This window comes from Lathyrus oleraceus, chromosome 3 (assembly GCF_024323335.1).
Source record: "Lathyrus oleraceus cultivar Zhongwan6 chromosome 3, CAAS_Psat_ZW6_1.0, whole genome shotgun sequence".
Classification (NCBI taxonomy): Eukaryota; Viridiplantae; Streptophyta; class Magnoliopsida; order Fabales; family Fabaceae; genus Lathyrus; species Lathyrus oleraceus.
In genome coordinates, this window is record NC_066581.1 from 308,769,646 (window position 1) to 308,841,734 (window position 72,089).

A 72,089-nucleotide genomic window follows, 5' to 3' on the forward strand; every position below is an offset into this window, starting at 1 on the left:
GAAGTTGATATCGGTAAATATCAAAGTTTTAACCATCGGTAAATGGTTTTGATTTTCAGAAATTGTTTCCCAGCAGCCATCGGTAAATGGTCTTGCTGAAGTTGATATCGGTAAATATCAAGTTTTAACCATCGGTAAATGGATTTGTTTTCATCAAATTATTTCCCAGCAGCCATCGGTAAATGGTCTTGCTGAAGTTGATATCGGTAAATATCAAGTTCCAGTTTCCAACCATCGGTAAATGGTTTTTGCTTTTCTGAAGCTGTCATGTAGTTGTCATCGGTAAATGACATGGTTCCTTTGTATCATATCCTGTCGGTGCAAATTTCTACGGTTCTTTGGTATTCAATCCCTGTTTACCCTGAAAGTCTGACAACCATTGCTATCATCCGTTCGGGTTCCCAGCTGATTGAATAGGGGCAGCTGTAGCACCTCAAATTTGCACCTATCATTGTGCATACCATTTTCATATTAGGTCATAGCATATCATGATCCATTGCATAGTATTGCATTGTCCCCAGTTGCCTCAAGAGCAAGCAAGCAAGAAATTAGGTCAAACTGATCAGGAGATCAGTCAACCAAGCAAGCAAGGGTGTTTCTCAAGGAGCCAAGGCCCTAGGGTTTGTCCAACAAGTTCACATGACTTGAAGGTCCATTTGAAGTGTTTAAGTCAAGGGTTGGATGTTCAGAAGCCATCAGTTCATGCACAGTCAGTCAAAAACCCTAGAAAGTCAAAGTTGGTCAACTGTGGTTGATTTTATGGTTTTGATGGATGGATTTAGTTTGAGAGAGCTTATTCATGTCCCAATAGGCCTCATATATCATGGCAATCAACATCATTGAAGAATTTGAAGCCAATCAGAAAATTTCCAAAAATAGAAACTGGACCTGTAATTTTAACTGCCAAAAATGGAAACTTCTTGATCCCAAACTTACATCATGATACAAGCTTCAAATGAATTTTTGCCCAACATGAAAGTTAAAGATCTTGTTCTCCCATTTTCAAAAAGTCCAAGAACTCCCAAATCCCATGAATGGTTTGCAAGATATGATCATTTCATTTTCACTTTTTTTTGAACTTCAACAAGCCATATCTCATGAACCAAAAGGCCAATTTTGGTGGGGTTTTTTCCTACAAACCACATTTCATCTCCTCTTTCCAAAAATATAATTTTCATGCACCAAAACCTTACCATGCAAAATGGCATTTTTTTGACTTGTCTCATTTAAAATTCAAGTGGACCAAAAGTTGACTTTTTGAATTAAAGGTTTTCAGCACATTTGGCCAATTGGGAATTGTTTAGAATGTCATTTGAGACTTGCCAAGGCCCGAAATTCGAGCAGCTTGCTATCACATACCACCATTTTGGCCAAAAGTGCAAAATTAGCAAATTGGTTCAAATAAGTTAAACAAGATTACCATTTCATTAAGGAAGCTTAAACAGCAAATATAAAGTGTTTTTTCTGTCATTCTAAACCCTAGAAGCAGCCTCTAAACCACAGAATCTCTCATTTTTCTCTCAACTTGCATTTTTGCACATTGCATTTTTCTGGCCAAACACTCAAAGTCCACGACCTAGCCAGTATTGCTTCACCATCTAGGCATCATTTGAGATTCATTTCCACTATCATTCTTCATCTGGAAGGGGGTTTACTCGACTGTTTTTCAACACCAATCATCCATGGCAGAACTTGATTCCAGCTCTTACAAGGAATGTTGAACTAAGCTTTCTTCACCTTTCAACCTTTGGAAGCATAAAGAACCACTGTCTCAAACATTTGCAAGCAGAAAGCTGCTGAATCTCCATCTGCTCTCCAATTTGGTAGGTTTTCGATTTACTTATTTTGCCAAGCCATGCCATGTTTAGTATAGATCCTAGCATGCTGATCATCATGCACTTTGTCTCGTGTGAAATGGTTAAGTAGGTTGCTAGAAATCTGAAAATAAAGTTTTGTGATCATTTGCTTTTCTGCTCGATTCTCTTACCATAGTTTGTTTCCATGAAAACCATGCTTGGATTCGCCATGTACATGCTCTAATGCTTCTATTGATATGCTCATTATCCATTTCTGGAAAGTTTTGTTCATAAGCAAAGTTTTGATGCTGAGTTTCTTCTGTTCGATTCATGAATTTGGTGATGTTTTGATGAAAATTAATGCTGGACCCTTGTTTGCCTTGCCATGCTGAGCATTTCTGTGTATTTAATTTTGAATTCTGGAATTTTTTCTAAAAAATCGATTTGGAAGTGATGATGTTCTTCATGCTGCCCAGAAAAACCCTAATGTCATAAGCCTTGCCAGCTGTTTTGGTCTTATTCGTCTGCATGGTACTGTACAAGCATGCTAACCAATAGAATTATTTCATTTCCGTCCCTAAAACGCAGCCGTTTGGGTTAGTGAGGGCCTTATTTACAACAATGCCATTCGGACCATTTTATTCCATAATTAATTCATTTTATTTCAATAAACATTTCATTTGATCATCACACCTTTGAAAATTCACAACTTGCTCATTTCAAATCCAAATCCAGTGGGGATTTTTGCATCATGATCATGAGATTGTCTACTTTTTTACCATGATTTTTAATGATTTTTCTGATCATTGGTTTTTAAATGGCCTTAGGGTTTGTGTAATGTGACCAAAAATTGTACCTCTTGCCATTTCTTTTGTGAAATAATCATGTTGCATCCATTTGAGTTGAAATTTTTTGTGGTTATTCTACACTCATTCATGCTTATTTTGGTGTAAATTTCATGATTTTATCATATGTGGTTTGTGTGATATGAATTTTTGAAGTAAGGTGTGACAACTTGTGTCACACCATGAATGTGTCATTTGCTGAATTTTGTTGACATGCTTCATGACCTCCAAATGATCCAAATTTTTGCATGAGCCTTCTCTCATATGTCTAGTTTATGTGTGAATTTTCTGGGATTTAATTGAGCTATTTTCCATTTGTTTGAGATTTTTCCTTCCTGCCTAGTCAATTGTTGACTTTGTGTGACACATCTGGCCATTTGCTTTGAGAAATTCTCATACCTTATTGTATGATCATGAAATTTTGCATGAGATAACTAGACATCTTGAGCTTTACATTGGTGTTGATCCCATTCATTTCTCATCTGTTTTCATTTAGTTATGATTTTTTGAAGTTGACCCATGTTTGTTTGACTCCTTTGTGCTTACTTGAAATTGTGTTGACTTCTTGATTTTAATTGACTGCCTTCCACTTGTCCAAATGCAATGAAATTTGACATGCTTACCATGCTAGATGTTAGGATTGAGTATGATTTATTTGATGATTTTTGAAGTTGTTTGAGTTGACTTTTGATGCAAGTCATTCTGTTGACTTCCTTGTGCTTTCATTTGCTATGCCTTGCCTTCTTTGGTTTGTGAATTGATGATGATGCATGATATGAGTTTGAAACCAATTGTGCTTGCTTCTTAAATGCTTGAACTTGACTTTGGTTGACTATTTGTTTGCTGTTTTGACTTTCCCTTTTGTTTTTGACCCTAGGCTTGTCCTAGTGGTCTTTTGGACTTATGATTGAGTTTATGTTTCAGGTTAAGCAACAATGCCTCAAAAGAAACCATTGCCAATTTGATTGAGTTTGATTACATATCATGTGCTAACCCTTGTGTTGTAGGTGGCTTGACTCATTTGACTTGAGTTTGTGCTTTGCACATTGGTTCCTCTGTGTTGACTTTTGTTTACCAATTCCTTTTGCTTTAAACTGTTGAGCTGTATACTGATTAGTTTGACTATTTCAGGTACCATTAGTTGCTTAAGTTCTTTGAACTTGCTTTGCTTTGCTATTTAGCAACTTGCTTGAGGTATAATTCCTTTTTCTTCATGTAGTCTGGAGACCCGGCCTGTTATTTGGCCGGGCAAACTGTCTGAAGTCCTCCTTAAGAGGCAATGCTTGTGTATGTTTAAATTGTCCTTGTATAGAGTCAAAGACCTCCTAAGTGAAGAGGCGATTGGCAGAACCCAAGGGATAAGCAACCTATCCCCTGCTATTCAGTGTGTCTTCTGCTTTGCTCACACCATTGTGTTGATGCATTACAGATAAAAACCCAAGATCTTGTGCCATTGCACAATTGAGTCAGTATCTAATGTGTAGAAGGGTTCCCACTTTCTGAACCCACACATTCTTGTCAAGTGCTCTCCCAGGCCAGGGATAGAAGCAATGAGGCATACCCCTCATCTCCTTTCATCTGCTTCACCTTAGCCCCTCAATGGCAAGGTTAAGAGCACCATTCACCCCATTCCAGAGGTTTGTTTGCTGAGGTTGATATGACCCCTCGACTAAAACCTAACCCATGTTTGAGCCCCCTTGTTGGTGTGTTTATTTTATGCTGTACATGTTTGTGTGGTGTGATCATATCCCCTAGGTTTGTTAGACTCCGCGTAGTCTCGTTTGCATGTCAATTAAGGTAGCACGGTTCCTTCGTTTAGGACTTCCTTTCTTGCTTGAGCTTTCTTAAAACACAAACAAACATTATCCCCTCTTAAGGATACGTTAACTTCTTCTACTACAGATGAGTAAGTCTCCAAAGGTCGAGCATCAGGTAGATTGCGCAGTGACGTTGTCCACTTAAAAAACACAAACCAACAAGAATAGTTCAGCCGAACTACGGCAACTCTGATTCTCATATTCAGATGAGATACGTAGGCATGAGATGCGATGTCTTGTCGAGTTTGACTAACAACTAACGCTAATTCTTTTCTCTCGCCCTCGTTGCGATTGAGACCTCCCCTTTCTCTTGCCCTAGTTGCAATCGAGATCCTTCTTGCTTCCTGTGCAAGTTAGGTTAGGTGTGGCTTGCTTCCTGTGCAAGTCATGTTTAGGATAGGTTGGCCCTTGTGCCATTTAGCTAGAAACCTTAACTTAGGGTTGACTTTGCATGACAACATCTAGGCTCGAGTCGTAGTCTCCCTAGTGTTGTGTCTCCCTCTGTTATCTGGTTAGGCTAGATCCTTTGTCCCTGCGTAGGGGAACTACATCGCCCTGATCTTTATACCAGATGAAGTATGTAGGCAGGAGATTGAGCTGATCTCTCCGGGCGCCCTTTTTCTTTTTCAACCCTTTGTGTCTTAACCACCCTTGTGTGTGTTCTGGTTGGAGTCCGACGTAAGTCCAGCGATTGGCAGTTGGTTTCCTGTGTGTGTTTGTTTTGGTTCGGATGCTGATGTAAGTCCAGTGATTGGCATTCAGGCTCCACGTTTGCCTGTGTTCTGTTTTGTTTGTGTGCGTGTCAGCCGAGCTACGAATGCTCTGATTCTTCTCTCGTCCGAGAAGATACGTATGCATAGGATGCGATATCCTAGCGAGCATGTGTCGTCTCCCCAGTCCGAACTACTTCGACTCTGATGTCTATGCCTGATAGACTAAGTAGGCCCAGGATGCGACATCTTGCCGAGTCAGTTTCAGTCAGTCTCTCTTGTTTCTTTCAGCCAGTGTGTGTGTGTTTGAGCAGTGTTTAGCAACCAATTTTCCTTTCTAGTGTGCGTGGATCCCGTAGAGTACTACGGATGCGTAGGGGTGCTAATACCTTCCCTTCGCATAACCGACTCCCGAACCCATTCTCTTTGGTCGCGAGACCATGTTCTTTCCTAGGTTTACTTCGAGCGTTTCCTTTCCCTCTTTTGTGATAAATAACGCACGGTGGCGGCTCTGTTGTTTCTTTCTTTTCCCGCCGGTTTTTCGCGTAATGCGACACATAGGCATAAGTCCGAAGATCTTGTCAAACACAAAAATATAATCAATGAATTATGTTCTCATCCCCACACTCTATTTTTTTCTCAAACATCATTTTATACCAAACACATATACACACATAAAAAAGGGCTCCCTAGGAGTACCTAGGACACTTTGGGTGCTAACACCTTCCCTCTGTGTAACCAACCCCCTTACCTGTAATCTCTGGCATTTTATTAGTTTTGATTTGAAAACTCTTATCTTTGGGTTTTGTTCGTACTTTTCCCTTTTCCTTTGGAAACAATAAAAGTGCGGTTGCGACTCTGGTTTTATTGACGTTAAGCTTATCCATAGCTTAATGGTCATGAACTTACCGCTACAGAAATTAAGTGGCGACACAGCTGGGGAGTAGTCCTCAGTGGGGTTAGCCTAATTTTTATGTGTATATGTTTGTATATTTGATGTTTGTATACTTGTTTGTATGATATAATCTTCTTGTTATGCTTGGTGATCTCTGAGTGGTGAGATAAGTTCTAACCCAAACTTGAGTGCAATTAAGATAGAAGGATGGTATAGTCATGTTCGACTTGTGTGGAGTAGTCCTTAACAAGTTGGCTTGAGACCCATCTACTATGTGAAGACCCTTTCGGAGTTACTAATGTCACACAAGTTATTTGTGGTTAGGCATTACTTTCTCTGATTTGGAGTCCGAGAAGCTGAGGACTGTAGAACATTTAACCCAACTTGGCCTATTTAGGACGTAGTGCGGAGACTGTTCAGGTGTAGACCTGATAACAGTTGTTACGCGATACTACACTCAAACGAGTTTCTCTTGAGAATATTATGGGTTGATGAGTTAGTCATCCTAACCTATAATATCCGATATATGGAATTAAGACTCTGGGAACTTTTTAGAACATGATCTACAAGTTCTTATCCTTTGTACACTCCTTTGGGATGGTTCTTAACCTGACTCCATGCTCGTGACTCAAAACAAACCCTTTGATTCTTGGTTGATCTAATCAAGTCTTGTCAATATCAATGGAACTTGGGTGTTGATAAGGAGAAAATCATAATCCACCAAAATGGATGATTGATGTTGATGATGACTTGATCTATCCCTTGACCTTTGTTTGTGTTTGCCTTGTGTGTGATCCCTTGTTTGTGATTGTTGCATTCATGAAGACATGCGCATCATAACATTCATTGCAGAAAAATAAATTTCAAGGAACTGAGGTCTTATTTGCAAATATTTTCAGACCATAGATTGTGTAAGAAGGAACGCTAGGAAGTATAGTTTCAGATGTCCTGATTTAAAAGAGTTAAGGAAGCTATCATATTTTGTATTAGATCCCTTGGACTTGAAACAATGTCATGGGGAGCTTCTATCTGTGTTATATGCTGATGTGGTCGAAGGAATCTTGAGTGTGTTGGTTCAGTTCTATGACCCTCTCTATCGTTGCTTCAGTTTTCTCGATTATCAGCTCGTGCCTACGTTAGAGGAGTATGCCCATCTCTTCGGAATACCTGTTTCTAATAAAGTGTTGTTTAGTGGGTTGGAGGAGATTCCCAGATCTCATATCATGGCTAAAGCTCTTCATCTGAAGAAGTCTGAGATTGAGGCTCATTGGGTGAAGAAAGGAGGAATCTTTGGGTTGACTTTTGAGTTCCTCATAGGGAAAGCTACTGTCTTTGCTCAAGCCGGTAGTATGGATGATTTTGAAGCCATATTTGTGTTGCTCATCTATGGTTTGACTTTGTTCCCTAACATTGACGATTTTGTTGATATTAACACCATTAGAATCTTCTTGATTGGGAATCTTGTTCCTACTATATTGGGTGACATGTATTTCTCTTTGCGCTTGAGGAATTCTAAAGGTGGTGGGACTATTATTTGTTGTGTTCCTCTTCTGTACAAGTGGTTTATTTCGCGCTTGCCTGAGATGCCTGCTTTTATGGAGAACAAACAATGTCTACGGTGGTCCTAGAGGCTTATGTCTCTCACTAATGACGATATTGTTTGGTATGATTCTGCATTGAGTGGTGTGGATATTATTAATAGTTGTGGTGAATTCTCTAATGTTCCTCTCATTGGTACACAAGGAGGAATCAACTACAACCCTGTTTTGGCTCGTCGTCAACTTAGGTTCCCCTTGAGAGACAAACTTAATAACACTCAATTAGAAGGTCTTTTCTGTCAAGAGGGTAAAGATCCCAAACATTTGAAATAGAAGATGATACATGCTTGGTATAGTGTGCATAGGAAAGGGAGTTCCGAGCTTGGTCCATGCAACTGTGTAGCTTTGGAAGCTTACACTACTTGGGTGAAGAAGAAAGCTTTGGAGTTGAAGATGTCGTATGCTTGTGAAAGACCTATGTCTGTGGTTATGGTTGAGCCATCAACTCTCCCTAACCAAGATATAGAGGAGTTGGAAGATGCAATCACTAAGATGAAGCAAGAAAGAGATATGTGGGAAGAGAGGTTCCATTATTTGAGCCGAAAGCATGAGGAGTCGCAGCTTGAGTCGAAAGACAAGGATGCACTTATTGAACTTCTTGAAGACCGAACAGTGAAGAGACAAAGAGAGCCAGAGGGCCCATCTTCCTTTAGTATGCCTCAGCCTTCTGGTGGTTAGAAGAAGATTGTTGACCAGCTTGTCCTTGAGAAGGCTCAAATAAAGACATCTTTTGAGTCTGAGATTCGACGCATCCGAAGGAAGTACGCGCCCGCAGTCAAATCATTTAACACTGTTGCTAAGGGATCCTTAGGATGATCAATTTCCTTTTCTATTGTATTTGTATTTTGGTTTCTGAAATTGTACTCAGTGTAATCCTTCTAAATTTTATGAATAAAAAGAAATTCTTATGGTCAATCAAATTGTTATTATTATTATTATTATTATATTTACAAATAAAACAATATGTTCCTTGAGATTAAAAACAAACAAAACATTGCATTACATGCATCATTCACATAACAGGTTTTCTTCTTCCAGATGTCTTATCGGTTATTCTTCTGTACTTCAGCCAAGCTGACTCAGCGATACAACACTCGCGCTAATCAATCCAAGATCATGGAAAATTTGGAACAAGAGAATAGAGAGCATAAGGATGAGATTTCACAGTTGACTGCTATGATGGTGTCTGTTCTTGCTACACAAAATCAGTCTTCAACAACTCCCGCAACTCCTCCTCAAAGGACTGTTATTTCTGAGGTTGCTACCTCGACTGTTCCCGTTACTGCCAGCTAATCCGGTCCTTCCATGCCTGCTGGATTTCTGTAGGGAATGCCACCAAACTTTGTGCGTGAAGGGTTTACACCCACCTTTGTCTCTATGTCGGCATCTAGCCCAGTCATGTCCGTGCCTCCCCCAGTTCTTCACACTTTTCCTCGTGCTGAGGACACCATCTACCATTCTGAGCCATCTGAGGGCTCAGGCGTGTATGAAAAGATGGATGAAATGAAGGATCAGTTCCTTGAGCTGCGAAAAGAGTTGAAGACTCTGTGGGGGAAAAAACCTATTTGGGAAGAGTGTTGTTGAACTTTGCCTAGTGCCGAATGTGAAGATATCGATGAAGTTCAAAGTCCCTGACTTTGAAAAGTATAAGGGAAACACTTGTCTACTAAGCCACCTTGTTATGTACACCAGAAAAATGTTAACTCAAACTGATAATGATCAGTTGCCGATTCACTACTTCCAAGACAGTTTGACTGGTGCTTCTTTGAGATGGTATATGGGGTTGGACAGTGCAAGTGTCCATACTTTCAACGATTTGGGTGAAGCTTTTGTTAAGAAGTACAAGTATAGTGTTAATATGGCGCCCGATAGAGACTAGCTGAGGTCTATATCTCAGAAGGATACGGAGACGTTCAAAGAGTATGCCCAAAGGTGGAGAGAACTTGCTTCCCAAATTAGCCCTCAATTGGAAGAGAAAGAGATGACGAAGATTTTTATGAAGACTTTGAGTTTGTTTTACTACAAACGTATGATTGTCAGTGCCCCCAGTGACTCTACCAAAATGGTAAATATGGGGATGAGGTTAGAAGAGGGAGTCCGTGAAGGACGTCTATCCAAGGAAGAAGCGTCGTCCAATAAGAAGTATGGCGGTAGTTTCTCCAAGAGGGAGGAGGGAGAAACTAATTCAGTAACTGTGGAGAGGCAGAGGAGGCCTCATGTCAAAAAGAGTTCTCAACCTCATCAACACCAACATCAAGTTTCTTCAGTGATTCTTGTATTTTCCAACAATTCCATAAATCAATTTGTTCCGATTCAACAACAACAACATCAACAACAACCACAACAAAGAACCAACAACAACAACAACAATAATCAATAAAGTTTTGAGAGGAAGACGATCTTTTTTGACCCTATTCCTATTTCCTATGCAGATCTGTATCCATCTTTGGTTCTCAAGAACCTTATCCAACCAAGGAATCCACCAAAAATTCCCGATCCACTTCCATGGTGGTTCAAACCTGAACTTCATTGTGCCTTTCACCAAGGAGCTCTTGGCTGTAAGACCCCAATTTTGGCCCTAAGATCCCTCATGCAATCTCATCATATGCATTAGCATTGGGATCATACCTTTGCATCCTCCTTACCCCTCTTTCATTGGGTTTGTTTTGGGAGAGATCACCAAGCACCATGTGATTGTATCATACTTGTATATTATAATTTTACTAACCAAAATACCAAAAATATGTCTTTGTATTTGCCTAACTCTTTTGTAGGTAGGGCATGATCACCCTTGATCTATCAAGTTCACATCTAGGGTTTAAAACCCTCATTGCTAAGAGCACAGCCAAGGAATGATCCACAATATCTCTAAGCATCATATATGAGTCCCAATAATCTTTACATGTTATTTTGATCAAATATTCTTCAAGAGTTTGGAGTTGGTTTGCCTTGGAAACCCTAGTTTGACTAGGTATCTTGAGTAACTTCTTCAACAAGCTTCCTCACGAATTGATCAAATTTCTCAAGGGGCACTTCAAAATTCATCATCTTATGCATATATGATCTACCATGAGCATAAAAATTCAAGAGAATTGCAAGTGTGCAAGTTGGTTGATGGTGGTTGGCCAGATGAATTCATCTGATCAAAATTGGGTCTCCATAGACCCTATCTCCTACAATTTTCATCATATGAAAATGATTCCAAGAGAAACGTTACTCTAAATGCCATTCCAAACAACTTTCATGTTGAGGTCTAAAGCTAATTTTTCTTGGAAAGTCATTTTCTATGTTGAAACATTATAGGTCATTTTGTCTAAACCCTAATTTGAAAGTCAACTTCCCAAGGCCATAGCTTGCTCAATTTTTATGAGATGAAGGATTTACAAGTTGAAAAATCAAATTCAATGTGTCTACTTAAACTTTTATGTTTTGAGTGAGAGCTAAATCAACTTTTATGATCAAGTGATATGAGGATACATTATAGGTCATTTTGGACCAATACCAATGAACAAGTGATTTTCGTCAACTTCAAAAATGCATAACTCACTCATTCTAAATCCAAATTATGTCAAAATGGTGACCATTATGAAGGTATTTGAAATAGATATAACTTTGATGAAGAAACGTTTCTCATTTGGAGCTCACATGAAAAGTTAAGTAAGGTGAAATAATGAAGTATATGACTTGACACTTCGAATATTTTTCAACATGTTGAAATTTCCAAACTTCCACCTCAGAATTCACCATGATCCAAGTTCCAAATGGAAAAGTGTTCAATATAAAAGTTTTCCCTCTTGATCTAAGCTTTCCAAATAGTCCCAGTTCATTCATTTTGGATGAAGTTTGCTAGGGTTGCGCATGGTATTAACAGACCTGCATCAGTTGGCAAAATCAAAAGTTCAATTGATCATTTCACTTTGCCTTGCCATTCAAGCTTCATTCAGACTTCAGCGTGGTTCGTTTTGGACCTAATTGCATTGCTTCATGGGCCTGTACACGGCCATGCAAGCATGAACATGGCATTGCTAAATTTGGACAAAATTTTAAGTGTGCAAATAATACTTCAATTGGCTATAAATATAGACCATATATGCTTATTTCAAAGGACCCTTGCGCGCAAGCTTTGCCTCCACTCTTCAAACCCTCTCAATTCAAAGGAAAAGCTGATAATTTTCATTTGAAAATTGAGTTTGAATCTCACTGTTTGGAGATTCAAAAACTCCAGGATCCAAAGCTTTGTACTAATCCTAAACCACTTCTGCAAGCTTCCTGAGTGAGATCAAGCAAGGATTGAAGCAAGAGAGATCAAGTTCTGCACAACATTGAAGGTATTTTCCAGATTTTTTCTTCTCTTAGATTCTCACTCAATTCTCATCAATTCTCTTGGATCTTTGGTTGTCTGAATTCCTACCAATGTAGGCAAGAAGATTGAGTTGCTTTGATATCAAATCGAAGTATCTCAGTTGACACACCTCAAAATTCAACTCCTCATATCTTTCTATATATTTAAAGTTAGTTAAAAGTAAGGTCAGATTCGTGATCTACACCATTTTTTCTTTAAGATCATGTCCTCCTTTTTCATTTTAGTCATGGTGATGATTGAATCAGTCCGGCGAGGCTCGCTTGAGAAGGTGATCGGAGATTTGCTCCGGTGGTGCGTTGGCACGGTTCAAAACCATTGATCCATTTTCAAATGTTTTAATCTTGAGCGTACATACTGATTACCATGCGTGTGATTAGTTGACTCAGGTGCATTGTAGAACGCGCGCGCTCTGCCACTTGATCTACCACCTCAATTAATGAGGCAGATCAAGTGGTCCACGTTTTTTTGTAATTTCTGATTTTCATTTTATTCCTTTGATTTTCATTAATTCATATTAATTTTAATATTGATCCAAAAAATATGAGAGTTTCACCAAAAAAATTTAAATAAAATCCTCTTTCATATTTTAAATTAAAATTATTTTTTGGATCATTATTAGTATTTTTCATGATTTAATTATTTTGTGATTATTTTTAATTATTTAAAATTACTTTTAAGTTTCCAAAAATTCTGAAGTTTTTTCTCCAAGGTCCTTTGACTTTGTTTGACCTATGATAAATCTCATGGCCATTTCTTTGATGTTTTGATGAGGTTTTAGGAAATTGACCAATCATATTTAATTTTATGTATTATTTTTAGTATTTTTAATTGAATAAATGCCAAATAATTGTGTAGAGCCATTTTGGTTGACTTTGGAAGTTTGACTTGTGTTATTGGGCCCTGGTCAAGTTTGATTTGACTTTGTTAGATTAAGATCATTGGATTTAGGGGATTGATGGAATGTACATTCCATCTCCCAAAATGAACGAATGATCTTAATTTGGTAAAAGTCCTCCTTTGTTCAATTTGAGTTTGATCTATTTCCCCTCCCTCTTCATCTCATTCCCCTTCTTTATGCATTCATGTCATGGACCTATGATATCTCTATTTCCTAAGATTAGTTGATTGAAAAATCAACATAAGTATGGGTGAGATTAGGCCCCCACTTTTGCATATTATTTTTGTGTGTGGTATGTTTCATGAGCATAATTCATCATACTATGTCTCTGACACGCATTAACACCAAAATTCTATTGCCGACCTCAAATAGTTGTGACTTCTACATAAGTCCAATTACGATTGCTTAACATAGCGCTAAATTTTTGACACAAAAGGCATATCATTCTAGTTAGTGAGATTGTAAGTCTCCCCTCTTTCATGGTATTGTGTGGAAACTTGGCCTTTTTTCCTTCCATTGGAAGATGTCTTGGTTCAAGGATTCATGCTTGTGATAAGTGGGTTGAGTGTTCTCTAAAGAATGACTTAAAGCAAAAGCAAAAGCAAAAGAAATACTAACTTGTAACTCGTTAACAACTAACATTTAATTTCAAGTCATTTACTTTAATGCACTTTATTTTTAAGCCTTATTCATTTGCCATTATTCATACCATTCTATTTGTTTATGTTAATGTCATTTTCAATTTGTCCACTTGGACCATATTTTGTGATATATTTTGTTTGTGCATATTGTGATTGCTTGTGTGGTCTTTGACCATTAATGTACACAATAAGAACAATAGCCCTAAAAAACATTTTGTGTGGACTATTGGTTTGATCTGAGACAATTGGACTTAGAATTTAGGCAACACTCCCTACGCAAACGACTTGGCCAATGCCAACTTTCATGTAACCAAGTGCTTGTAATCTGAAACTTCATCTGATACATTATTGAAGATCCATTTTGAGTTCATCTGCAACATGATCATTGTGAAGCTATTACTTTGAATCTGTGATTTATGCATTATGGAATTCATCTGCTACATGGACAAATTTGAAGAAGACCATGGAGTTTCTAAGCTTGGATGTGGCTATCTTTATTTGATGTCTTTTCTCTTTAAGTTGATATATTGTGCATTGTTTGTTGCTTGATTCTAATGTCCAAGGGAATTTGGGTTTCTATATGACATTTGTGTCTATGTGATTGCAGCCCATTGGTGAGATATTTTCAACTCTCAACTTTTAAATTCATGCTTAGGATTAGTCTCTTCATCTCCTCCCTATTTCTTTAATTTCAAAATCTCTCCCTCCTTTTAAAAACTTATTTGCTTGTGCTTGTTTTTTCTAAACTTTGACCATATTGCAAATTAGAAACTTTGGTCTTATACCATTGCATTTTCGAACTCATTTTCTTAAATAAACTTGTGAATAGACTTAACTATACTTGACTTAAAATCTTCAAAAGCCAAAAAGAACTAACTCATTCAAGCCATTTTTAGGCCTTTCTGCCTTTCAAACTTAATTTTTGTTAAAAGCAATGCATCCACTTTGAAATTTATACCACGAACTACGGGGTTTTGATCCCTCATTTTTATGTTGGTACGTAGGCACAAGTCCGAAGGTCTTGTCAAACACAAAAATATAATTAATGAATTCTTTTTTCATCCCCCCACTCTATTTGTTTGCAAACATCATTTGTACAAAAACACATATGCACACAAGAAAGGGCTCCCTAGGAGTACCTAGGACACTTTGGGTGCTAACACCTTCCCTCTGTGTAACCAACCCCCTTACCTGTAATCTCTGGCATTTTATTAGTTTTGATTTGAAAACTTCTTATTTATAGGTTTTGTTCGTATTTTCCCTTTTCCCTTGGAAACAATAAAAGCGCGGTGGTGACTCTTGTTATTTGATGTCTTGCTTATCCATAGCTTGATGATCATGAATTTACCACTACACAGGCCATGACATTGAGAACTGCTAACCGTTGAAGTACGAAGTACAAAAACTTTTGAAGAGTGGAACGGTGTCCTTTGAAGACAAAGCACCTAATGTGAAAGCTAATTCATTTCCTGCTCATGGTAATGCTATTGTCAACATGGTGGACGGTTATCCAGGGAATTTTTGAGTATTCGATGTACGACGTATATGTAGGTCGTTGGTGGAAATGAACATAACCTTGTGTTTGATCAGTGATTGTGAGCACGATCATGATGGTTGTGCAATCTGTAGTGTGAACCCCCGTGGGTGTATGATTGCCAAGAGAGATATTCAGAAGTTGATGGATGAGAATGTAATCCAGATTCAACAGTCAAGGGATATAGATAATATGAATGTAACTGTGCCAGTGTTCAAGACCCCTGAGCGGGTAGTTATCTAGTTTGATAGCAGTAATAGCAACATCGTTAATAGATCGGTATCACCGTTAGTAATACGGTTAGCGGGCCTTGTTCCGTATGTGTCCAATAAAGTTGTGCCTTATCAGTATAATGCCACCATGGTGGAGAATGGTCAAGAGGTTCCTTTGCCAGTAGTAGATTTTGTGGTGAATATAGCTGATATTGAGAAGGTGACCCATGGTCGTGTGTTTGGTCTGGTCTTTCAAAAGGAAGTAGAGGGTGATGTAACTAGTAAGAAAGCAAAGATTCCAGTGGTGAATCCAGGTACTGCTCCAGTGTGTAAGTTTGGTGAATCCAGCAAACTGAAGACTAACGATGATGATGAGGTATTGCATTTGATTAAAAGAAGTGAATTTAATATGGTGGAGAAATTGCTCCAAACCCCGTCAAAGATTTCAGTGATGTCTCTGTTGATGGATTATGAGGCACATAGAGAGGCGTTGCAGAAAGTGCTTGAGAAAGCCTATGTTGAACACGATGTTACTGTGGATTAGTTTGAGCACATTGTTGCTAACATCACTTCCTGCAATAATTTGAGTTTTTGTGATGAAGAGCTTCCTGAGGAAGGTAGAAATCACAATCTAGCGCTCCATATTTCAATGAATTGCAAGGAGGACGTGTTGTCCAATGTGTTGGTCGATACTGGTTCATCTTTGAATATGCTTCCAAAGTCAACTTTGTCCAGACTTTCTTATCAAGGCGCCCCAATGAGGTACAATGGCGTGATTGTCAAAGCGTTCGACGGTTCTCATAAAACCGTCATTGGTGAAGTGGACCTTCCAATTAAGATAGGCCCGAGTGATTTTCATATTACTTTCCAGGTAATGGATATCCACCTGGCCTACAATTGTCTATTGGGAAAGCCATGGGTTCATGAAGCTGGAGCAGTGACATCTACTTTACACCAGAAGCTAAAATTTTTGAAGAACAACAAGCTTGTCGTTGTTAGTGGAGAGAAGGTGCTTTTAGTGAGCCATCTGTCATCCTTTTCTTATGTTGAAGCTGAGGAGGCGGTTGGAACTCCATTCCAAACCTTTTTTATTGCTGAGGTGAAGAAAACTGGGGCACCCATGTCTTTTTTGAAGGATGCTCAGAAAGTTATTGAGACTGGCAGCACTGATCAGCGGGGTCATGTGATAGATATTTCCGAAAACAAGAATAGGGCCGGATTGGGATTTCAATTAGGGTCGTTCAACGTCAAAGCTGAAGATATGCAACCGAGTTTCTGTATTGGAGGGTTCATTCATGGGAATGATCAACACTCAGCTGCTGTGATTGGGGACAGTGAAGACGAAGCTTACGCCAATTTTGTGACGCATGGCCAGATTTGCAACAATTGGATTGTTGTTGATGTTCCTACTGTTGTTCATCGCTCTAAGAAATTTGTTTTCTTTTTTTTAAAGAAAATCCTTCTCCTATGCCTAAGGGAGAAGTGAACATTGTTGGACATTTCAATTATCATCAATAAAATACAATTTTATTCATCCACATCTATGATGTTTTATTTTTACTTTTTGCTTTTCTGAAAATGGTAATCACAAAAAACATAAATAAATAATAATATTCCATCAGCATAATATTTGGTCACAATTCAGTTCTCTAAAATCAAAATATCAAATCATTATGCAGGTTGGTTCCCAAACCCATTGAATACAATGATCCTACTCCCTCTCCAAACTTTGATTTCCCTGTGTTTGAGGTTGAGGAAGAGACTGATGATGAAGAAGTATCTGATGAATTATCTCGTTTACTTGAGCAAAAGGAAAATTCCATTCAGCCGTTTGAAGAGCAAATTGAACTAGTCAACTTGGGTTCCGAAGATGATGTGAAGGAAGTCAAGATTGGGTCTCAACTGTGTCCAGAGGCTAAGAAGGGGTTGATTGATCTTCTTCGAGAATATTCAGATGTGTTTGCTTGCTCCTATCAAGACATGCCTGGTTTAGATTCTGAGAATGTGGAGCATAGATTGTCGTTGAAGCCAGAATGCCCGCTAGTCAAGCAGAAGTTGAGGAGGACTCGTCCTTATATGGCAGTGAAGATCAAAGAGGAAGTGCAGAAGCAGATTGATGCTGGTTTCCTTGTTAACTCCGAATATCCGCAGTGGGTGGCCAATATTGTGCATGTTCCGAAGAAGGATGGAAAAGTCCGCATGTGTGTTGATTATAGAGATTTGAACAAAGCTAGTCCGAAAGATGACTTTCCTCTGCCACACATTAATATGTTGGTAGACAATACAACTAAATTCAAAGTCTTTTCATTTATGGACGGATTTTACGGTTATAATCAGATCAAGATGGCACCTGGAGATATGGAGAAGACCACATTCATTACACCCTAGGGAGCATTCTGTTATAGAGTGATGCCTTTAGGTTTAAAGAATGTTGGCGCAACATACCAAAGAGCTATGAACACTCTTTTTCATGATATAATTCATAAAGAGATCGAAGTCTAAGTTGATGACATAATTGCCAAATCAAGTGATGAAGAAGAACATGTTAAGCATTTGTTGAATCTATTCCAGCATTTGAGGAAGTACAAACTCCACTTGAATCCCAATAAGTGTACTTTTGGTGTTCGTTCTGGTAAGTTGTTAGGCTTTATTGTTAGTGATAAAGGTAGTTGATCCTGCCAAGGTCAAAGCAATACAAGAGATGCCTGCGCCCAAAACTGAGAAGCAAGTCAGAGGTTTTCTTGGCCGTTTGAATTATATCTCAAGATTTATATCGCATATGACTGCCACATGTGCACCTATATTCAAGCTTCTTCGGAAAGACCAGTCTTGTGATTGGACCGAAGGCTACCAAAAAGCATTTGACAGTATCGAAGAGTATATGCTCGAGCCTTCGATTCTATCTCCGCGTGTTGAAGGAAGACCATTGATCATGTATTTTTCCGTGCTTGATGAAAGTATGGGTTGTGTTCTTGGTCAACAAGATGAATCTGGAAAGAAAGAGTATGCAATTTACTGCCTCAGTAAGAAGTTCACCGATTGTGAGACTCAATATTCTATGCTTGAAAAGACTTGTTGTGCATTGGCTTGGGCTGATAAGCATCTGCGCCAGTACATGTTGAATCATACTACTTGGTTGATATCCAAAATGGATCCAATCAAGTACATTTTTGAGAGCCTGCTTTAACTGGGAGAATTGCCTGTTGGCAGATGTTGTTATCAGAGTATGATATTGAATACAGATCTCAAAAAGCTATTAAAGGTAGTATCTTGGTTGACCATTTGGCTCACAAACTGATTGAAGATTATTGTAAGACCCCAATTTTTACCCTAAGATCCCTCATTCTATTATCATCATATGCATTAGCATTGGGATCACACCTTGGAATCCTCCTTACCCCTCATTCATTGGGTTTGCATTGGGAGAGATCACCAAGCACATTTGATTGTATCACACTTCATTTTTCTTTGTTTACTAACACAAATACCAAAAATATGTCATTGTATAGTTTAAGTCTTTTGTAGGTAGTGCACATGCTCACCTATGCTTTATCAAGCTCATATCTAGGGTTTAAGACCCTCATTGCAAGGAGCTCAATCAAGCAATGATTTACTATGGCTATAAGTATCATATATGGATCCCCATAATCTTCAAATGTTATTTTGGTCAAGAAATCATCAAGAGTTTGGAGTTGGTTTGCCTTGGAAACCCTGATTCATCTGGGTATCTTATGTGACTTCTTCAACAAGTTTCTTCAATATTTGATAAAATATTTCAAGGGGTACTTTACATTTCATCATATTATGCATATATGATCTCCATGAGTCCCAAAAGTCAAGAAAATATCAAGTTAGCAAGTTGGTTCATGGTAGTTGACCAGAGGAATTCAACTGGTCAAAACTGGGGTTCCCTAGACCCTATCTCCTACAATTTTTTGTCATATGAAAATGATTCCTAGATAAAAGTTACTCTAAATGACATTCCAAACAACTTTCATGTTGAGGTCAAGATCTAGTTTTGCTTGGAAAGTCAGTTTTTATGGTGAAAGAATATAGGTCATTTTGTCTAAACCCTAATTTGGAGGTCAACTTCCCAAGACCATAACTTGCTCATTTTTTATGAGATGAAATCCTTTAAAATTTCATGATCAAATTCAAGCTGTCTAATTCAACTTTTATGTTTGGAGGAAGTGCAAATTCAACTGGAAAATACATGTGATAAGAGGAAACATTATAGGTCATTTTGGGCCAATACCATTGAACAAGTGATTTTCCTCAACTTCTAAAATGCATAAATCTTTCATCTTAAATCCAAAAGAGGTCAAATTTGTGACCAATTTGAAGTAATTTGAAAGAGCTACAACTTTTATGAAGGAACGTTTCTCATTTAAAGTCCATAGAAAAAGTTACTCAAGGTGGAAGAAGTGAACATATGGCTTGATACTTAGAATTTTTTTTTGATATGTTGGACTTTCCAAATTCCACCTCTAAATTCATCATGATCCAAGCTTCAAATGAAAAAGTGTTCAACATGTAAGTTGTTCCTCTTGATCTAACCTTTCCAAAAAGTCTAAATTCATCTCATTTGGATAAAGTCTGAATGACTTGCGTATGGCTTAAAGTTGAAGGACCAGTTGGAAGATTTGAAGTTCCACTTCTCATACACGATTGCATGGCCTTTCCACATGATTTCAGCATTGCTTACACATAATTTTGGACCTAAGTGCATCATTTGATGGGCCTATCACACGCCCATGCAAGCATGCAAGTGAGATTTCCAACTTTGGCCAAAAATGGAAGTGTGCAATTATCAATCTCCTTGGCAATAAATAGAAGTCATCTTGCTCAGAATTAAAGACCCTGGTGTGCAAGCTTTGAATCAGCAACCCCAAACCCTCACATTTAAAGGATAAGCTTAAAGATTTTCTTTGAAAATCGAGTTTGAATCTCTCACTGTTTTTGAGATTGAAACTCCAAGAGTCCTTCCTTCTCTTTGATCCATTTCCACTCCATCAAGCATCTGAAGCAAGGCCAAGCATAATTGAGAGCAAGATTGTGCCAATCTTGAGCTACATTGAAGGTGATTTTTAGAATTTTTCATCTCTTCGATTCTCACTCAATTCATCATTATTCTTGTTGATTTTTGGTTGTCTGAAGTCCTACCAATGTAGGAAACAAGATTGATTTGCTTAGAGGTCAAATTGAAGCAACTCAGATCATGATCCTCAAATTTCAACTCCCTGTATCTTTTTATATACTTGGAGTTAGACAAAATTGACGCCAGATTCAAGCTCCTGAGCATTTTATCTTTAGATTCATGTACTCCTTTTTCATTTTGGTGATGGTTGAGGGAGGACCAGTCTGGGGAGGTCCACCGAAGAAGAAGATCGGAGCTCTCGCTCCGGCGATATGGTGGCATCCTTCTGAACCACATGATCCGTTCAAATTGTTTTAATCCTGAGCGTCCAAAGTGATTACCAAGCGTGTGGGACATTTGACTAGGGAACACATGGATAGCGCGCTCTGATCCACTTGATTTTCCACCTCAATTAATGAGGGAGATCAAGTGGTCCACGTTTTTTTTGTAATTTCGGATTTTCATTTTAATTGCCTTATTTTCATTAATTCATATTCGTTTTAATATTGATCCAAAAACTATGGGACTTTCACGAAAAAAAATTCAAATATTTTTCTCTTTCATTTTCTGAATTAAAATTATTTTTTGGATCAATATTAATATTTTTCATGATTTAATTGTTTTTGTGCTTATTTTTAATTGTTTAAAAATACTTTTAAGTTCCCAAAAATAATGAAACTTTTTCTCCAAGGTCCTTTGACCTTGTTTGACCTATGATAAATCTCTGGGCCATTTATTTGGTGTTTTGAAGAGGTTTTAGGTTTTTGATCAACCATAATTTAATTTAATGCATTTTTAATTGATTTTTTAATAGTTTAATTGGGAATAAATTGTGTTGAGCTATTTCCATTGACTTGTTGAGTTTGACTATTGTTGTTGGGCCTTGGTGTCGTACCTCAAAAAATGGGGATACGACCTAAGCGAAGTGCAATCGCACGCTCACAATGATGGACTGAACAGAGTCGCCACCTAAATTTATTTATTCCTAAAAAGGAAAGGGGAAATATCGATAAAACCCAAGACAAAACGACAATGATGTTGGTCGTCGCAACCAAATCAGTGTTCGGGAGTCGATTACGCAAGGGGAAGGTATTAGCACCCCTCACGTCCGTTGTACTCAACGGGAACCATTAGGTTAGTTGTGTGCATTAATTTGAAATGTTAGGCTTTAAGTTATTAGGTGGGAAAGAAAGAATAGAAGAGAGGAGAATGTTTTTGGATTTTTGACGAAGGGCTAAACCTAAGTTTTTTTATTAGTGGGCCTGGCAAGATTTACAAATCCTGCTCCTACGTATCTCAACAGAGAAACAAGGCTTACGTAGTTCTGGGTAGAAAAATGTTTGTTTGTTGGTCGATTTTAACGAAAGCTACTTTGTGTCAAATCGAAGAAAACATTGTTGGACTACCCAAAACAGGTGGAAAAACATTGCCTTGCATTGTTTTGAAACAAAGTACCTTTCATTTGAGAAAAGGTTTAAGATTCAATCGCACGGCGGTGAGAAAAAGAAATTGATTGGTTTAATGTGTTTTGAATAATGGCGAGAACTTGGATGAGCGAGATATCCATCTCGAATCCTAGTCTTAGGAGTTCGTGGTATCCACCACGTTCCATTTCCATCTTATTTGCAAAAAGTGTTTAATAAGGATTAGGTGTTTTGAATTTGATTGAGAAAGGGTTTGAAGAAACCGCATTGATAATTTTAAATGATGGCGAGAACTAAGATAGGCGAGGCATCCACCTCGAATCTTAATCTCAGGAGTGCATGGTATCCACCATGTTCCATTTCTATATTTATTGAAAGGTGTTTAGATAGGAATTAAGTATTTTGAGTTTTGTTGTGAAAATGACTTGACATTGGATCAAGCATTTGATGAGTGGTTGAGAAAACATTTGAATGAGTGTTTGAGAGAAACAAAATAGATAAATTTGGATGATGGAGAGAGCTAGGATGGGCGAGACATCCATCTCGAACCCCAGTCTCAGGAGGGCGTGGTATCCACCACGTTCCATTTCCATATTTATTGAAAAGGTCTTAAATATGAATTAATATTTTTTGAGTTTTTATTATGAAAAATGGCTTGACGTTGGATCAAGCGTTTGATGAAAGTTTGAAAGAAATGAAATGGAATGGGAGGGAGAAATGGATTGATTTGTTTATTGAGAAAATACTCGACGTTGGATCGAGTCATTATTTTTGATCTTTTGGAAATGGTTGATTTTATTCTTGTGTTAGTAGATAACTAAACAGTCAAGCAAACAAAAAAATAAAAAGCGATAAAATTATTACATGTCATGGGAGTGGGGGTACATTTTGTCAAATGGGGATTCAAAGTAATGAAATAATTAAATCGGGCCCAAACAACAAACAATGTGATGTATGAGTGTAAGTGCAAGAGAACTGTCTCATTGTAAGAAGGCCCAAGAGTAAGCCATGTGAAGAAAATAACACAACAAGTTATATTTACAACAAACTTAAAAATTAAATCGAAAAAAGATAAAATCGGGATTTGCACGGATGGAAATTGAGGGACACACAAAACCTAAAATAATGTGCTCAAAGCCAGTTTGCGCATGTTGACAATAATTGAAATGTCATATGCGATTAATCAAAACGCGGCGAAATACTATCAATATATTGATAAAAATAATCATGGATAAATAACAAGAAAATTGCCAAATCCATAAGTTAAAAATCGATGTTTAAACCATAAATCAAGGACAAATATTAAAATCAACAAGCGTTTAAAAAAAGAGAAAAAATAAAAAAATAAAAATTAAATAAAAGGTTTAAAATAATAAAAAATGGTAATAATAATAAAAAAACTAGTAGGAAATAGAAAGTATGTTAAAAATAAGAAATGCTAGATCCCAGGGATCGAACTCAAAAGCTGGGTTTTACCAAACAACATTTCTGCCACTAGGCTAGAACTATTTTGTTATCAAAATATCGCTTGCATTACTATAAATATAATAAACAGGCGCTGAATATAATTAAATAACAAATATAACAGTAGCAGGTTCTTGCGATCATTTTTCTTTCCATTTGAACATCAAAATTTTACAGCAAGATAACCAAACAAATGGAAGCTTTAAGGAAGCTAAAACAGAGAAATGGAAATAGAAACTCGAAAAGGAAACTAACCGGTTGCGGCGAGATTGACCGATGAATGTAGGTAAGGTTTCGTCTGAACCGGTCTTTGATCTTATTGTCTGTTCTTCACCACCAAGAAAAACTATGGTTTTCTTTTCTCCTTGCCGTCGACTCCTTTTTTTCTCTTAGTGAACAGTAACGGTTGCTCTCTAAAATTAGGGTTTTTCGGCTCTCTCTCTCTCTTTATGAACAGTGGCCTCTCTTATATATGACTCTCTTATATATGACTCATCTCCTCACGTAGTGGGAAGTGTCTGTACGGAAGACGTTTGGAATTTTGTCCTTATTCCAGCTTGTGGTCCCTCTCCTCACGTTAACCTTTGTGTTAGTAACAATTGCATTTACCACTGTGAATTTTTGAAAATGTTTTAATTACACCTCAACTAACTGTGTGCTAAACCAATGCAGGGTCTGTTCGGGCACGATATCATTAACTTGGCTTCACTACGGTAGCCTTTGATATAATGCTTTTTGCATCAGCAATGGGATCTGCAGAGCTCAACCTCACTTTCTGAGCTACATCAGCCAGCGAGATGCGAGAATATGATATACCAATGTTGCGCAAACCAGTCATAATGACATTATGACGCAATCGAACAATCAAATTATTGGTCCCGTCTGTCTTGAAAGTGGTAGCATACTTCTCTGCAACATTCCGAAACAACTCTAAATCACCAATCCTCACAGCATTGGTAAGTTCAAAGTATGGCCTCAAAGCTTTCTCCATTCCTTTCTGCACGAAGACAATCCTCTCAGAAATTTCTCCTAACAGTAAACGAACTATAATGGCCCACTTGTTACACTGAATTCAAAAACCCTGTGCTGCAACTGGTGCTTTACGAGCAGCCTGCAGAAGAGACTCCTTTGCATCAGTATACTCCAACTGAATTGTCTTAATTTTCCCAAGGTAGAAGAGATAGCGGTAAAACTGCTGGTTTGAATGTGCCTCAAATCGCGGAGCCTTAGACCTCAGCTTCTCTGCTTGATCATATAGGTTGTAGTGGAGGTAGTTACGTAGTAACAGATTAAGAAGTGTTTCCTGACCAAGTTCATCATGGCGCAGGGTAGCAATCCTGTGTAACTGAAAGAGGTTTCCACGAATTTCAGCAAGATCTCCAGTAAGCTCATAGCTATATGAGTAATAAAAGTACAGTCTTGAGGCTATAACATCGACAGTTCTTCTATTCAAGTTCTTGAGCCGGTCAATGCTAGTTGAGGAACAGGCTTTGGCCTCTTCATATCGTTTCTGATGAATAAGAAAAAGAAGCACAAGGAAGTAACAGTAGATTTCTAGCTCAGGCAACAAGTCTTTGGTTGGGGTTTGAATAGCTGCAGATGTTGCAGAATCCACTTCCATCTCATGATCATCATCCTTGGTGTCATACCCCGATTTTGGTCCTGAATTTTTTTTCCATTTACTCATTTATTTTTCTTTTCTCCTCATGACCATTTCATTTGGTCATGAGTCTACCCACTGACTGGTTCGTTTAGACTTATCATCACCTGCTATTCCATGAATCTATGGGCCTCGCCATGTTGTGTCGAGATGGAGTGATTATTTTCCCTTGGTCAAGCAAGACATGGGACCTTTGATCATGTGATAAAATCAATTATTGCTTGGGTGTAATAACCAGTCCAGCTGCACTGAGAAGCTTACACCTAGAAGCGTATGATGGGTCAAGTTGTGTAAAAGAGTGTGTGGCAATATGTTTTACACATCTTTGAGTTTCTTTGCTTTGGTTAAGAACAGAGTAAGAGGCTTCGTGACTGCATTTGGGAGATGATCGACTTAATGGAACGGAACATAATGGAGTAAAGTCTCTTGAGACTTTTGTTCAATTGGTTTTTATTTAGTTTAACTTTAAGATTCAATGTTGTTGTTACCAGCATTGTTGGTGCAAGATCACTTTTGTGTTACAGTGAGTAGAAATCCCAATATACATTATTTCAATGTCTATTGAATTAATGGCATTGTTGTATGCTATTTAAAGAGAACATGTTAAACACTTAACGTTGAAGGTGCGTCTGTTAGGGTGTATTTTAAGGGTTTAGTGAGTGAAGAGACTGTGAGAGGTGAGAAGGTTTTGTTGGCTGGGATTGGTGTTGCGGTTTGTGATTTGACTGATAATTTGATTTTTGAAGTTTCTAAATCTGTGGTTGGGAATGGAACTAGTAAAATTGTTGTGGAGCTTAAGGCTTTGATTGAAGCTTTCAATGCTGTTATTGCTTTGGATTTGACGCGTGTTAGTTATTATGGTGATTACTATCCACTTTTCCAATTTTTAAGTGGAAAATGGCCTGCGAAATAGCCGAAGATTGCTATGCTAGTTAATCAGGTGAATCTGCTCCAAAGAAAATTTGAATACTGCAGTCCAAGGCTTGTGGCAAGACATGATCTGAAATTTGCATTAAAGTTTGCAAGAGATGCAATTGTTTCTCAGTCCAATAGGCCTGCTGAATCTAGCAGTGTAAACAGTCTGAATGAAACTTGTGTCATTTGTTTGGAGGATACTGATCGTAGTCAAATATTTTCAGTTGATGCATGTCAGCACATGTATTGCTTTTCTTGCATGAAGCAACAAGTGGAGGTGAAGTTGCTTCATGGAATGGTGCCAAAATGCCCTCACGAGGGATGCAAGAATGAACTTCTAATTGACAGTTGCCGGAAATTCTTGACTTCTAAATTAATTGAAACCTGCAACAAACAACAAAGTTAGCAGCAGGCACAATGTTCACAAGCTGACTTTAATTTGAAACCAATAGCATGGAAGTTCATTAATATTCCAATTAAATTAACCTTCAGTTCCAATCTTGACAGTATGTTAGCAGTAGCTTATCATCCCTCTTCTGCAACTCAACCATTCTGCAATGCAAGGATTCACCTACCAAACTGTGAACCATAAGCCAACCTCAGCATATTCGACCCACAAGTCACCGAAGACCAAATCCAGAGGGATCTGTCAATGAACAAATTTGATTGGGACCATCCACTCCACTTGTAACCAATTTTCACTGCGGTAAAAGAAAAACAGCAAGGCAGTTAAATTCCAGAAAAATCCCAAAATGGAATAGAGATAAAATTCAAAGAGAAAGTATGAGTCCATATTACCGTTTCTAGTCTAGCATCAAACAGGCAATTTGATTCTGAGAACACCCAAAGTGGTTTGCAGAATTACTCTTCTGGAACACAAAAGACGCCCCTTTGAAACCCTAATCAGCAGAGCAATAAAAGGAGAGGAGGAATCAGTGAAGAAAACGAAAAAAAATCGGAGGCGGACCAAACCCACCAAATCAAAACCCTAAATCCCAAATCAAAAAAATAGTATTGGAAAGGAGGAAAAAGACTCGAGCTCACCTGATTCATTGTCGTTGCCAAAGGTGAGATTCCCGCTTGATGTCTCTTTGAAACCGCGGATTTGTGCTTGTCTTTTGTTTAGCGTTGTTGAGCATCTGAGTTTGATTGGGAACGGGATTGAGAGCGCGATCGAGAGAGAGACTTTGAGAGTAAACGTGAGGTCGCGTTTGAGTGAGATGTGGGTGATTGGGAACGAGATTGAGAGATACGATTGAGAGAGAGGTTTGGTGTGAGTGAGTTTGCGAGAGAGAGTCTCGTCTGAGGGAGAGTGGCTGAGTGAGCTTTGTTGAGAATGAGTGAGAGGGATTCGTGAGATTGAGGACAATGAATAGTCTATCTCCCCATTTTCCATTTATTTATTTTCTTCTTTTTTTTAAAACAGAATAAGTTTTTTTGAAACCTTTAATTTAAATTTTGTTTAAACTTCCTAAATTTTAGTTAGTAAATGTTTACACATTTTCAATGCATATTCTGTTGAAGAACCCAACAGCCAGGCGACTGGGTTTTAATTTTTGGTTCCCCATCATTTATTAGGATAGTCCAACAAATTCCTTTTTTTATTAGTTTCTTTATTTTAATTCCTTTTTTAATTTATCTTAGTTTATATATTTAAAGTAGCATCAAAATAATAAATAACCATGAGTGGTCTAGTGGAGAAGGGTAGTATCATAGTCTTGAGTGGGGTGGGTTCAATATTCATGTGTAGCATTTTTTTAGTATTTTATTTCTTTTAACATTTTTTTTGTTATGTTTATGCTTTATTATTTTCATAGTTTCATTATCATAACATAGATTTGTTGTCTTTTAATTTCATCATTCATTCAAAACCATTTTTAAACTATAAAAATCATATTTTTCTCGATTTAATATCGAGCCCATTTTTCCACACCCTTGTAAGTCGATTGCTTTTTAAGCATCGCCATCAACCTCACATAGCTTACTCTTGGGCTTTCTTACAATGAGCCGGTTCTCTTGCACTTACACTCATATTTCGAGTCATTTTGTTGTTTGGGCCCGATTTAATTATTTCATGATTTTTGACAACCCTCATTCATAACAAATGTATCCCTCTCCCATGAAATGTATAATATTTATTCTTTCATTCTTTATTCATCTGTTAATACAAGAATTAAAATGAACATTCGATAACCATTTCAAAGCAAGATCAAAACCTCGATCTAACGTCGAGTAATTATTTTTCAAAACCTAACAGAACCATCACGTATTCATCCACCCTTTTGTAAGTCGATTGCTTTATGCATCGCCATCAACCTTGTAAGTCGATTGCTTCATGCATCGCCATCTACCCTTATCCCTAACACTTCTCCTTTCTCCACTCGTCAATTCTTGTTCCGATTAGGTAGCACCCATTAGATAGAACCCTTTGTATGATAACATAGGTAAGATTCCCATATCCTTTTGTATGATGACATAGGTAGGATTCCCTTATTCTTTTGCATGCTAACATTAGGTAGATATTCCCATTTGTAAATCCTAACACTTAAATACATATTGCACGACAACTCTAGGGCAGAACTTCCCCCTTTCTTTTAGACCTTTCTGAGCGTCTCCGATCTTGTGGCATGTAGTCCGTCCTATTGCAAAGAGGTAACTGCCTAAGACTCGATTCAGCGAGTTGCGACACCTACTGCTAGGACGTGAACACATCGCCCACTCTCCTTTGACACAACTGGTGTCCTCCTTTGTAAGTCCATGTTCAGATGGCAAGCCCTATGTAGCCGAACTACGGCAACTCTGATTCTCATGTTCAGATGAGATACGTAGGCACAAGATGCGACGTCTTGCCGAGTTAGACTGACAACTAACAACTAATCTTTGTTTGTTTTCGCCCTCGTTGCGATCGAGACTTTCCCTTTCTCTTGCCCTAGTTGCAATCGAGACTTTTGTTCCCGTTAGTTAGCCGAACTACATTATGCTCTGATTCTCATTCCAGATGAGATATGTAGGCATAAGACGCGATGTCTTGGCGAGCACACATCTCTTTCACCCATAGGTAGCCGAGCTACGAAGACTCTGATTCTCATATTCAGATGAGATATGTATGCAATGGATGCGATATCTGTGCGAGTCATTTTTCTCTTGACCCTTTTAGTAAATAGTACATTAGATAAACACACACCCTTTAGACAAGAACAACAAGAGTGGATCCCGTAGAGTACTACGGATGCGTAGGGGTGCTAATACCTTCCCTTCGCATAATCGACTCCCGAACCCAAGATTTGGTTGCGAGACCTTGTCTTTTCCTTTCCTCTCTTCAGGTTTACTTAGAGCGTTTCCTTTCCCTCCTTTGGGATAAATAACGCACGGTGGTGACTCTTCTGTCATTTTCTTTCGCCGGTTTTTTTTTGCACCTCTGTATTTTTCAGGTTGCGACAGCTGGCGACTCTGCTGGGGATCGAACCCAGAGTCTCTGGTTTCCCTAAGCGAGTCCCTCCTAGCTTTTGTAGATTTCTTGTTTGTTGGGTGTTTATGCTTTTGTACAGTCGTTTACTTTCCGCATTTACCTGCTTTATCTTATTACATTCATGTACATATGTTTGTTGTATCTGTGGGTTCTGTGGGTTGTTTGTTTGTTGGGGTGGGATGTTTTATGAGAGATAAGCCCACTACCCAGGCTTGAGCGTACATATAGGTTTTAGAGTGGATAGTCATGAGGCTTGCGTGGCATGTTGCTGCGTTAAGTCGTTCATGAAGACCCACACCCAGACGAGGTTTCTTTGGATATGTTTTGTCCTATGGGTGTTCCATAACGACAAACGTTCCTTTAGAAATCGTCGACTCTGGTGACCATTTCCCGAGAACTCAGTCGAGGCCTCTCCTCCGAGACGCGTTTATGTTAGCTCTGGTGGGCGCATTCTCGCTGCTCAATCCGAAGACCCCGAGACTGAGAACTTGCTTTAGGATATCCTGTTGAGGGGAGTCAGCAGAGGTCTTCTATCCCGTAATAATGTCAAACCTTCAGTGGTAAACGTATTATTCTCGACTGAAGGGGCTAAAGCTGACAAACTTCTGTTCTTAGAACCTACCAGTGAGGGGCGGGCTAAATTCAGGGAACCTTAACCTCCAACCAACCCGGTTTTCTGGGGAAGAGTTTTGATCTTGTATTACATTCCTCAGTGGGTTTCTTTTCAGACAGTGCAACCCGACAGATGTTCAAGCAGATACAGCAGTCCTGATTCCCATGTCAATGCATTGCATCACATCATTTTGCATTCATATCATTTAACACATGTTTATCCATTTCTAAGGGGTTTACATCTTCTTCTTGATTCCGGTCGGGGTTTTATGGTTCTCCAGAGATGGATATTGGCAGAAAGAGACACGTCGCTTACAAGTTTCCAGTGGTTTGTTTGGAGCCTATTCAACAGTTGATGAAGTTAATGGATTCCGATTCTCTAGAAGGATTCCGAAAGGATTACGGTTTGATTCTAAGTTTCGTCACGGTTCTTTCCAAGGATCAACATGATGCTCTATTCACACTGTTGCAGTTCTATGACCCTCCATTAAGGTGTTTCACATTCCCGGATTATATTTTGGTCCCTAATTTGGAGGAGATTGCCAGTTTTCTCAGAGTTCCTATCAAGTCACAGTTGTTATTCTACAGTTCTGAGCTTCTTCCCGATCTCAGCATGGTTGCTTCGGCCACATATTTGGGGAAATCAGTCTTGAAGGCTAATATGTGTCAGAAGGGAGGAGTCAGTGGTTTTCATTTAAGTTTCTTACTGGGAGAAGCAAAGAAGAAGCTTGAAGATGGTGACCAGAGGGGTTTCAATGCTGTGTAGGCTCTTTGTGTGTATGGGGTTGTCCTGTTCCCTAATGTTGCAAAATTTGTGGACATAGACGTCGTACGCCTCTTTGTATTGGGTAATCCGGTGCCGACCTTGTTGGGAGATTTCTTTCATTCAGTGCATCACAGGAATGAGAATAGAAGGGGAGGATTGGTGAATTGTTATGCACCCTTGTTTCATAAGTGGTTCAGTTCTCACCTACCCAAGTCAGGAGCGTTCGTTGATGTCGAGGACTCGTTGAGTTGGTCGAAGAGATTGATGGGGTTGAGAGCTGAAGATATTTCTTGGTTGTCTGACCGGAGCTTGCTTCGGGCGGATATTATTCATAGTTGTGGGAACTTCCCAAATGTACCGTTGGTAGGAAGAAGAGGAGGAATCAACTATAATCCTTCTCTAGCGGTTAGACAGTTTGGATATGCTTTAAGAACTCCGCCTTTGGAAAAGGACGTGGAAGAATCACTGTTTTTCCATTCTTCGCCTGATTTGACTGTATCCCGTAAGGTAGCAGAGGCCTGGCTCAAGGTGATCAAGAGAGGAAGAACTGTGCTTGGAAAAGGAGATTGTAGAACTTACCCTCAGTATGGAGAGTGGCTTCAAGGAAGAGTCGAAGAGTTGGGTCTGCCATTTCCTATAGAAGAACCTTTGTATCCACCTATTCCTGCGCAGTCAACAATGGTGAGCCGAGAGGAGTATGACAAATTGAAGAAAGCCATGGAGGAGCTTCAAATTGAAAACTCGGAGTTAAGTGTGAAGTTGCAAGACTATATGCATCAATTCCATGAGGCAGAATATCAGAAGGGGGAAGCCGTCAGATTGCAAGGGGAAGTAGAAAGGAAATTAGCTGTGGAGGTGGACTTCTTCAGGAAGACAGACAAGGCCTTGGGATCATCCAGTTCTGAGTTGAAGCGAGTCAAGCAACAATTAATGGATGCTCATGGTAAATTGGCAGGGTGGCAAGAGCGATGGGATGCATTTTCAACTTCTCTGAAGGAAAAGAAGGAGGAGATGGTGACCGAACTGACTGGTCAGATGGAGAAATTGAAGACTTTGCTGAAGGAGAAGAACAATGAGCTTCTGTGCGGCCGTTCTACCAATGGTTACATCACCGATCAACTCAATGAGGCTCGAGGACAGATTGAAGAACTTAAGGTGTTGGCAGGTTTGAAGAAATCCAGACTTGAAGAGGTATTCAGAGAAGATGATGGGAATTACTACAGAGAGCACATCAACGAGTTGAATGGAGTTATTCACCAAAGGAATCTGCTTATCCGGCGTTTGATAGAATTCCCAGATCATCCTGACACGATAGCATTGCTGGCTGAAGTGAGGAGCAGTCCTCATGGTTTGTACACAGGAGGCTGAGTCCTGATTATTGCTCCTCCTTTTACTTATTGCTTTGTTGTTGTGTGGTGATGATCCACAGGCTTGTTGTGGACATCCTCTTTTGATGTACTTTCGGCTAAGGCTCCTTTCCTTGAACTTGTTTGTATGATGGTTTCCCTTTATTGCATATTGATCTCCGAAGTTTATCCATGACTCAGTCTTCTTGCGCTATTCACCTGATGTGAGACTGGAATCAAGGGGGTAGAATACCTTTTGGATTTGATAAACATGTCATTGCATTTACATATTCATTTTCATATCTTGCATAACAGGTACCGCTGCGGTGTTCTCATATTATTTGGTGTTCCACTAGCAGGATAGCTGATTCAGGAATTCACCAGTACGGTACCCGCAGAAACCAGCAGAAAGCTATGGAGGGTCTACCAGCAGAACTTGCTGAGGTGAGGGTCCGCATGAACCAATTCATGGATGTGGTTCAGGGAGTAGCTCAAGGACAGCAGGAGATTAGACAAATGATACAAAGGAATCCCGCAACTACTCAACCAGAGGTCGTGACTGATCCTCCAATTGCAGAGGTTAATGGATCGGGGCCTGTCCCGATCCCACATAACAACCACGATCAACAACCCATTCACGATGATCAAGATGATCAGTTCTTGTTACCAGAAGACTTTGGTTTGGGCCATGGCATGGATCCCATGTTCAGGAGATTAGAGGAGAGGCTGAAGGCGGTGGAAGGACAAAACCCTCTGGGGGTAGATGTTTCTGACTTGGGATTGGTCCCAGGCGTGAGGGTCCCACCAAAGTTCAAAGTCCCAATCTTTGACAAGTACAATGGTAGCTCTTGCCCGAAGACCCATGTGCAAGCTTACTTCCGAAAGATGGTTGCATACTCTAATGACGAGAAGCTACTTATGTACTTCTTCCAGGACAGCCTAGCTGGGGCATCCCTGGAATGGTACATGAGGTTAGATAGAGCCCACATCCGTTACTGGAGGGATTTGGCGGAAGCTTTTGTGAAGCAATACCAGTATAATGCAAACATGGCCCCGGACAGAACTCAACTCCAGAATCTGTCTCTAAAAAGCAATGAGTGCTTCAGGGAATACGCTCAACGCTGGAGGGAGACAACATCCCGTGTTCAACCTCCCATGTTGGAAAAGGAGATGGCCAACATGTTCATGAATACGCTGCCCGGACCTTACCTGGAGCGTCTGGTGGGGTGCAATTCCTCCAACTTCGCCGATGTGGTCTCTACCGGAGAGAGGGTGGAGAATTACCTGAAGATCTACAAGAGCCACAATGGAGGTGGATCTTCGTCAGGAGTAAAGAAGCCATTTATGGGAGGACAGAAGCAGAGGGAAGGGGGCGTGAATTCCGTGTCTTCATATCAAAATGGGAATAACCAAGGGAATCACTTTCAAAACTATCATCAGCGACCGTTTGTTGCAGTTGTGACTATTCCGGCTGCAGCACCACTACAACAACAACAACCACAACGTCAGCAAACTCAGTATCAACAACAACAACAACCAGGTAACAGACCCGCCTATCAGCAGAGGCAGAGGATGATGGACCGGCGTTTCGACACTCTTCCAATGTCGTACGCTCAGCTGCTTACAAGTCTTCAACAACTACAACTTGTGCAGCTACGCACTCTGGCTCCTCCGGTAGGTAGACTTCCGGTGGGTTACGATGCCAATGTTAGGTGTAGTTTCCACTTTGGGGCACCTGGCCACAATATTGAGAACTGCAAAGCTTTTAAGCACGTAGTTCAGGACCTCATAGACTCAAAGGCTATCAACCTTGCACCGGCTCCTAATGTCGTCAACAATCCCATGCCACAGCATGGTGGTGCAAACGTGAATATGCTGGAAGAAGAAGCCAAATCCGTTAAGGATGTGTTGAAGTTGAAGACTCCGTTGTTGGAAATTAAGGAATGCTTGCTGAAGGCCGATGTTTTCCCCGGTTGCGGGAAAGGTTGTTTGGATTGTGCTATATAGGGCAAGGGTTGCTTGAAGCTGCAGCAGGGTATCCAGGTCTTGCTTGACAATGGTATCCTCCAAGTTGAAGACTTGTCTGTCAAAGAGTTTGCTGAAGGGGTAACTGAAGAGGTGTTTGAAAATGCTGTTGAAGAATTCACAGATGTTGTTCCTGCTGATTGTGTATTTCCCATTGATGTATTTAATTTTTCAAATGTTGTTGCTGACATACCAAACAATGTGTCTGATTTTGATGTAACTGAACTTGATTCCGATGTTCCGGATGTTTTTGTTTCAATGAATGAGATTCCTGAGTATGACTATGATGTCGCTACTATCACCATCTTTTACCCGACTAATCAGATCAGTGTGCCAGAAGCACAACCAGTGCCACCAGTGCGACCGACCGCTATGACAATCACAACCCCTGGTCCTTTACCTTTCACAAGCGATAGGGCCATTCCTTGGCATTATGGGGGAAGTGTATACACACACGATCATGGGGTGGAACGACCTTTGAAGGTAGAAGAGGGTCAAAAATCTGAACTTGAAGTTGAAGGTCCCGTAGTGGACAATGTTGGGGGTATCGGGCGATTCACCAGAAGTGGTAGACTGTTCTCACCACCGGTTACCCAAGCTGATAATGTTGATGCTGCGGCGAAAGCCAAAGGCAAGCAAGTTGTGAGTGAGGGTACGTCTGCACCCCAGGCTGGTTCTGAGCCCACTTTTGCGAAGGATGTGGACGAGCTTCTGAGAATCATAAAGAAAAGCGACTACAAGGTAGTCGATCAGTTGATTCAGACGCCGTCTAAGATATCCATTCTCTCACTCCTATTGTGTTCAGAGGCACACAGGGAGGCACTTCTGAAGGTCCTTAATGCTGCATATGTGCCTCAGGAGATCTCAGTAAACCAACTTGAAGGGATCATTGCAAATGTTCATGCAAGCAACGGGCTGGGTTTTACTGATTCTGACTTAACACCAGCTGGACGCAACCATAACAAAGCTTTGCATATCTCAATGGAATGTAAAGACACCGTGTTATCTCATGTTCTGGTGGATACATGTTCCTCTCTCAATGTGCTACCCAAGAGAGCCCAGTCAAGGTTAGAAGTAGAAGGTTTGATCTTGAAACCTTCCGATCTCATGGTGAGAGCCTTCGATGGTTCTAAGAGGTCGGTGTTTGGAGAGGTAGAATTGCAAATTCAGATTGGATCACAAACCTTCAACACCGTATTCTATGTGATGGATATCAGTCCCTCGTACAGTTGCCTTTTGGGTCGTCCTTGGATCCACAATGCTGGGGCAGTCTCCTCAACACTGCATCAGAAGATCAAGTTCCCAGTCAATGGAAGAATTGTCACCGTCTGTGGTGAGGAGGACATACTGGTAAGTAACCTGTCTACCTTCAAGTACGTAGAGGTAGAAGGTGAAATTCATGAGACTCTCTGTCAGGCCTTTGAGTCAGTTCAGATCAAGGATGCAGCTCCGGTGGAAGGGGTTAAAGCAGGAGCCCCTATCTCATCTTTCAAGCAGGCGCAAGCCTTGGTGGATTCAGGTATTGCTCCCGGTTGGGGACGTCTGTTGGAGTTACCAATGAAAGACGACAAGTTCGGGATTGGGTACCAGCCAGCTTTGACATCTACGACTTCAGCACCTCAGACTCATCAGGGGCCGATTACCTTCTCCAGCGCTGGTATCATTCAGTATGGCCAGATCTCTGCGATCAACGATGAAAATGGAGATAGTGATTGCGACATCGACAACTGGGTGCGTCCGAGGATCCCTGGTGAAGTCATCAACAATTGGTCTTCCGAGGAAATTGTCCAAGTCACTCTTCTAGAGGAGTAATTTTTCTTTGTTTATTCATGCATGTCCAAGGCTTACGTTCCGCCCAGGGCGTAATGACTCATTGTAGGGCTCATCTATGTGAATACCTGCATTGTTTATCATAAATGAAGGACGTCTTTTGCATTCAAAATCTTGTTCACTGTTTTTCTATTTTTTGCAGTTTTCAAAATTTCAAAAGAATAAAAATATTTGGCAATGTTTTGTTTAGTTTTCACTCACTGTTCACACTCATAAGCACATACCATCACTCATGCAGATGCACATCACCGGATCCTATTGATAACAGTTCTGCTATGGCTTGCTTCGACTTTGAAAATCCAATCTTCCAAGCTAAAGAAGAGGGTGATGAAGACTGTGAACTCCCTGAAGAACTTGCCAGGCTGTTAAAGCAAGAGGAAAGGGTCATTCAACCGCATCAAGAGTCTACTGAAGTGATTAATCTTGGCACCGAGGACGCCAAGAGAGAAATCAAGATAGGGGTTGCTTTGGAAGACGATGTAAAGAAGGGGTTGATTGAACTGTTGCAAGAGTATGTTGACGTCTTCGCTTGGTCTTATCAGGATATGCCAGGGCTTGACACAGACATTGTGGTACACCGTTTACCTCTCAAAGAGGGTTGTCCTCCGGTCAAGCAGAAGCTCAGAAGAACAAGACCAGAGATGGCTGTCAAGATAAAAGAAGAAGTGCAAAAACAGTTGGATGCAGGGTTTCTAGCGGTTACCAATTATCCGCCATGGGTCGCAAACATCGTTCTAGTACCTAAGAAGGATGGAAAGGTACGGATGTGTGTCGACTACCGGGATCTGAACAGAGCTAGCCCTAAAGATGATTTCCCATTACCTCACATCTACGTTTTGGTGGATAACACAGCTCAGTTCCCGGTATTCTCCTTCATGGATGGCTTTTCTAGCTATAACCAAATCAAGATGGCACCAGAAGACATGGAGAAGACAACTTTCATAACCCCATGGGGCACCTTCTGCTATAAGGTGATGCCGTTTGGTCTGAAAAACGCTGGGGCAACATATCAACGAGCTATAGTGACTCTGTTCCATGATATGATTCATCATGAAATCGAGGTTTATGTGGATGATATGATTGCCAAATCTCAGACAGAAGAAGAACCTCTGGTGAATCTGCAGAAACTGTTTGAACGGTTAAGGAAATTCAAGTTGAGGCTTAATCCGAACAAGTGCACTTTTGGGGTGAGATCTGGAAAATTGTTGGGTTTTATTGTTAGCGGAAAAGGGATTGAGGTGGATCCTGATAAAGTGAAAGCAATACAGGAAATGCCTGAGCCAAGAACGGAGAAGCAAGTCCGTGGCTTCTTAGGGAGGTTGAACTACATTGCAAGGTTAATCTCTCACCTAACAGCCACATGTGAGCCAATTTTCAAATTACTGAGGAAAGATCAGGCTATCAGGTGGAATGACGATTGTCAAAGGGCTTTTGAAAAGATAAAAGAGTATTTGCAGAATCCCCCTATCCTCATGCCTCCAGTCCCAGGGAGGCCGCTGATTATGTACCTGACAGTACTCGACAATTCTATGGGTTGTGTTCTCGGTCAACACGACGAGACAGGTAGGAAAGAACATGCCATCTACTACTTGAGTAAGAAGTTCACAGATTGCGAGTCGAGATACTCAATGCTTGAGAAGACATGTTGTGCACTTGCATGGGCTGCTAAGCGATTGAGACAATACATGCTGTCTCACACAACCTTACTAATCTCCAAGATGGATCTAGTCAAATACATATTCGAGAAGCCAGCTCTCACCGGAAGGGTGGCTCGTTGGCAAATGGTACTGACAGAGTACGACATCCAGTATACATCTCAGAAAGCCATCAAAGGGAGTATTTTGTCAGACTATCTTGCTCAGCAACGGATTGATGATTATGAGCCAATGAAGTTTGATTTTCCAGATGAAGACATCATGTTCCTCAAGATGAAAGACTGCGAAGAGCCAGTTGTTGAGGAGGGACCTGATACAGACGAAAAGTGGACTTTGTTGTTTGATGGGGCCGTCAATGCCAGAGGAAGTGGAATTGATGCTGTCATTACCACTCCGAAAGGTGCCCACATGCCTTTCACCGCTCGTCTGACCTTCGAGTGCACCAATAATGAAGCTGAGTACGAGGCCTGTATCTTGGGTATTGAGCAAGCATTTGATTTGAGAATCAAGACTCTGGACATCTTCGGAGATTCAGCTCTAGTGATCAATCAAGTGAATGGTGATTGGAATACTCTCCAGCCCACTCTGGTCCCCTACAGAGATTACACGAGAAGACTGTTGACTTTCTTCACAACAATAAAGCTGTATCATATACCTCGTGATGAGAACCAGATGGCAGATGCTCTTGCTACTCTATCCTCCATGATCAAGGTGGTTCGGTGGAACCATGCTCCTAGGATCGATGTTATGCGCCTTGATAGGGCCACGTATGTGTTTGCCGCTGAACTAATAGTCGATGACAAGCCCTGGTATCACGATATCAAGTGCTTTCTGAAGAATCAAGAGTACCCAGCAGGGGCATCCAACAATGACAGAAAAACTTTGAGAAGATTGGCAGGCAGTTTCTTCTTGAACAAAGACGATGTGCTGTATAAGAGGAACTTCTACATGGTTTTTCTCAGATGCGTGGATACACACGAGGCGGACATGTTAATAAAGGAAGTTCATGAAGGTTCCTTCGGTACTCATGTCGGCGGACATGCAATGGCTAAGAAATTGTTGAGGGCGGGTTATTATTGGATGACCATGGAATCAGATTGTTTCAAGTATGCTCGGAAGTGTCATAAATACCAGATTTATGCTGACAAGGTGCATGTACCGCCGAATCCTCTGAATGTGATGTCTTCGCCGTGGCCGTTTGCTATGTGGGGCATTGACATGATTGGAAAGATTGAGCCGACTGCTTCCAATGGGCATCGCTCCATCCTTGTTGCCATCGACTATTTCACCAAGTGGGTCGAAGCAGCGTCGTTCGCGAATGTCACCAGACATGTGGTTGCCCGTTTCATCAAGAAAGAAATCATTTGTCGCTATGGGATTCCCGAAAGAATCATTACTGATAATGGTTCCAATCTCAATAACAAAATGATGAGGGAGTTGTGTCAGAACTTCAACATTCAGCATCACAATTCTTCCCCCTATCGTCCTAAGATGAACGGTGCTGTTGAGGCAGCAAATAAGAACATAAAGAAGATTGTGCAGAAGATGGTCGTCACGTACAGAGATTGGCACGAGATGCTACCCTTCGCCTTGCATGGGTACCGCACTTCAGTACGTACGTCGACCGGGGCGACCCCTTACTCCCTGGTGTATGGTATGGAAGCAGTCCTACCTGCTGAAGTGGAGATTCCTTCTCTAAGAGTCCTGTTGGATGTCAAGCTAGATGAAGCTGAATGGATTCAGACAAGGTTCAATGAGTTGAGTCTTATCGAAGAGAAGTGAATGGCAGCCATTTGTCATGGGTAGTTGTATCAGAGTCGGATGAAGAGAGCCTTTGACCAGAAAGTGCGCCCTCGATGTTTCCAAGTCGGAGATTTGGTGTTGAAAAGGATCCTTCCTCCTCAGACGGATCACAGGGGCAAGTGGACTCCTAACTATGAGGGACCGTATATCGTCACCAAGGTTTTCGATGGTGGGGCCTTAATGCTTGCAACGATGGATGGTGAAGACTTCACTTCCCCGGTAAACTCAGACGCAGTTAAAAAATATTTCGCATAAAATAGACCCGCTGGACGGTAAAAAGAACAGTCCAGGCAAAAATGGGCATCCCGACGAACCAAGAAAATGAAAAGGTTCGGGCAAAAATTAGGGATTTAAAAATGAAAAGATCGTACACCCGGTAAGTTGAAAACCTGAAAAGGCAACTTAGGCAAGAATGGGTATCCCGGTGGATTGAAACCCCGAAAGGGCGATCCAGGCAAAAGTTAGGGATTAAGCGAATGACTGTGTTCTGAGTAGTTCTGAATCTCATCTCATGTCGATAACTGGAAACTGTCCAATCACCTTTTCAGAAGGCTGATCATCTGGAGGATCTTGAAGACGGTCAAGTCATAGCAGAATTGGAACCCAATAGAAATCCATTTCACATTGCCATTAGATTAATTCTTGTTTTGCGATTACCTCTTTCCAGGGATTGCTTCCTGATGTAAATGCCTATTCAGAGGCCATTCAATCAATAAAGTCATGTTACTCAGTATATCTCCGTTTTCATTTTCATTTTACTGTTTTGTTTGCGAAAATGACGTCCGAATTTTTGATAAACATTGCATCATGACACATAAGGGCTTTACAGGTATATGCTTAATAAACATTTAAAGTTGATGTGAATTTTAAGTGCTTTGGATCATCTATTCAGAACAGATACCCTCGGGGCATTTCCTAAGCATGTGTGTCAGACTATACACTCCCCAGCGGAGTTGACAATACCATACTGTATCTTCCTAGCAGAAGCAGCTGCTCCTCAGAGTTCGATTGCCAGATTGATAATCCCAATGCCAGATCCATGTTTTCTTTCCTGGAAGCATAACCTCGGTACCGTACCGGTGTTTTCTCCCCCCTGCTGAGTCATCTCTCGTAGATTATGGTTGCCAGAATCACTATCGCTTCCCCCAACAACAGGTTTGCAGCGCCGTTCTCTCCCCAGTCAGAGTCTCGGTATCTCGTCATTGCCAGAACACCGCGTGACCGGTCATTTCCCCACATGGTTCATTATGCTGTGCATCTCCAACAGTAGTGCCAGGGTCCAGAAGATTGTGATCATTTCCCCAACAGGATTCCTTGCTTCAGCTTGGCATTTTCCCCAGCATTTCGCATCCCTGCATGTAGAATCATATTGCATCCTCCCAAATCGCGTAGCATTTCCATCTTCATGGAGCATTACGCCATTGCAAAATTCACACATACGCATGTAAGCATAAAACATTCTCGGTATCCCAAGTGATAAGCCAGAGGTTTGTTTCCAGTGCTCAGACTGAAAGTTTGTTCATGACTTATTATCCCCAGCATGGGTCGTTGGCCCACGTGCCGCCTCAATTATTATTGTTCCCTATTTCTGCCGATGCTGACAGGCATGAAGTTTCCGGTATCCAGACCGAAGTGGCATTCAGGCCAGTTTTTTCCGATATTCAGATCGAAGAAGTTTCCGACATTCAGGTCGATGCAACTTGTGGCATTCAGGCCAGTTTCCAGTATCTAGACCGAAGTGGCATTTAGGCCAATTTCCGATTTTCAGATCGAAGAAGTTTCCGACGATCAAGTCGAAGTACTTGTGGCATTCAGGCCAGTTTTCCGATATTCAGATCGAAGAAGTTTCCGACATTCAGGTTGATGCAACTTGTGGCATTCAGGCCAGTTTCCGGTATCCAGACCGAAGTGGCATTCAGGCCAGTTTTTCCGATATTCAGATCGAAGAAGTTTCCGACAATCAGGTCGATGCAACTTGTGGCATTCAGGCCAGTTTTCTGATTTCCAGATCGAAGCGGTGTTCAGACCAGATTTCCGGTATCCAGACCGAAGTGGCATTCAGGCCAGTTTCCGACATTCAGGTCGATACAACTTGTGGCATTTAGGCCAGTTTCCGGTATCCAGACCGAAGTGGCATTCAGGCCAGTTTCTGATTTTCAGATCGAAGAAGTTTCTGACATTCAGGTTGATGCAACTTGTGGCATTCATGCCAGTTTTCCGATTTCCAGATCGAAGTGGTGTTCAGACCAGATTTCCGGTGATCAGACCAACATTGATACTCTCATATTCCGATGCTTAGTGTTCAGACTAATATGCGGCGTTCAGGCCATGGGTATTCCTGTGTTACCATTTATTTTGGTATCCAGATCAACTTTCTGTTTCGGTACTCAGGCCGATTTTCACCGTACCAGACAAATTCTTCTTTTGAGATTGCTTCTTTGCCGATTCTGACAGGCATTGTTAATTATTTCATAGGGATTCAGGATCAAAATCCGGGTCTTCTTAGTATTTAACCATCTCCCACTATGATCATATGAGAAACGTCCTGCTTCATACTCTCTAGTTGAAGACGCTTAAATAGGAGCAACTGTCATACCCCGATTTTGGTCCTGAATTTTTTTTCCATTTACTCATTTATTTTTCTTTTCTCCTCATGACCATTTCATTTGGTCACGAGTCTACCCACTGACTGGTTCGTTTAGACTTATCATCACCTGCTATTCCATGAATCTATGGGCCTCGCCATGTTGTCTAGAGATGGAGTGATTATTTTCCCTTGGTCAAGCAAGACATGGGACCTTTGATCATGTGAAAAAATCAATTATTGCTTGGGTGTAATAACCAGTCCAGCTGCACTGAGAAGCTTACACCTAGAAGCGTATGATGGGTCAAGTTGTGTAAAAGGGTGTGTGGCAATATGTTTTACACATCTTTGAGTTTCTTTGCTTTGGTTAAGAACAGAGTAAGAGGCTTCGTGACTGCATTTGGGAGATGATCGACTTAATGGAACGGAACATAATGGAGTAAAGTCTCTTGAGACTTTTGTTCAATTGGTTTTTATTTAGTTTAACTTTAAGATTCAATGTTGTTGTTACCAGCATTGTTGGTGCAAGATCACTTTTGTGTTATAGTGAGTAGAAATCCCAATATACATTATTTCAATGTCTATTGAATTAATGGCATTGTTGTATGCTATTTAAAGAGAATATGTTAAACACTTAACGTTGAAGGTGCGTCTGTTAGGGTGTATTTTAAGGGTTTAGTGAGTGAAGAGACTGTGAGAGGTGAGAAGGTTTTGTTGGCTGGGATTGGTGTTGCGGTTTGTGATTTGACTGATAATTTGATTTTTGAAGTTTCTAAATCTGTGGTTGGGAATGGAACTAGTAAAATTGTTGTGGAGCTTAAGGCTTTGATTGAAGCTTTCAATGCTGTTATTGCTTTGGATTTGACGCGTGTTAGTTATTATGGTGATTACTATCCACTTTTCCAATTTTTAAGTGGAATATGGCCTGCGAAACAGCCGAAGATTGGTATGCTAGTTAATCAGGTGAATCTGCTCCAAAGAAAATTTGAATACTGCAGTCCAAGGCTTGTGGCAAGACATGATCTGAAATTTGCATTAAAGCTTGCAAGAGATGCAATTGTTTCTCAGTCCAATAGGCCTGCTGAATCTAGCAGTGTAAACAGTCTGAATGAAACTTGTGTCATTTGTTTGGAGGATACTGATCATAGTCAAATATTTTCAGTTGATGCATGTCAGCACATGTATTGCTTTTCTTGCATGAAGCAACAAGTGGAGGTGAAGTTGCTTCATGGAATGGTGCCAAAATGCCCTCACGAGGGATGCAAGAATGAACTTCTAATTGACAGTTGCCGGAAATTCTTGACTTCTAAATTAATTGAAACCTGCAACAAACAACAAAGTTAGCAGCAGGCACAATGTTCACAAGCTGACTTCAATTTGAAACCAATAGCATGGAAGTTCATTAATATTCCAATTAAATTAACCTTCAGTTCCAATCTTGACAGTATGTTAGCAATAACTTATCATCCCTCTTCTGCAACTCAACCATTCTGCAATGCAAGGATTCACCTACCAAACTGTGAACCATAAGCCAACCTCAGCATATTCGACCCACAAGTCACCGAAGACCAAATCCAGAGGGATCTGTCAATGAACAAATTTGATTGGGACCATCCACTCCACTTGTAACCAATTTTCACTGCGGTAAAAGAAAAACAGCAAGGCAGTTAAATTCCAGAAAAATCCCAAAATGGAATAGAGATAAAATTCAAAGAGAAAGTATGAGTCCATATTACCGTTTCTAGTCTAGCATCAAATAGGCAATTTGATTCTGAGAACACCCAAAGTGGTTTGCAGAATTACTCTTCTGGAACACAAAAGACGCCCCTTTGAAACCCTAATCAGCAGAGCAATAAAAGGAGAGGAGGAATCAGTGAAGAAAACGAAAAAAAATCGGAGGCGGACCAAACCCACCAAATCAAAACCCTAAATCCCAAATCAAAAAAACAGTATTGGAAAGGATGAAAAAGACTCGAGCTCACCTGATTCATTGTCGTTGCCAAAGGTGAGATTCCCGCTTGATGTCTCTTTGAAACCGCGGATTTGTGCTTGTCTTTTGTTTAGCGTTGTTGAGCATCTGAGTTTGATTGGGAACGGGATTCAGAGCGCGATCGAGAGAGAGACTTGAGAGTAAACGTGAGGTCGCGTTTGAGTGAGATGTTGGTGATTGGGAACGAGATTGAGAGAGATACGATTGAGAGAGAGGTTTGGTGTGAGTGAGATTGCGAGAGAGAGTCTCGTCTGAGGGAGAGTGGCTGAGTGAGCTTTGTTGAGAATGAGTGAGAGGGATTCGTGAGAGGGATTCGTGAGATTGAGGACAATGAATAGTATATCTCCCCATTTTCCATTTATTTATTTTCTTCTTTTTTTTAAAACAAACAGAATAAGTTTTTTTGAAACCTTTAATTTAAATTTTGTTTAAACTTCCTAAATTTTAGTTAGTAAATGTTTACACATTTTCAATGCATATTCTGTTGAAGAACCCAACAGCCAGGCGGCTGGGTTTTAATTTTTGGTTCCCCATCATTTATTAGGATAGTCCAATAGATTCCTTTTTTTATTAGTTTCTTTATTTTAATTCCTTTTTTAATTTATCTTAGTTTATATATTTAAAGTAGCATCAAAATAATAAATAACCATGAGTGGTCTGGTGGAGAAGGGTAGTATCATAGTCTTGAGTGGGGTGGGTTCAATACTCATGTGTAGCATTTTTTTAGTATTTTATTTCTTTTAACATTTTTTTTGTTATGTTTATGCTTTATTATTTTCATAGTTTCATTATCATAACATAGATTTGTTGTCTTTTAATTTCATCATTCATTCAAAATCATTTTTAAACTATAAAAATCATATTTTTCTCGATTTAATATCGAGCCCATTTTTCCACACCCTTGTAAGTCGATTGCTTTTTAAGCATCGCCATCAACCTCACATAGCTTACTCTTGGGCTTTCTTACAATGAGTCGGTTCTCTTGCACTTACACTCATATTTCGAGTCAATTTGTTGTTTGGGCCCGATTTAATTATTTCATGATTTTTGACAACCCCCATTCATAACAAATGTATCCCACTCCCATGAAATGTATAATATTTATTCTTTCATTCTTTATTCATCTGTTAATACAAGAATTAAAATGAACATTCGATAACCATTTCAAAGCAAGATCAAAACCTCGATCCAACGTCGAGTAATTATTTTTCAAAACCTAACAGAACCAGCACGTATTCATCCACCCTTTTGTAAGTCGATTGCTTTATGCATCGCCATCAACCTTGTAAGTCGATTGCTTCATGCATCGCCATCTACCCTTATCCCTAACACTTCTCCTTGCTCCACTCGTCAATTCTTGTTCCGATTAGGTAGCACCCATTAGATAGAACCCTTTGTATGATAACATAGGTAAGATTCCCATATCCTTTTGTATGATGACATAGGTAGGATTCCCTTATTCTTTTGCATGCTAACATTAGATAGATATTCCCATTTGTAAATCCTAACACTTAAATACATATTGCACGACAACTCTAAGGCAGAACTTCCCCCTTTCTTTTAGACCTTCACTACGCCAAAAATGACTTTTAACAGCGCATCTTAGACAGCGCTTTTAAAAGAAAGCGCTGTCTAAGGTTAAAATTAAAATAAAACACGGAAAATGTTCCAAAAAAATAATGAAAGCGTTCTCTAAGGGGGGGTCTTAGACAACGCTTTCTAAAAGCGCTGTCTAAGACCCCCCCTTAGACAGCGCTTTTAGAAAGCGCTTTTAAATATAGACCTTAGTCAGCGCTTTTGATAAAGCGCTGTCTAAAGTCTTTAAATTAAAAAAAAAATGTAGACCTTAGTCAGCGCTTCTATTTTCGTTCTCAGTCTAAGGCATGGAATTGGTAGGGTTTGTCACGATGGCGGAAGAACCACAATACGCCCTAAAACGCAAATACGAAGACCAACCCACCGCCACTGACATTCAACTCGAAGTCGCAAACGCTAAACAGAAAGCTCAAGAAGCCGCCGCTCGGCTCCTCAGTGTCACCGGCGGCGCTCCTCCACTTTCCTTCGATCCTAAACGTTCCAAGTCCGATAATGGTGCTCCTCAATCTGGCTTCGATTCTTACGATTTGAAGCCGCAATATTCAGCTGGTTCTTATGGTGGTTCTAGTAAGAAGATTGAGATACCTAATGGTAGGGTTGGGGTTCTTATTGGGAAAGGAGGTGAGACTATTAAGTATCTTCAGTTGCAGTCTGGGGCTAAGATTCAGGTTACTCGTGATATGGATGCGGATCCTAATTCTACTACGAGGATGGTTGAGCTTATGGGTACTTCTGATGCTGTTGCTTCTGCTGAGAAACTTATCAATGAAGTCCTTGCTGAGGTTTGTTTTAAATTTTCTCTAATTATGTTGTGGAATCACTGTAACTTTGGCCTGTTAGTGAAATATCACTGGTTAGAGTTGTTTTCAACTGATTTTGTAAATGCAATGTGAAATGTTTAATGATAAATTTGCTTAAATTATATTGGAATTAGTGCGCTCTGTATCCTGCCAGGGAAAATTCACTGATAAGAGTGGTTTTGAATTGACTTTCTATTTGTAATATGGTGTGTTTTCTGGTTAATTTGCTCTAGTGAGGTTTGAATGACTGCAACTGTAACCTGCTAGTGAAATATTGCTGACAGTATTTGTTTTGAACTGATTTTGTAACTTTAGTATGATTGTTTTGTGCTGAATTTGTTAAAATGATCTTCAAAGTCGAATGGCCTTAACTGTAACCTGTTAGTGAAGCGTCATTGACGATGGTTGTTTTCTACTGATTTTTAACTGTAATAATCTGGGGGAAATGTAACCATTAACATCACTGATAAGAGTTGCTTCTTTACTAGGCTGAAGCCGGGGCTTCTGCCGGTGGTGGTACTAGACGGATGGCTGCACAATCTGGGGGTGATGAATTTTCGATGCAAATCCCAAACAATAAGGTGTGCAAAGTTGCCCGAAATATGTACACCCATGTACTTTCTACAGTGTTTTGTTTATAGTTGATTTGGTTTCTTAAGTCGGCCTTATAATTGGTAAAGGAGGAGAAACAATTAAGAGTATGCAAGCTTCTACTGGAGCACGGATTCAGGTTATCTCTTGTTCTTTGTTTTCTCTGCTTCTTTTGTTATATATTTTCAAAATCATAATTATGTTTGAAGTTGGATGGTGTTAAGGTTAACAGCTGACTGCCCAAACTCTCATGTCTCAAGACTTGGATTTTCCATTGTTAGTAACTTTTGACAACTAATGCCTTATAATTGAACAGATTACTTTTAATGTTAAACACCAATTGCGAATGGAAGATCGAATTTGGATCCAACTCCAATCCGGCTCAGAATTCCGGTGCGGTGGATTTTCAGAGAATCGCAGGTATTAGCTTCTCTTCCTCTTGTTGTGTCACTCGTTATGTATCTTATTCTTCTCAACTGTGATTGCGATTCTTCTTCTTCTTCAACTCTTCTGAACTGTGTTATGGAATTGCAGAGTCATCACTGCGGTGGTTACGTGGCGAAGTGGTCACGCAAGAGGGAAGTGAAGTGAGCTTCTCAGAGATGAACTGTGAAGAATGAGCTCTAATCTTTGAGCAAAAAGCAACCGATTCTGAATATGAGGGTAGAGAGCTTGAGAGTGAAGAGTGAAGATTGAAGGTGAGGAATGAAAAAACTAGAAAAGCTTCTGATTGCACTGTTATATACATGGTATTCTCAACCAAATCGGGCAACGGATCGGGCAGGTTAGTTATGTTAGGGCAGGTTTTTAGGATTTTTGTTAAAACTCTGTTAGTTGCAAGTTAATTTTATATGTGAATTGATTTTCTATTAATTATTTCCATCAGTTAAAATAGTTGTATTGCTTGCAGGGATAAGTCAAAATTGGACCTTAGCTTGCAGTTCAGCTGGATTTGCACGTTACTTCTATGAAGGTTTGTTGTGGTTGGAAGTTCTGCTGTTAAAATGTTAGTTTGTTTTGTTAGTTACAAGTCTGTCAAATCAATTTAAAATTAGTTAGGTTAAGTTAGAGAACTAGTTAGTCATGGTTATTATGAAATTAGAAAAAAAAAACTTAACTGTTAGTCAAAGTCCTGCTGTTAGTTATTTCCCATTTTTTGACTCTGTTAGTTTTATTTATAATCGATTGCTTTGAAATTATGTTACTACAAAAGGTTAGATTGATGTTAGTAAATCTGTTAGCAAGTTGATGGTGAGATCTGTCATGGCCTATTAGTATCAGAAACATTATTAGTGAAGGCCAAGACCATGACCAAACACTTGCCTGATTATTTGATGTAGAACTTACTTGCTGAAACTTTCCGCTATGCTAATGATTGTCTTGGTGCATGACTTGTCATTGGGCATGAGCGTCGGGAGCTGTTACCGCAGCAAGTTGTATCAGTTAAGTTGTTATGACTAATTTTGGGAATCTGCTAACGACTCGTTTTAGACAGCACTAGCTAGTGTGTTTTGAGTTGCTCACTTGCCAACAACTTAATAATTGTAATGGATTTGAAGTTAATTGAAAATTTTGCCACCGATACTTAGTAAAACTCGATTAAAATGTCGTTTACGATGGTTATAACATACTGCTATGTTGTTAAAAAGCTGTTTGAATGGTTTGAATTGTGAGTTGTTTAGAAAACCATGTTAATAACTTGAAGTAGGGTTAGTGACGGTATTACATGATTATGTTAGATTCAGTTATATTGGTTAATGTTAACTTACAACATTCGTTCTGTTGTGATAATTATGCAGGATGTACTACCTTGGTTTCGAACTGATTTCAGAATTTGCATCTGTACCGAATTGGGGTGGGCTGCCACGGTTAATTCTTGCACTTTTGGTAATTTTTTATTAGCGAGTTTCAATGATGTCTATGTGTAATTATTAGGATTTAATTAAGGGTTTACTTATTTTCCTGTGGAATGCTAACTGTGGCGTTGTTATGTATGTTCTAAAACTTTTGATTTGTGCCGTTTCTGACTTGTGGAAAATTCATGGATGAATATATGACAATTCTACTTCATGAATGAATGAAGAATTTCTTCTGTGAAACTGGAATTTTGTGAATGAGTGAATCTTTAAAAATTGGAATGGATGAAGAAAATTGCTTTTGTGAAACTGGAATTTCGTTTATATATCCTTCAAAATCTGTTACAATGCTCATGAAATTAATGCTAAACTTATATGAAATGCAATGGTTAGTTACAAATCAAAATGTTAGTTTCAATTTGGACTTGAGTGGATGTGTAACTTAATTTGGCTTTGTTTTGTTATATTGGTTAGTTTTGTGAATTATGAATATAATGTTATCGTGGACTTGTATAATGGTATGTTGTTATGACAATTGGTCTATTCCGTTTCTGGTATGAATTAAGAACTTCTGTTATAGTTTACAGGGTGGTATGAACTTTTGTCCTGGCCTTTTCTGTTAGTTGCAATTCCGAAAGTGGTTTTTAAACTGTTATTGAAACATGCAGGTTGATATTCATTCTGAACCTGTTTATTACACACTTATGCATGCTATGCTTGGATTACGGAAAGCCCACATCCTGTTGAAAGGGGCAACAGTAGTATATAGCAAAAATAAAGATACGAAGAAGTTGTTTTTTATACCGTTTAATACCGGGTTAGCATTTCATTCTAAATTCATCTATTATAATTATTTTCCAAGTTACCATCTAACATTTGCCTAATCATTACAGTGGACATTGGTTGTTGCTCGCAATCAATCCTATCCGAGAAATTGTGTATTATCTTGACTCGTTAGGAAATGATTGGACAACATACCCGGATATGAAGGTCCTAATTGACACGTAAGTGAGAATGTTCAAAATTTTTCTTAGTTTATGTGAATTGTTCTAATTGCTTCATTTTTATTTTATTAGCGTCCTACAAGCTTTTCGGGCCCAACGAGATATCCAAACCTCAAGGAGGGGCGCCAACTCCATTACATGGATTAAAGTGGCGGTATATTTTTAATTACCACATTTTTTATTATATTAGTGATGACACTTGATAAAACTTAGGATTTATAATCCATATTTTTTTTTCATATGTAGTGTCCTCAACAACGTAATCAAATAGATTGCGGGTATTTCATGTTGAGGTTTATGCGAGATACTCTTGCTTTGGGCCGATTAAAGATTCCCACCGATGTATGTATTTCTAACTTATGAGTTATTTTTATATTTACACATATCTCATATAATTAAATAGTTGGAATTAATTCAAAATATGTTATATTATTATGTAGTACTTTGATGAATTCAAGTGTGCATTTTATACAAAGGATCAAGTGGACGAAATCAAAGAGGAGTGGTGTCAATTCATGATAAAGCTCAATGTTTGTTCATAAATTTCTGTAATTAATGTGTACATTTGTAGTATATGTTATGACTTGTAAATGTGTACATAAATTTGTATATATTTTGATACATTTAAGGCAAAATTGGTTTGAATTGGTATATATATATATTTGTTAGCCAAAAATTGGTAGAAAAAAGGCCAAAATGGCATATATAAAATGTGATAATTGTCTGTCAAAATCTGGTTGAAAACAGGTAGAAATTCTGGTTTATAAACCTGGAAAAAATGTGGTTTAAAACAAAAGCTTCAAAACTTTTCGTATACCTTAGACAGCGCTTTTGTAAAAAGCGCTGTCTAAGGGGGGGGGGGGGGCTTAGACAGCGCTTTTTGAAAAGCGCTGTCTTAGGTATACCTAAAAAAATTAAAATAGGAGGGTCTTAGAAAGCGCTTTTGGCCAAAGCGCTGTCTAAGGGGGTGGGGCTTAGACAGCGCTTTTCAAGAGCGCTGTCTAAGGTATACCTAAAAAATTTAAAATAAGAGGGTCTTATAAAGCGCTTTTGGCCAAAGCGCTGTCTAAGGGGGGGGGGGGCTTAGACAGCGCTTTTAAGATTTAAAAAAGCGCTGTCTAAACCTTTAGCAGCGGAGGTTTAGACAGCGCTTTAAAGCGCTGTCTAAGGCTAAAAAAAGCGCTGTCTAAGGTCTTGTTTGTTGTAATGCTTTCCGAGCGTCTCCGATCTTGTGGCATGTAGTCCGTCTTATTGCAAAGAGGTAACTGCCTAAGACTCGATTCAGCGAGCTGCGACACCTACTGCTAGGACGTGAACACATCGCCCACTCTCCTTTGACACAACTGGTGTCCTCCTTTGTAAGTCCATGTTCAGATGGCAAGCCCTATGTAGCCGAACTACGGCAACTTTGATTCTCATGTTCAGATGAGATACGTAGGCACAAGATGCGACGTCTTGCCGAGTTAGACTGACAACTAACAACTAATCTTTGTTTGTTTTCGCCCTCGTTGCGATCGAGACTTTCCCTTTCTCTTGCCCTAGTTGCAATCGAGACTTTTGTTCCCGTTAGTTAGCCGAACTACATTATGCTCTGATTCTCATTCCAGATGAGATATGTAGGCATAAGACGCGATGTCTTGGCGAGCACACATCTCTTTCACCCATAGGTAGCCGAGCTACGAAGACTCTGATTCTCATATTCAGATGAGATACGTATGCAATGGATGCGATATCTGTGCGAGTCATTTTTCTCTTGACCCTTTTAGTAAATAGTACATTAGATAAACACACACCCTTTAGACAAGAACAACAAGAGTGGATCCCGTAGAGTACTACGGATGCGTAGGGGTGCTAATACCTTCCCTTCGCATAATCGACTCCCGAACCCAAGATTTGGTTGCGAGACCTTGTCTTTTCCTTTCCTCTCTTCAGGTTTACTTCGAGCGTTTCCTTTCCCTCCTTTGGGATAAATAACGCACGGTGGCGACTCTTCTGTCATTTTCTTTCGCCGGTTTTTTTTCGCACCTCTGTATTTTTCAGGTTGCGACACTTGGGATTGGGAAGATAAGAAGATAACCTAGAATGAGACTTAGAAGCTGTAGGAAGAACGTGATCGGTGAACGATGAAAGAACCGGAGCTGTGAGTTTGGATCTCAAAGCAATAGTAAGGCACACGGCACGAGAAATTCTGCGAACTTCCTTAGAGTTTGAACCAGTTTCAATGATTGATGCTATTTCCTTGAAATGATGCAATGTAGAAGGAATAGCTGCGGAAACAGAGTGAGAAGGTGTAGGGTGAGCACCAAAAGCTGAAATCATATTTGAAGGGCTCATTGTCTGTGATGGAAAATGGGGAGTTCTACCAAGGTGTTGTTTGAAGAATCAACTTTTCTTTCTCAAGCACCTCTGCTGATGCATCAGCAAGGACTGAAGGCCAAATAGTTGGCTTAGGCCAAGGTAGCAAGCTGAGGGAAGCACTGTTGACAGGACTTCTTTCTATATCAGTACCATACCCAATTAAATACGCTAGCCTCATGAACTTAACTCTGGCTAAAGAATATAGGTCACCAAGAAGACAAAAGAACTCCTTCTCTGCATCAGGCGCCACAAGTACATCACTACAGTTGGAAGTGGTTGCTTCAATTAAAGCCAAGCAAGTAGTTATCACCCAGACTTCATGCATACAAAAAGGAAGAATACGCTCGTTCAATGCCAAGGATTTTGAGAAGCTTAATATGAACGAATAACCTCGTGATGCTACCTCAATAGGTCGATTTAGCTTGAATAAGAGCTTTGATTGATAGGCAAACAGATACTGTCTGAACTCGAACTCCCTAAATGAATCCTCTTGGACAATCTGCGTTAATGCTTTGTTTCCTGGATTAACAATTGTTGCCTGATCATCCCCATGGTCTGCCCCACCAAATTCTCTTTTCTTTCCAGTCATGTTAACTGTTTCAAGATAGCAGAGTTCTAGTTCATCATATTCCCGTAAGGCATCTTCATGAAGATGCGCCATTTCAAACATAAAAGCCAAACTTTCCTTCAAAATGAAAAAATTACAGAAGTTCCAGACTGGCATGAGACGCTGTTCACTGAGCTTCCGTATCTCATCTTCATAAAATTGTACACGCCTATCCAGTGTATTTCTGATGCATTCCATTATTTTTGATTCTAGATCTTCCCAAAAATTAGCTTCAGGGAAATGCATATCATATTTGCAGCATCTTTCTCTTTTTCTGGAGCTAAAATCAACTTCAAGTTTAGCATATACTTTCTTTTCCATTTTGTTTGCCTGGTCATTAGCTAGACGAGCTTTAGATACAAATACAATAAACCATTCCCTTTCATCATTCTGGACAATTAGTTTCAAGCGTGGTTTAAGGATGGTTTTAAACTCATCAAGATCCTCACAGGTAACAAGCACGACAGTTGCATACGACTCTCGAAACCAGAACAACAACTGCTCCTGAGGGAACCGGCTACGAAGCCTTGAATCTGTAGTTAATATGAACTCCGCCGACAACTTCTCAACCAATACAGGGTTCCTCGCCTTGTTATTCAAACCCGCTCTCTTGAACGACAACCGCGCTTCAAAAGCAGGCTTGACAGTTGGCCACAAATCACTCACATCCTCCACTGAAATGACGAGGCGATTGGTAGAGTTCTTGATGGTTTGGAACTGGGCGAGGAAGTTGGCCATGTTGGATCTGTAGAATGTTTAGCAGAGATCCATGGAATGAGAATCAGAGAGAGAAGGGAAGTGCAGTTGTCTTTATCAGATAGCTCTACAGATACATAAGCAACACTGCTACTGGCTGGTGGTTTCTCCTGAGCACAAGTACGAGATTGTGAAATGCTTGCAGGCTAGGAAACATATTTGTGGAATAACCGGTGATGGAGTGAACGATAAGCCTGATCTTAAGAAGGCTGACATTGGTAGTTGTTGCAGATGCTACTGATGCAGCTTGAAGTGCATCAGATATTATTTGAACCGAACCTGGCCTTAGGGTTATCATAAGTGTTGTTTTTTTCAAAGAGTAAAGAATTATGTGACTTATGCAGTCTCAATTACACTTTGTATTGTGCTTGGTTTCATGTTGCTGGCTCTGATACGAAAGTTCGACTTTCCGCCCCTTATGGTACTTATTATTATCATGCTGAATGATGGTACCATTATCCACTACCAAACAGTGGGAAACTGAAGGAAACATTTGCTAACGATGTTGTGTTAGGCCATTACATAGCATCATAGCGGTTACGACGGGACCAAAACATTCAACCTGCAATATACGTGAGAAGATAACATCCACCTGCAAAAGCCAATCTTAGTCTGTAGCCTAGCCAACACAATCCATTTCCATCCAACAAGCAGGTCATGTGTTAACACCATATAACAGAACTGGAAACTTGATATTAAATATTGAATTATCCTGCAGTCATCAAACTCTGTTGTCACAAACGAGCTCGGCAGTGCCGCATGCAGCCTAAAGAATCATAATCTATGTTCTGCTTTTGCTTCTGATTACTATCAAGAGAAGTAACTCCATTAGAAGAGGCTCCAAACTGCTGATTTATATCTCCATATTTCTCAGGAGGAGTATAAAGATGAACAAAATTGCCAATTTTTTGCTTTCCTGCTGATGATGACTTTGGAAGCTTCTTCTTTTCTTCGGGCACCAATGCATCTTTATGACCGGATTTTGTGTCTGATTCACTGAACATTGATAGTGAAGCAGCGATACCGTTAACATCCACATCCATTTGAGATCTTATCTTCTTATTATCGTGGGATGACTTTCTGTTCGAACCATTGATCGGAAGAACTTCAATATTTTCCTTGGAGGAATCCATATTGTATCCTGATATGTTTTTTAATGGACTCACGTCTGCACAATGAAGCTTTAAGTCAGACATTAATGCATCATCGGAACCTTCAGCGCCATGCGAAGAAGAAAACCAGTAGAACTCCTCTTCATTATTGAGACTCTCCATTCCAAAAGTTAAATCACAACTTAACATCCTGTCAACATCTTCTAAGTTTCCTATATCCAACCACCCATCATTATCAAGAAAGCTGAGTTCATTATCAGCTTGAGATGTGTGGTTTTTTGAATGTTGACACGCACTATCATCTTCCACCACACACTTGTTTTCTGAGACGGTATCATCTACACAAAACTCGCTGCCACCAGAATCTATATTGTTGCTCTTGAAAAATTGGTCAGACATGCCTGTATCATCCGAAGTTAGCCTTTTTTCTTCTTTGTATGAGTCACCGTCACACGAAGAAAATACACCTTCAGACCATGAATCCTTTTCTGGCATTCTTTCATTCTGGGTCATATTTTGCAAGTATAATTCCTCTTTACCCAGAGTACCGTAGCTACTAACACGATTGCTACTCCTTATACCACGTAATATGTGAAGTGATTTCTTACTGCCATCACCCTCTATTACAAACTGATTATTGTGTGGGCTACCAGAATGGGGGACTATGAGATCATCATTCTCAATCTCATCAAATCTATCCCACACATTATCTTCAAACATTTAATACGAATTGTATTCTATGCAATTCACATAAACAGTAGCATCAGCTACACCCACCACCAATCCACAATAAGTTTCTAACGGGAAGTCTTTCTGGTGTCTTATTTAATAGCTACCAAGTCACTTCTGCATCCGTAGCACTTAGTGAATATAAGGCTCCATTTGGCTCAATAAGTCATAACCTAGTTTAAAGTATCTCAGATGAGCATCCATTATTGCACTTATTGACTCCAAGAACTCGTACTTCTTTTTCACTTCAATATTCATGAGAGAGTGTACTAGATTGAAGTGGCTTTTCTCAAATGATGACTTTGAATTTTGTAGACCCTCTTCTAATTCAGCAACAATATCTTCAGGAGTATTCTTCTTCAAAGAAACAAACTTTTCTCGTGACTGATCATACAATTGCATAGATTTGTCAAAACGACGACGAGATTCCTTTGCATTTTGCATATCAATATTTATAAACTCTGACAACCAGTCAATCAATACACACTCTACCCGTGAGCGAAGAAGCTCTTTAAAAGTAGCTAATTCACGTAGTGCAGTGATAAACTTAGATATGATGGGTCCTCCAACTGATACACTAACAGGGCCGTCGTAGCCACCTCCAAATGCTTCTAATGAATCAGCAAAGGCATTTTCTCCATTATGTTCCTTTTCCTTAAATCAATCATTTCCCAAATGCAGTCATGGAGCCTCTTACTCAATTCTTACCCAAAGCAAATAAACTCAAAGATGTGTAAAACACGTTGCTATACCTCCTTTTACACAACTTGATCCATCACATGTTTATGGGTGTAAGCTCTTCAATGCAGCTTGACCGGTTATTACACCAAAGCAATAACTGATTTTATCACATGATAAAGGATTCCATGTCTTGCTTGACCAAGGGAAAATAATCACTCTATCTCAAGACAAACGTCGAGGCCCAAAGGTTTATGGAATACCAGGTGATGACAAGTCTAAACGAAACAAGTTGGTGGATAGATTCATGAACAGATGAAATGATCATGAGGAGAAAAAAAAATGAATGATCGATGGGAAAAAATTTCGGGGCCAAAATCGGGGTATGACACTTGGTCAAGGTTGATTTGACTTTGTTGGATTAAAATGATTGGATTTAGGGGATTGATGAAATGTACATTTCATCTCCCAAAATGAATGAATGATTTTAATTTGATAAAAGTCCTCCCATGACCAATTTTTGTTTGTCTCATTTCCCCTCCCTCTTCATCTTCAATCCCCTTTTGTCCCATCCATTTCATTGACCTATGATATCTCTATATCCTAAGGTTAATTGGTTCATAAACCAATACAAGTATGGATCAGATTAGGTCCCCCTTTTGCCATTTTCTTTTAAGTGTGGTATGTTTTAAGAGTATGGTTCATTATACCATATCTCTAACATGCATTAACACTAAAATTTCTATTGCCCGACCTCAGATAGTTGTGACTTCTACATAAGTCCAATTACGCTTGCTTAACATAGCACCAAATTTTGACCCAAAAGCATAGCAATCTAGGAAGTGAGATTGTAAGTCTCCCCCCTTTTCATGGTATTGTGTGGAAACTTGGCCTTTTTTACTTCCTTTGGAAGATGTCTTGGTTCAAGGATCCATGCTTGTGAATAGAGGGTTGAGTGTTCTCCAAAGAATGACTTAGACAATTGAAAAGCAAAACAATACTAACTTCTAATCAACTAACATTTGACTAACTTTTAATTTAAAGTTATTTACTTTATGCACTTTAAATTCAAGTCATTTATCATTTGCCATTATTCATACCATTTAATTTGTTTATTTTAATGTCATTTTCACTTTGCTCACTTGAGCCATATATTATGATTGTATATACTTGTTTGTGTATTTTGTTTGTGTTTGTGGTCTTTTGACCTTAATGTACATAATAACAACAAAAACTCTTAAAAAATGTGTGTGTGGACTCTTGGATTTGATGTGAGACTTGGACTTAGAATTAGGCAACATTCCCTATGCAAAAGGACTTGGCCAATGCCAACTTTTCTGAAGCCAGTCATTGTGAATTGAACTTCCATCTGATGCAAGTGTTGAGATCTATTTGAGTTCATATGCTACATAGTCTTGATGAAGATGTTACTTTGAACCTGTGTCTAATGCCTTATTCTGAGCCATTCAAGGAGTATGTCATCTGATGCATGGGAGCTTAAGAAGAAGACAATGAAGTTGCTAGCTTGGATGTGGCTATCTTTATTTGATGCCTTGCTCTTCATATTGCTATGTGTGTATTGATATTGCTTGATTTTAAAGTCCAAGGGAAAGTGGGTTTTTATATGACATTCTTGTATATTGGATTGCATCCCACTGGTCAGATCTTTTCAACCCTTAACTTTTAAATTTTTTCTTAGGATTGGTCTCTTCATCTCCTCCCACTTCTTAAATTTCAAATATCTCCCCTCTTTCAAAATCTTCTTTGCTTGTGATTTCTAAACTTTGACTTTATTGCAAATTAGAAACTTTGGCCTTATGCCATTGTATTTTTAAACTCTTTTTCTTAATCAAATTTGTAAATGAATCTAACCATATTGGCTTCAAATTTCAAAAGACAAAAAGAACTAACACTCATTCAAAACTTTTTTAGGCCTTTTGTGCCTCTTCTAAACTTAAACTTTTGTTAAAAGCAATCAACTCACTTTGAAATTGTTACCACGAACTACGAGGTTTTGATCCCTCATTTTTATGTTGGTACATAGGCACAAGTCCGAAGGTCTTGTCAAACACAAAAATATAATTAATGAATTCTTTTATCAACCCCAAACTCTATTTATTGAAAACATCTTTTTATACCAAAACACATGTACACATAAAAAAGGGCTCCCTGGGAGTACCTAGGACACTTTGGGTGCTAACCCCTTCCCTCTGTGTAACCAACCCCCTTACCTGTAATCTCTGGAATTTTATTAATTTTGATTTGAAAACTTCTTATCTTTGGGTTTTGTTCGTACTTTTCTCTTTTCCTTTGGAAACAATAAAAGCGCGGTGGCGACTCTGGTTTTATTGACGTTAAGTTTATCCATTGCTTAATGGTCATGAATTTACCGTTACAGAAATCAAGTGGCGACTCTGCAGGGGAGTAATCTCAAGTGGGTTTAGCCAATTTTTTTGTGTGTATATAATTGTATATTTAATGTTTGTATATTTGTTTGTATGATATAATCTGCTTGTTGTGCTTGGTGATCTCTGAGTGGTGAGATAAGTTCTAACCCAAACTTGAGTGCAATTAAGATAGGAGGATGGTATAGTCATGTTCGACTTTTGTGGAGTAGTCCTTAACATATTGGCTTGAGACCCATCTACTCAGTGGAGACCCTTTTAGAGTTATTAATGTCACACAAGTTATTTGTGGTTATGCATTACTTTCTCTGATTTGGGGTCCGAGAAGCTGAGGATCGTAGAACATTTAACCCAAATTTGCCTATTTAGGATGTAGTGCGGAGACTGTTCAGGTGTAGACTTGATAACAGTTGTTACACGATACTACACTCAGACGGGTTTCTCTTGAGAATATTATGGGTTGATGAGTCAGTCATCCTAACCTATAATATCCGATAGATGGAATTAAGACTCTGGGAACTTTTTAGAACATGATCTACAGGTATTATCCTTAGTACACTCCTTTGGGATGGTTCTTAACCTGACTCCATGCTCGTGACTCACAACAAACCCTTGATTCTTGGTTGATCTAATCAAGTCTTGTCAATATCAATGGAACTTGGGTGTTGATAAGGTGAAACCCATAATCTACCAAAATGGATGATTGATCTTGACAATAACTTGATTCATCCCTTGACCTTTGTTTGTTTGCCTTGTGTGTGATCCCTTATTTGTGATTGTTGCATTCATGCATTCATGCGCATCATAACATCCATCACACGAAAAATGACTTCAAGGAACTGAGGTTTTATTTGCAAATATTTTCAGACCATGGATTGTGGACGAAGGAACACTAAGAAGTACAGTTTCAGATGTCCGGATTTGAAAGAGTTAAGGAAGCTATCATATTTTGTATTAGATCCCTTGGACTTCAAACAACGTCATGGGAAGCTTCTATCTGTGTTATATGCTGATATGGTCGAAGGACTCTTGAGTGTGTTGGTTCAGTTCTATGACCCTCTCTACCGTTGCTTCACTTTTCCTGATTATCAGCTCGTGCCTACGTTAGAGGAGTATGCCCATCTCTTCGGAATACCTGTTTCTAATAAAGTGTTGTTTAGTGGATTGGAGGAGATTCCCAGATCTCATATCATAGCTGAAGCTCTTCATCTGAAGAAGTCTGAGATTGAGGCTCATTGGGTGAAGAAAGGAGGAATATTTAGGTTGACTTTTGAGTTCCTCATAGGGAAAGTTACTGCTTTTGCTCAAGCCGGTAGTATGGATGCTTTTGAAGCCATCTTTGTGTTGCTCATCTATGGTTTAGCTTTGTTCCCTAATATTGAAGGTTTTGTTGATGTTAACGCCATTAGAATCTTCTTGATTGGGAATCATGTGAAGAGACAGAGAGGACTAGAGGGTCCATCTTCCTCTAGTATGCCTCAGCTTTCCGGTGCTTCGAAGAAGATAGTTGATCAGCTTGTCCTCGAGAAGGCTCAAATGTAGACATCCTTTGAGTCCGAGATTCAACGCATTCGAAGGAAGTACGCGCTTGCAGCCAGATCATCTGACATTGTTGTGAGAGGATCCTTAGGATGACTAGTTTCCTTTTCTCTTGTATTTGTATTTTGGTTTCTGAAATTGTACTCAGTGTAATCCTTCCAAATTATATGAATAAAATAGATTTTTATGGTCAATCGAATTGTTACAATTGTTATTATTACATATATTTGCAAATAAAATAGTATGTTCCTTGAAAATAAAAACAATCAAAACATTGCATATTATGCATCATTTGCATAGCAGGTTTTTCTTCCGCCAGATGTCTTATTGGTTATTCTTCTGTGCTTCAGCCTAGCTGACTCATCGATATAATACTCGCGCCAATCATCTGAGAATCATGGAACACTTGGAACAAGAGAACCGAGATTTGAAGGACGAGATTGCTCGCTTGACTGCCATGATGGAGTCTGTGTTAGCTACTCATAGTCAATCTTCTCCAACGCCTGCAACTCCTCCTCCTCAGAGGACTGTCATTTTAGAGGTTGTTACTTCAACCGTGCCTGCCACTCAGTTTGCTCCTGCTATGCTTGCCGGATTCCCGTGGGGGATGCCACCGAACATTGTGCCTGAAGGGTTTGCACCCACTTTTTCTTCCATGCCGACATCTAGCCCGGTCATGTCCGTTCCTCCTCCAGTCGTTCACACTCTGCCTCGTGTTGAGGACACCATCTATCATTCCGAGCCGTCTGAGGGTCCGGATGTTTATGAGAAGATGGATGAGATGAAAGACCAATTCCTTGAGTTGCGAAAGGAGTTGAAGACCTTGAGGGGAAAAGATTTGTTCGGTAAGAGTGCTGTGGAACTTTGCTTGGTTCCCAACATCAAGATCTCGATGAAGTTCAAAGTCCATGACTTTGAAAAGTATAAGGGAAACACCTGCCCACTTAGGCATCTTGTCATGTATGCCAGGAAAATGTCGATGCAAACTGATAATGATCAGTTACTGGTTCACTATTTCCAAGACAGTCTGACTGGTGCCGCTCTGAGGTGGTACATGGGTTTGGATAGTGTGAGTGTCCACACGTTCAATGATTTGGGTGAGGTCTTTGTGAAGCAATATAAATACAACATTGATATGGAACCAAATAGGGACCAACTGAGGTTGATGTCTCAGAAGTATAAGGAGACGTTTAAAGAGTATGCCTAAAGATGGAGAGAGCTTTCCGCTCAGATCAACCCTCAATTGGAAGAAAAGGAGATGACTAAGATTTTTCTCAAGACCCTGAGCTTGTTTTACTATGAGTGAATGATTGCTAGTGCCCCAGTGACTTTACCAAAATGGTAAATATGGGGATGCGATTAAAAGAAGGTGTTTGTGAGGGACGATTATCTAAGGAAGAGGTATCTTCGAGCAAGAGGTATGGTAACAGTTTCGCTAAGAAGAAGGAAGACGAGACCAATGCAGTGTCAGTTGGGAGGCAGATGAGGCCTCATGTCAGAAGATGTCCACAACCCCGTCAGCACCATCGTCAAGTATCATCTATTATTCCAGTATTTTCCAATAATCAATCAATGCCAGTTCAACAACAACGTCAACAACAACCACAATAAAGAACAAACAACTACAACAATAACACCAACAAAAATTTGAGAGGAAGAAGGTCTCTTTAGACCCTATTCCCATGTCATATGCTGAACTATACCCGTCTTTGGTTCTCAAGAACCTTCTCCAACCAAGAAATCCGCCACAAATTCCAGAACCACTTCCATGGTGGTACAAGCCAGAACTCCGTTGTGCCTTTCATCAAGGGGCTTCTGGTCATAATATCGAGAATTGCTACCCGTTGAAATACGAGGTCCAGAAGCTAGTAAAGAGTGGGATGATGTCCTTTGAGGACCGTGCGCCAAATGTGAAAGCCAATCCATTGCATGCTCATGGTAATCCCTCTGTTAATATGGTAGATGGTTGTCCAATGAGTTTCCGCGTGTTTGATGTGCGACATATCCATCGATCTTTGGTTGAGATGCATAAGACCCTGTGCACTATTAGTGATTGTGAGCATGATCACGATAGTTGTACAATCTGCAGTGTGAACCCCCGTGGGTGTTCGGTTGTCAAGAGAGATATCCAAAGGTTGATGGACGAGAATGTGATTCAGATTCAACAATCAAGAGATATATATGATTTCAACGTGATAGTGTCAGTGTTTAAGACCCCTGAGTGGGTGGTAATTCAGTTCGATAGTAGCAATAGTAACATGGTCAACAGATCGGTATCTTCGTTAGTGATACGATTAGCGGGCCCAGTCCCGTATGCATCCGATAGAGTTGTTCCATATCAGTATAATGCAACTATGGTGGAGAATGGTCAAGAGGTCCTGTTGCCTACGACTAATTCTGTTGTGAATATTGCCGATATAGCGAAGGTGACCCGTAGCGGTCGTGTGTTTGGTCCTGTTTTCTAGAAGGATATAGAGGATGTTTGTAAGAAGGTTGAAGTTTCTGTAGCAAGTTCGATTAGTACTTCTGTGTGCTAGTCTGGTGAATCCAACAAGCTAAAGCCTAACGATGATGATGCGGTGCTTCGTTTGATTAAGAAAAGTGAATTTAATATGGTGGAGCAGCTGCTCCAGACTCCCTCCAAAATTTCAGTGTTGTCTCTGCTTATGAATTCTGAAGCGTACAGAGAAGCATTGCAAAAGGTATTGGAGCAAGCTTATGTTGAACATGATGTAACTTTGGATCTGTTTGACCACATTGTTGCCAATATCACTTCCTGCAATAATATGAGCTTTTGTGATGAAGAACTTCCCAAGGAAGGCAGAAATCACAATCTAGCACTGTATATATCGATGAATTGTAAGGAGGACGCATTATCAAATGTGTTGGTTGATACCGGCTCTTCCTTGAATGTACTCCCCAAGTCAACTTTGTCCAGATTATCATACCAAGGAGCTCCGATGAGATACAATGGCGTGATTATCAAAGCTTTTGATGGTTCTCGCAAGACTGTTATTGGTGAGGTGGACCTTCTAGTGAAGATAGGTCTGAGTGATTTCCAAATTAACTTCCAGGTAATGGATATCCACCCGACCTATAACTGCTTGTTACGAAGGCCATGGATACATGAGGCAGGAGTTGTTACGTCAACTCTGCATCAGAAGTTGAAATTCGTGAAGAATGGAAAGCTCGTCCTTGTGGGTGGAGAGAAAGCTTTGTTGGTAAGCCACTTGTCGTCTTTCTCTTATGTTGAAGCTAAGGATGAGATTAAAACTCCGTTCAAAGCTCTATCTATTGCCGAGGAAAATAGAGTTAGGGTACCTATATCCTCTTTTAAAGACGCGTAGAAAGTTGTTGAAGAGGGTAATCTGATCAGTGGGGCCGGATGGTAGAGGTCTCCGAGAACAAGAGTCGTGCTGGTTTGGGTTTTCAGCAAGGGTCATCAGTTGAAGATGTGCAACCCAGTTTCCGTAGTGGAGGGTTCATTCATGGTAATGAACAACACTCCGCTGCCGTGATTGAGGAGGATGGAGATGAAGACTGCACAAATTTTGTGACGCATGGAAAAACTTGCAACAATTGGATCGTTGTCGATGTTCTTGTTATTGTTCATCATTCTAAGTAATTGTTTTATTATTTTTGAAAATCCTTCTCCTATGCCTAAGGGAGAAGTGAAAATTGTTAGGCATCTTTCAATTTGATCATTAATAAAATGCAATTATATTCATCCACATCTATGATGTTTTACTTTTCTGAAAAATGGTAATCACAAAAAACATAAATAAGTAAATATTAATTGTCCATCTGCATAATATTTGGTCACAGTTGACTTCTCTAAAATCAAAATATCAAATCATTATGCAGATTGCTTTCTAAACCCATTGAATACAATGATCCTACTCCTTCTCCAAACTTTGAATTCTCTGTGTTTGAGGCTGAGGAAGAAAGTGATGAAGAAGTGTCTGATGAATTGTCTCGTCTACTTGAGCACGAGGAAAAAGCCATTCAGCCATTTGAAGAGCAAATTGATTTAGTCAACTTGGGTTCCGAAGATGATGCGAAGGAAGTCAAAATTGGGTCTCAACTATGTCCAGAGGTTAAAAAGGGGTTAATTGATCTTCTCCGAGAGTATTCAGATGTATTTTCCTGGTCCTATCAAGACATGCCTAGTTTGGATTCTGAGATTATGGAGCATAGATTACCATTGAAGTTAGAATGCCCGCCAATCAAGCAGAAGTTGAGGAGAACTTATCCTGATATGCAAGTGAAGATCAAAGAAGAAGTGTAGAAGCAAACTGATGATGGTTTCCTTGTTACCATTGAGTATCCGCAATGGGTGGCCAAAATTGTGCATGTTCCGAAGAAAGATGGAAAAGTCCGCATGTGCGTCGATTATAGAGATTTTAACAAAGCTAGTCCGAAAGATGATTACCCTCTGCCACACATTGACATGTTGGTAGATAATACAGCTAAATTCAAAGTATTTTCGTTTATGGACGGATTTTCCGGTTATAATCAGATTAAAATGGCACCCGAGGATATGGAAAAGACAACATTCATTACACCCTGGGGAACATTATGTTATAGAGTGATGCCTTTCGGTTTAAAGAATGCTGGTGCAACTTACCAGAGAGCAATGACCACTCTTTTTCATGATATGATGCACAAAGAGATTGAAGTCTATGTTGATGATATGATTGCTAAATCCAATGATAAAGAAGAACATGTTGAGCATTTGTTGAAGCTATTCCAGCGTTTGAGAAAGTAAAAACTCCGCTTGAATCCCAATAAGTGTACTTTTGGTGTTCGTTCTGGTAAGTTAATTGGCTTTATTGTCAGCGAGAAGGGTATTGAAGTTGATCCCACCAAGGTCAAAGCAATACAAGAGATGTCTGCGCCCAAAACTGAGAAGCAAGTCAGAGGTTTTCTCGGTCGCTTGAATTATATCTCAAGATTCATTTCACACATGACTGTCACATGTGCGCCTATATTTAAGCTTCTTCTGAAAGATCAGTCCTGTGATTGGACCGAGGATTGCCAGAAAGCTTTTGACAATATCAAAGAGTATCTGCTTGAACCTCCGATTCTGTCTCCGCCTGTTGAAGGAAGACTTTTGATCATGTATTTGACTGTGCTTGAAGAAAGTATGGGTTATGTGCTTGGTCATAAAGACAAAACTGGAAAGAAAGAATGTGTTATTTACTACCCCAGTAAGAAATTCACCGACTATGAGACTCGGTATTCTATGTTGGAGAATACTTGTTGCGCATTGGCTTGGGCTACTAAGCATATGCGTCAATATATGTTGAATCATACCACTTGGTTGATATCCAAAATTGATCCAATCAAGTATATTTTTGAGAATCCTGCTTTAACTGGGAGGATTGCCTGTTGGAAGATGTTGTTATCAGAGTATGATATTGAATACCGATATCAAAAAGCGATCAAAGGTAGTGTCTTGGCTGACCATTTGGCTTACCAACAAATTGAAGATTACCAGTCAGTGCAATGTGATTTTCCTGATGAAGAGAACTTGTACTTGAAAATGAAAGATTGTGATGAACCATTGCTTGAAGAAGGGCCAGAGCCTGGTTCCCGTTAGGGAAGGATATTTGATGGAGCTGTTAATAAATATGGTAATGGCATTGGGGCAGTGATTATTACTCCTCAAGGGACGCATTTTCCGTTTATAGCTAGATTGACTTTCAAGTGTACAAACAATATGGCTGAGTATGAAGCTTGCATTATGGGGCTTGAAGAGGCCATAGATCTCAAAATCAAGTATTTGGACGTCTATGGAGATTCAACTTTGGTGGTGAATCAGATCAAAGGTGAATGGGAAACGAATCAACCCGGTTTGATACCATTTAGAGATTATGTGAGGAGGATTTCAACTTTCTTCATAAAGGTTGAATTTCATCATATCCCTCGAGATGAAAACCGGATGGCAGATGCTCTTGCAACGTTGGCTTCGATGATCGGGGTGAAGTATTGGAATGAAGTTCCTAATCTGACTGTGATGTGTCTTGATAGGCCAACTCATGTGTTTGCTGTTGAAGAGATCAAAGATAAGAAAAGCCGTGGTATTTTGATATCAAATGTTTTCTCCAAAGTCAGATCTACCCGCCTGGGGCATCCTTGAAAGATAAGAAGACTTTAAGGAGATTATCTGGCAACTTCTACCTGAATGGTGATGTGCTTTACAAGAGAAATTTCAATATGGTTTTGCTCTGATGCGTGGATAGATACGAAGCAGACTTATTGATGACTGAAGTCCATGAAGGTTCCTTTGGTACTCATTCCAATGGACATGCTATGGCTAAGAAGATGTTGAGAGAAGGTTACTATTGGCTGGTAATGGAATCTGACTGTTGCAAGTTTGTGAAGAAATGCCACAAGTGTCAAATTTATGCAGATAAGATTCATGTTCCTCCGACACTATTGAACGTCATTTCCTCCGCATTTCCCTTTTCCATGTGGGGAACTGATATGATTGGCATGATTGAGCCTAAAGCTTCGAATGAACATCATTTCATTTTGGTGGCTATTGACTACTTCACAAAGTGGGTTGAAGCGACATCGTATGGAATGTAACCAAGCAAGTTATTGTAAGGTTTATCAAGAATCAGATTATATGCCGATATGGTGTGCCAAGTAAGATCATTACTGATAATGGATCGAACTTGAACAATAATATTGTGGAAGCTCTTTGCAAAGACTTTAAGATTTAACATCATAATTCCTCTCCCTACAGACCTAAGATGAATGGGGTTGTTGAAGCCGCAAATAAGAACATCAAGGAGATCATTCAGAAAATGGTTGTGATGTACAAAGATTGGCATGAGATGCTCCCATTTGCTTTGCACGGGTACCGTACATCCATCTGCACTTCAACAGGGGCAATCCCTTTCTCACTTGTCTATGGCATGGATGTTGTGCTCCCGATAGAGGTTGAGATCCCATCGCTGCGTGTTCTGATGGAAGCAAAGTTGACTGAAGCTGAATGGTGTAAGACCAGATATGATCATCTGAATTTGATTGAAGAGAAGAGGTTAACGGCCATGTGTTACGGTCAGTTATATCAGCAAAGAATGAAGAAAGCATTTGATGAGAAGGTCATGCCTCGTGTATTTATAGAAGGTTATCTTGTGCTCAAGAAGATCTTATCTTTCAAACCAAGTTCTAGGGGCAAATGGACTCATAATTATAAAGGCCCATATGTTGTTAAGAGATCCTTTTCAGGCGGTGCTTTGATTCTTACAACTATGGATGGTGAAGAGTTCATGCGTCCTATGAATGGTGATGCAGTCAAGAAATACTTCTCCTAAAATGAAAAGAAAACCTCGCTAAGTTGAAAACCCGAAAGGGTGGCTTAGGCAAAAATGAGCATCTCGGTGGATTGAAAACCTGAAAGGGTGATCCAGGCAATAGTTAGAGACATAAAACAGAAAAATTATCCCGATAAATTGAGTACCCCACCTTGGGGAAATTTATGCAAAAATTAGGGATTATGGCAAGTAACTGCAAGTTGTTGATCTCCAGTCTTGAAGACTTTCTTGAGCACAATGTTTGGTTCTGATTCATCTTCAGCCAAAGCCAAGAGCACAGTGGATATTGAAGGTGGTAGAAGGATTAGTGATCATTGTATTCAATGTAGCCCTTTTCCGTGTAAATTACCACTTTTCAAACTTTTGTAAAGATCTATGGAGTCTTGTCATTTACAGACTACCATCCTATTAAATAAAGTTGAGCTTTTTATCCAACTGTTTCTACTCTTATTTATTCAGCTAAATAGAATTAAATTTTATTATGATCATTTTGAAATTAAAGTTTTAAAATAAAAATCATGTTTTCTCGAATAATAAAAGCAATTACTTTTTAAAGGGCAATCGATTTCGTTAAAGGATGACTACAACGGTCTAAGGACAGGTAAGCCTTAAAATGCGAAGCATTGTTGGTTTTCCCCTAGCAGTTGGTGTGATCTATGTTTCTTCCCCAACAGCTTTTCAGCATCTCCAGCCGAGTTTTGATGGTCCCCTCAGTTGAGTTCGTAATTGCCTCCCTCGGGTTATAGGTGTATTACTGCAGCAGGTTGCATAGATTCAGCAAGTTTTGTTTCCCTGCAAGTTGCCATCAGAGTTATCCCTAACCTCTGTTAGCCCCGACTCTTGAGCAGTATTTTTGATCCTCTGCAAGGTTGTTTCCCATTTGATATTGGGTTGACCTAAAATTCCCCGCAGAGTTGATGGTGCAGATTTTCGGCAAACCTCTTCCTTTTCCCCGACCAGGTTTAGGCCTTTGAGGTGGATGATTCTTGTGCATCCCTTTACACCTTTTTCTCTCCAATAGATGTTTCCCTCCTGTGAGGATTGGCGGAGTATTATATTAATGATTCAGACCAACGACTTTTGTATCCTTTGTGATCATTTTGTCAGCATAATCATCATATTTACATATACATATACATTCATAAATTTCATTATTGCATTGATAATGCACTTTGTAATTCATTATTTCTCTGATCCTCTGCTACGGTGGTATCCTTTTCCCCCACACAGATTTGGTATGTTTGTCATCTTTCAATTATAGAGTGTCAGCCCCTTAAGCAGAAAGAGTTAAACCTTTCTCATTCCCCACTGAGTTATTTCCTCATGGATGATCATTATTTTAGCTTCCTCCCTAGTTGATTATCTGGATTGAACCACTCCCTCTGAGTTATATCCTCATTGGGTTGAGTCTTTTTTTGACCGTTTCTTTCTAGATCTTACCTAGATAGATGCTTTTGGTCCCCTCATAATTTATTACCCAGTAATTGGTAATATTCTTCTCAATTTGCAAGTATTTCACTTCTGCCCCATTGTCAAGACAAAATAACCCTTTTCTCCCCAGCGGATTCATTTTCACGTTTCTTAGGAAATTTATCTTTGATATGTTCATCTTAACCGATGACAAATATTTTCTTCCCCCGCTTTGAGTCTATCCTTGATATGTTCATCCTAACTGATGACAGATACTCCCTTTTTGGTATTCTACCTAGTAAAAAGGTAGTTGCAATCCCTATTTCTTTCCCTAGAGAGTTAATCCTTGATATGTTCATCCTAATCAATGACGGATTTCCTCTTCTTTGCGGTCTTCTGCCCAGTAACCGCTAGTTGTAAATCCTGCTTCCCCTCAGAGTCTATCCTTGATATGTTCATCTTAACTGATGACAAATATTCTCTTTCCGGTATTCTATCCCATAGCTGATAGATATAATTCCTACTTTTTTAGGCAGTTTATCCTTGATATGTTCATCTTAACCGGTGACGGATATCCTTCCTAATTTCCCTAGGTGAGTCTATCTTTGATATGTTCATCTTAACTGATGACGGATATTCTTCCCCTTTGAGTCTATCCTTGATATGTTCACTTTAATCAGTGACAGATATTCTCTTTCTTTGCGGTCTTCTGCCCAGTAACCGGTAGTTGTAAATCCTGTTTGGCTTTCCCCAGCAGGTTAACTCTTACCTAGTAAATGGTAATGAATACACCTTCTATTTCCCCCAGCGAGTCATCCTTGATATGTTTACCCTAACCGGTATCGGATGTCCTCCTTGTCAGATTTTGTTATCCCCTTACCTAGTAACCGGTAGTGGAAAATAAACTTCTGTTACTCCTGTGTTGAAGATCTTTTCTTCCCTAGTTGAGTTTGAGTACGTATTTCCTCAGTGAAATCGCCCTTTCCTTCTCGATTTGAGTGTTTCAGTTTTGTTCTGATCTACCCGTTTCCCCTGCAGATGTTCCTTTTATTCCCCGACTGAGTCTTTCCATTGATTTATTTTCATGGAACCCCTCGAGCCCCCCAGCGGTTTTTACAGTCGTAGCCTGGCATACGCACAAACTTTTGTCCCCCAAAGTCTCTGTCTCCCTAGTAAGTTTCCCTTTACGAAATGCATTATACTCCTACGAACTTTCGGTCTCTCCGGATTCTTTTCCTTTGTGGCAACATTTTCCCCACAAAGATTATTTTAACATTCATATCATATGCATCATGAGGTCTCTTAGGGACCAAAATTTGTTTATATATATTGTTATTTACGTCCATTCTACTGCGTCGATGTGAAGATTTAACCTTCATCTCCTCAAGTAGGACGTCCTTAAATAGGGGCAGCTGTAAGACCCCAATTTTGACTCTACGATCCCTTATGCTATTCTCATCATATGCATTAGCATTGGGATCACATCTTGGCATCCCCTTTACCCCTCATTCATTGGGTTTGCATTGGGAGAGATTACCAAGCATATTTGATTATATCATACTTCATTTTTCTTTGTTTACTAACCAATATACCAAAGATATGTCATTGTATAGTTTAACTTTTTTGTAGGTAGTGCACATGCTCACCTATGATTTATCAAGCTCATATCTAGGGTTTAAGACCCTCATTGCAAGGAGCTCAAACAAGAAATGGTTTACTATGGCTCTATGTATCATATATGTATCACCATAATCTTCATATGTTATTTTTATCAAGAAATCATTAAGATTTTGGAGTTGGTTTACCTTGGAAACCCTGATTCATCTGGGTATCTTATATGACTTCTTCAACAAGTTTCTTCAACATTTGATCAAATATTTCAAGGGGTACTTCAAATTTCATCATCTTATGCATATATGATCCTCCATGAGTCCCAAAAGTCAATAAAATATCAAGTTAGCAAGTTGGTTCATGGTAGTTGACCAGAGGAATTCAACTGGTCAAAACTGGGGTTCCCTAGACCCTATCTCCTACAATTGTTTGTCATATGAAAATTATTCCTAGATAAAAGTTACTCTAAATGACATTCCAAACAACTTTCATGTTGAGGTAAAGAGCTAGTTTTGCTTGGAAAGTAGTTTTATGGTGAAAGAATATAGGTCATTTTGTCTAAACCCTAATTTGGAGGTCAACTTCCCAAGACCATAACTTACTCATTTTTTATGAGATGAAAGCCTTTCAAATTGCATGATCAAATTCAAGCTGTCTACTTCAACTTTTATGTTTGGAGGAAATTCAAATTCAACAGGAAAATACATGTGATAAGAGGAAACATTATAGGTCATTTTGGGCCAATACCATTGAACAAGTGATTTTCCTCAAATTCTAAAAGGCATAACTCCTTTATGTTAAATCCAATTGAGGTCTAATTTGTGATTAATTTGAAGTAATTTGAAAGAGCTACAACTTTGATGAAGGAACTTTTCTCATTTGATGTCCATAGAAAAGGTTACTCAAGTTGGAAGAAGTGAACATATGGCTTGATACTTAGAAAATGTTTTGATATGTTTGATTTTCCAAACTTCCAACTCAAAATTCATCATGATATAAGCTTCAAATGAATAAGTGTTCAACATGAAAGTTGTTCCTCTTGAGCTAACCTTTCCAAAAAGTCTAAATTCATCTCATTTGAACAAAGTATGAATGACTTGCGCATGGCTTAAAGTTGAAGGACTATTTGGAAGATTTGAAGTTCCACTTTTCATACACTATTGCATGGCCTTTCCATATGATTTCAGCATTGCTTACACATATTTTGGACCTAAGTGCATCATTTGATGGGCCTATCACACACCCATGCAAGTGAGATTTCCAACTTTGGCCAAAAATGGAAGTGTGAAATTATCAATCTCCTTGGCTATAAATAGAAGTCCTCTTGCTCAGAATTAAAGACCCTGGCGCGCAAGCTTTGAATCAGCAACCCTAAACCATCATATTCAAAGGATAAATCTTGAAGATTTTCTTTGAAAATCGAGTTTGAATCTATCACTGTTTTTGAGATTGAAACTCCAAGAGTCCTTCCTTCTCTTTGATTCATTTCCACTCCATCAAGCATCTAAAGCAAGGCCAAGCATAATTGAGAGTAAGATCGTGTCAATCTGAAGCTACATTGAAGGTAATTTTCAGAATTTTTCATCTCTTCGATTCTCACTCAATTCTTCATTATTCTTGTTGATTTTTGGTTGTCTGAAGTCCTACCAATATAGGCAACAAGATTGAGTTGCTTAGAGGTCAAATCGAAGCAACTCAGATCATGATCCTCAAATTTCAA

The 72,089-nt window shown here is 39.5% G+C and overlaps 5 protein-coding genes and 2 pseudogenes across 5 annotated transcripts; 3 read left to right on the top strand and 4 right to left on the bottom strand.

Moving 5' to 3' along the window:
• Positions 1-24,028: 24,028 nt before the first annotated feature.
• Positions 24,029-25,488, bottom strand: LOC127131011 (probable 26S proteasome non-ATPase regulatory subunit 3; annotated as a pseudogene).
• A 119-nt stretch (positions 25,489-25,607) lies between these two features.
• Positions 25,608-26,315, top strand: LOC127131012 (E3 ubiquitin-protein ligase RSL1-like; annotated as a pseudogene).
• A 16,320-nt stretch (positions 26,316-42,635) lies between these two features.
• On the top strand, positions 42,636-43,343 carry LOC127131013 (E3 ubiquitin-protein ligase RSL1-like; the record flags this gene model as incomplete). Its single annotated transcript, XM_051059958.1, has 1 exon — positions 42,636-43,343. A coding segment is annotated over one exon (708 nt), but the record flags the coding sequence as incomplete, so codon positions are not given.
• Positions 43,344-45,888: 2,545 nt separating this feature from the next.
• On the top strand, positions 45,889-47,041 carry LOC127127316 (uncharacterized). Its single transcript, XM_051056467.1, has 2 exons — positions 45,889-46,367; positions 46,874-47,041. The coding sequence occupies exons 1-2, from the start codon at positions 45,897-45,899 to the stop codon at positions 47,024-47,026; spliced, it is 624 nt and encodes a 207-aa protein (XP_050912424.1). The 5' UTR covers positions 45,889-45,896; the 3' UTR covers positions 47,027-47,041.
• A 5,154-nt stretch (positions 47,042-52,195) lies between these two features.
• On the bottom strand, positions 52,196-53,602 carry LOC127131015 (trafficking protein particle complex II-specific subunit 130 homolog). Its single transcript, XM_051059959.1, has one exon. The coding sequence runs from the start codon at positions 53,537-53,539 to the stop codon at positions 52,196-52,198; it is 1,344 nt and encodes a 447-aa protein (XP_050915916.1). The 5' UTR covers positions 53,540-53,602.
• Positions 53,603-54,291: 689 nt separating this feature from the next.
• On the bottom strand, positions 54,292-55,526 carry LOC127131016 (protein LNK1-like). The gene has a single exon (XM_051059960.1). The coding sequence runs from the start codon at positions 55,387-55,389 to the stop codon at positions 54,292-54,294; it is 1,098 nt and encodes a 365-aa protein (XP_050915917.1). The 5' UTR covers positions 55,390-55,526.
• A 4-nt stretch (positions 55,527-55,530) lies between these two features.
• Positions 55,531-56,174, bottom strand: LOC127131017 (ADP-ribosylation factor GTPase-activating protein AGD2). Its single transcript, XM_051059961.1, has 2 exons — positions 56,166-56,174; positions 55,531-56,052 (listed from the first exon to the last, which is right to left on the bottom strand). Exons 1-2 carry the CDS (start codon positions 56,172-56,174, stop codon positions 55,531-55,533), a joined length of 531 nt encoding a protein of 176 aa, XP_050915918.1.
• Between the last annotated feature and the right edge of the window lie 15,915 nt (positions 56,175-72,089).

Coding starts and splice junctions, on each gene's coding strand:
- LOC127127316 (XM_051056467.1), top strand. CDS start 45,897: ATGGCGGAAGAACCACAATACGCCCTAAAACGCAAATACGAAGACCAA. Junction 46,368..46,873: donor TCAATGAAGTCCTTGCTGAG/GTTTGTTTTAAA, acceptor CTTCTTTACTAG/GCTGAAGCCGGGGCTTCTGC.
- LOC127131015 (XM_051059959.1), bottom strand. CDS start 53,539: ATGGCCAACTTCCTCGCCCAGTTCCAAACCATCAAGAACTCTACCAAT.
- LOC127131016 (XM_051059960.1), bottom strand. CDS start 55,389: ATGTTTGAAGATAATGTGTGGGATAGATTTGATGAGATTGAGAATGAT.